Source organism: Poeciliopsis prolifica, unplaced genomic scaffold (assembly GCF_027474105.1).
Source record: "Poeciliopsis prolifica strain line A6 unplaced genomic scaffold, Auburn_PproV2 SCAFFOLD001, whole genome shotgun sequence".
NCBI lineage: Eukaryota > Metazoa > Chordata > Actinopteri > Cyprinodontiformes > Poeciliidae > Poeciliopsis > Poeciliopsis prolifica.
The window spans coordinates 19,154,576-19,226,664 of NW_026562376.1; the positions used below are offsets into that span (position 1 = coordinate 19,154,576).

General features: G+C 40.8%; 3 protein-coding genes and 1 long non-coding RNA gene across 6 annotated transcripts in view; 2 read left to right on the forward strand and 2 right to left on the reverse strand.

The window, feature by feature from the left end:
* Nucleotides 1-5,470: 5,470 nt before the first annotated feature.
* Nucleotides 5,471-54,937, reverse strand: tmem117 (transmembrane protein 117). Of its 2 annotated transcripts, none has more exons than XM_055034100.1 (8): nt 54,817-54,937; nt 52,147-52,457; nt 34,384-34,516; nt 20,441-20,540; nt 17,343-17,440; nt 15,428-15,587; nt 10,490-10,619; nt 5,471-9,006 (listed from the first exon to the last, which is right to left on the reverse strand). In XM_055034100.1, exons 2-8 carry the CDS (start codon nt 52,424-52,426, stop codon nt 8,345-8,347), a joined length of 1,563 nt encoding a protein of 520 aa, XP_054890075.1. In that variant the 5' UTR covers nt 52,427-52,457; nt 54,817-54,937; the 3' UTR covers nt 5,471-8,344. The 2 variants fall into 2 exon arrangements, with proteins under 2 accessions (XP_054890075.1, XP_054890084.1); XM_055034109.1 differs by lacking the exon at nt 54,817-54,937 and adding an exon at nt 52,784-53,013.
* On the forward strand, nt 46,969-48,152 carry LOC129362549 (uncharacterized). Its single transcript, XR_008606241.1, has 2 exons — nt 46,969-47,452; nt 47,826-48,152. It is a non-coding gene; the product is annotated as an uncharacterized LOC129362549 (long non-coding RNA).
* A 2,529-nt stretch (nt 54,938-57,466) lies between the features above and the next one.
* On the forward strand, nt 57,467-69,061 carry twf1a (twinfilin actin-binding protein 1a). Its single transcript, XM_055032793.1, has 9 exons — nt 57,467-57,574; nt 59,802-59,882; nt 60,029-60,207; nt 61,562-61,657; nt 61,745-61,849; nt 64,238-64,363; nt 66,523-66,673; nt 66,838-66,959; nt 67,826-69,061. The coding sequence occupies exons 1-9, from the start codon at nt 57,550-57,552 to the stop codon at nt 67,994-67,996; spliced, it is 1,056 nt and encodes a 351-aa protein (XP_054888768.1). The 5' UTR covers nt 57,467-57,549; the 3' UTR covers nt 67,997-69,061.
* irak4 (interleukin-1 receptor-associated kinase 4) overlaps nt 69,062-72,089 on the reverse strand; it is a 6,203-nt gene continuing 3,175 nt past the window's right edge. For both annotated transcript variants that reach the window (XM_055032779.1, XM_055032770.1), the window contains exons 8-11: nt 71,853-72,039; nt 70,571-70,633; nt 70,303-70,467; nt 69,062-69,605 (exon numbers count right to left, since the gene is read on the reverse strand). In XM_055032779.1, coding sequence (XP_054888754.1) covers nt 69,555-69,605; nt 70,303-70,467; nt 70,571-70,633; nt 71,853-72,039 — 466 coding nt within the window. In that variant the 3' untranslated portion in view covers nt 69,062-69,554. The remainder of the gene's footprint in view (nt 69,606-70,302; nt 70,468-70,570; nt 70,634-71,852; nt 72,040-72,089) is intronic.

Genomic DNA, 72,089 nt, shown 5'->3' on the forward strand with positions numbered 1-72,089 from the left:
ACGCAGGAGTAGCAGCATTTAAAGCCTCTCTGTCTAACTGAAGGGAACTATGCAGGCTGCGCTCACTTGTTAGAAAGCGGCGATAGCACTAAGACTTTACTGACAGCTTCATCCGGAAAAATATGCTTAGTCTAAAACAATGTATAAACGATGTAGATAAATTCATTCTCTAGTATTTACCAAAACCAAATAGCAAAAACCAATTGGCATTGTGTCACAGAATCATTTTATAATTATAATTTCTATCATTTCTCTTCTCCAAATTGGGTCAAAGTTTTCAACCTGATGTTTAATTAATAAAACTGCTCAACCTTCGTCCTAACATTGATATCTCAGCATTTGGGATGAGGAAATATGTTCGCAGCTTTTTCTGTGCAAATATTCTGTCTCTGACCTTCTGCAGCTGATTTTTAAGCACAGCCTCAAAGCTGCAAAATGCTTGAATCAAAAACTAGTTTTGGTTTGGTTGTCGAAGTTTGCAAAGATCTTTATTCACACACACGCCGACAATGAGTTCATCTCGGCATTGGCTTTTTATCCCTCAAATAAACTCATATTAAAGCCCATTTATATACCAACACACTCTCCTATCATGTGACTTTTTGTTTTTCTGATCCTGGCCTAAAAAGTGTTTATCTCAGTTATTCCGACTCTGAGCTCATCAGAGTTGGATCTTTGGACAGAGGACACAGGCAGTAGAGAGTGTGTCCACAGAGGCCGGCCTGCTTTGGTCCAGCAGCTTCTAGCTGCTGGTGGCAACAGGCCAGTGGGCACCTGAGTGCTGGTGGAGCAGAAGAGCAGACCGTTCGTCCAGCTGGCTCCTAAATGTCCAATTTTCCATGGCAGAGCACAATCGGCCCTCCACAACAGATGCAGGGGACCCAACCGGGAGTCCACTGCAGCGCCTGTCCTATATTCACATTTAATGACCATACATATAAATATGATTTTGGCTGGTGAGTCAAAATCATACTTGGTTTGCAAAAACTCACCACTTTGTCGAGGGTGGAAGTGTTATTTCTGCTGTCAAAACGAGAACTGCATCACGCAATTATTTCTTTAGTATTTGTCTGTTGCGTTTCATCGATGTTGAACGCTCCGAAAAGATTATCAGACGTTCAGAGATGAAAGCGTTTACCGTTTATAGGTGGAGACTGGATTTTGTTTCTCTTTTACAGGATATGGTTGACTGGCTGTACAGACAGGTTAGCCTGAAAATGGGAAAAACAGCAATTTTAGTTTTATGCAGAAGTGCAGTGGACAAGGTAGAAGGTAAATGAGATGTCTCACTACATTAGCGTAAAACAGAAATTGATTTTAAAAGACGTCATTCGTGATACTCCTTTTTTTTTTAAAATAATGTGCCTCTACTGCCTAAGCAAAGTATCCAAGTCTTAAAAGACAGCAATGAGTCCTTCTGGTCGCAATCTCCACAATAGCATCCGTCTAATTTCTCTTTAATGTAAACCACAAAAGCCCTGACTGTGCAGCATGCTGAACTGCTTTCATGACCAAGTTTAATTGAGCAAAATCAAAACTTTTTTTGAGGAAATTATCAGTAACATTTTCAAACCCCACCTGCAACAATTCGTCTCTCATGCCGATGTTCGCCCAACTTTGACCAAGCAGTGGTATAATTACAACAGTACGAACCACCACTGTATTGTTTTGTGGGGCTTTTCCTGTCAGTTGCAGAAGTTAAAATCTCTTTTTGGATCTAAACTTGGCAAAAAAAAAAAAAGTTGGGAAATTGGTCAGCTATTTCTTCCTGTTTATTTCTTCCAAAAATGATGTCATTTGTGTTTTGGTGAGCAGAGCTCAGTACGTGAGGTGCAGCCATCACAAACTCGCCAAATCATCTCTGGCAATATCAAAAAAACGTCTCCTTCTTTTGACTCCATTGGTGTTGATCAATGGATTTGATAGTTGAGGTTTTGAACACACATGTAAACCTGTTGGGTCAACTCCCATGCATCCAATGATTAATGGACCATTTCTCCTTGATTCATCTCCGATTTCATTGAACAAATGCCAGACTCTCTCGCTGTTTGTGGCGAACCTTTAGGGGTTTGTTTTCTCTTTTAGCAGTGAGCCGTTACATTAGGCAGCTCTACATTTAGTCTCACCGAGGAACAATTAGAGCGTAACCTGCTCCGCTTCTTTCACAGCGAAACATCCTGGCTGGGGGATTCGGTCCTCTGAGTGACTTTTTTTTTGGAAGATTTCTCCGAGCCACGCGTTCCTCTGTGAGGCATCAGACTCCTGCAGAAGGAACCGGTGATGAATTCAGTTTCCCCTGTGACCCTGCAGGGCCAGACAGACACCATCTCACGATGGCTGAAGGTGTGTGGGGCTGGAGGTCGGGTTTGAGGCGGGGGGCGGAGGGGACTGTCTGGCTGGGACTGACTGCACTGATAAATTTCACATCGTCTCTGAGAGTCACAGAGCTGTCAGTGCAGAGTGATGGGCCATGCCAGGACATGATGCACTGATCTAATTGGAGAAGAGCTCAGAGACAGCGGAGGAGATTCCAGCTGATCTGTAGCTCAGGAGCATTTCCTCCGGGGATTTTTCCTGGTTTATATATAACCGCAGGTGAAACAACAGCACAGTTTTCTTTTGTTAAGCCAAAGTCGGCTTCAGTCTTTCACCAGTGGAATCAACTGTGAATAAGGGTTAAAAAAAGCAATAGGATTAAAAAAAACAACTACTTTTAATCAGGCTTGATTTTTGGGATCTGATCTGAAATGCGGAAAAAATAATAATATTAACAATTTATGTTACCAACACAATTAGAACCGCATTCAGTGGACGGATGAGTCACGGCAAACATTTCTGAATCTCTAACTTCTGATGTGCTCTGAATTACTGCCTGGTCCGCCAAACATGGAGCTCAAAACAAAAAACAAACTTAAATCAATATCGTAAATTCTCAGGCATTTGGCTCACTCGGCGAAGGCCTCCCTCAAACAACTAATTCATCCTGGCAGCGAGATTTATTTTCCAAAGCAAACAAAGACCATCGGTAAGACCTCAGGTGTTGATACACCTGCCTGTTTTTTGTTGTTGTTGTTGTTTTTCCCCCTCAGGTTTTCTGGAAGCACCATCTGGCTGCGGATCTTATTGGAGATCGTTTAAAGTGAGGAGTGAGGCCCGTTGGAGTCGGTTGCGCAGCGACACTTCAGAGGAAACGCAGGCCGACGGCTGAAAGGAACGGAGCTCAAACCTGAAAGTTTGTGTTTGTAGATTAGTCTGCTTAAATGTGTACAACTTCGACTTGTGATTTGCCGACAAATAAAACCTCATTTATGCCAAGAGTAACGGCTATACTTTCACTTTAACGGAAGTTGGCACAGATGTTTTTATTTGAAATATTAAAAGTCTGTTCTTATTTTTGAGTCGGCTTGAATTGGTCTAAAATCATTGTGTCCTAACCTTTAGGAAAAATAATTTCTAGTATTACACTATTTACAATATCTACACCAAATGCATATAACCATTTTTGATCATATATGAACTTCTTATTCTTTTAATTTTGTAAATTCTTGAATTAATTTTAATAATTCTTGAATTCTGACATAATCAGTGTCAGCGTTTCTTTTGTTTCAACAACATAACGTCCCACGATTCTACGGTAATGTGTATTTCTGGACAAAAGTGTTGGGTTACTTGCCTTTCATCTTTCATGACATCCGATTTCAAGGTTTTATTTAAGGCGCTGACCCACACTTTACACCTCACACACACTCAACTTGGGAAGTGTGTGTAAAGTTTACGAGTGTGTTTATGCTCCAGGAGAGCATTTTGTGAGGTCAGACGCTGACGTTGGACCAAATGGCCTGCCTCTCAGTCCGCTCTAATTCACTCTAAAGGTGACCTATGGTGCTGATGTCAGGGGCCTCTGTGCAGACCAGTAAAGTTGCTCCGAACCGGGTCATCTCATTAATGCTCTTGTTTTTGTTCTGAGCAGAGTTGGAGCGGGCCTGGGCCAACTCCAAACCGCTATACACACAGTCGGAAACGCAACATTGTTCAAACAGTCTTTGTTAAGAGCCTCTTTCACCACCAGCAGAAAACCTCCCAAACGATTTCAAACAACATCGGCTTCTTGGCTGGAGATCTCCGTCACCAACCGACATACAAAATATATAACCAAACCTTACACTTTAAGAATGTTTTTTTTCCCCCTCACTTTTATTCACTACTCAATAATTGTTACTTTCGTTTAGCATAAATGCTGCCTCGTACCTTGTACCTTCTGATTTTAGGTGGAAAATGCCGTCGGGTGATTTGACGATGATTTTTATCAATTTGACTGATGTCCATGTCATAATGTAGTACCTGATCAATTTTATTTTCCCAACAATCACCTCACGCAGTAAGAAAACGAGCTGAGGTTTTATTAATCACAAACCCAGCAGGGTGATGGGTGAGTCCTTCTGTCTTTTTCCTGCTTGCCCATTTCATGCTTGCTGTGCTACCTTGACGAGTAATGTAGCTTGATAAATTTAATTGATAATGTTATTGGGGCCCCCACTTTCAAAAGCACTGGAGAAACAGGAATCATAAAGCAATGATAGAAATATGAAATTAAGGTGTTATTATGGGTCAAATGAACTAAGTTTGATATATTTTGACACTGCCTTGCTTTTCTATCAGCTTGATAAATTTGAGACGCATTATTTTGGTGTTGGTTCATTATGGATCTTTATCATGAATCTTGACCTACCACAGTGTAGATTATAAAACATAGCGTGGAGCCAAATTGGTACCAAATTTTAAATGTTAAATAACATTTAAATAAATAAATAGCCCAACCTGTCTATTGTAAGCAATATGAACTGATCCACAATATTGTAACTTTTTCTTTCTTTCTTTTTCTTTTAAACCTTCAGTCCATTAATTGGCTCTTGACTCCATATTCTTCTTCTCGTAGCGCCAGTTGGACGTTCCTCATCTTGACACCAGGAATCAGGAAGGCCTGCAGGGAATTCGGCTTCCAACGCTTCCGATCGAGTCGCTAACTCATTTGCACACAGAACATGCTCATAAACAAACCTCACCGGGGGGGGGGGGGTGAACAAAACACGCAACAGACTGAAATTGTTTCCCGCCGGCATAAATCAAACGGGCCTGGAGGAGGACTTGTTTTAATCTGAGGAGGATGTTGTGTATACAGGTTACATATTCGAGTGTCCTTGTAAAGAGATAGCGCCATAATTTCTGGTGTCGCCCACATTAATTGGGGCAGCAGCTGCAAGGAGCTTGACCTGCGCTGTTGCTTGGCAACTATTAGCCGAGCGTATAGAGAAAATGTAAACCAGAACGATTGTCTCCACCTTCTCCACCTTCTCCACCTCCTCCCCCCATGCACCCCCATGCACCCGCTCACTGGGAATTACTTAACAAGATTTGAAACCTTCCTGGAATCCCAAATGGGAGAAAAATGAAAAATAATAGTAATAATACGAACAGAAAACGGTTGATTTATTGGCAGCACAGGATTGGACAGATTTACAACACAGCAAAAGCAAGGAAAGGTCCAGTTATTGAAACAAAACACAAAGAAAGCAACAAATCAAGAACACCTGAAAAGTCCAGCAAAAAAAAAAAAAAAAAAACGGTTTCACCTTTTTTTAGTTAAATGCTACAATGTGATTTGTGGATTCTACTGTAAAAAATAATAATAATAAAATAAAAAGAATTACAGAATGAAGAGCTGCAAAGCAATTATGCTAAATAAAACGGACCTCTTCACAGAATGGCCTCCGTCAAAAACGGGCGTCCACAGACACGGCGCGCTCGATTAAACATCAACACAAAAAGGAACCTCAGATGTAATAAACTCCAGTATGGAGCGCCTCACCAGTATATACTGTCATAGTACTCCGTGTAATAACCTTTCAGTAGAAAAAAAACAACATCTTATTACAAACAGAAATGAAGCACGTTACACATCATCTAACTGGATGTACTAAATGAATACATTCAGTTAATGTAATACTTTTAAAACCACTTTTACCTAATAAAACTGAATAAAATCATTGGCTTTTTTTTTTATTATTATTTGGGTGTGTTTTGCAAAAACACAAATTTTTACTACTTTGTTTGTTTGCTTGATTAAACACATTTTGAGCAGAGCTTTAAGCCATTGTGTGTATTTGGCCTTTTCTTTCCAAGAGAATCAACTCCATCTCTGGCAGGGTTAAAACGCCGGATTATCTGGAATCTTTGGTCGCAAAGTACTTGTTGAAATGTTTTAGCACACATGCAAAAAATAAAATATATATTTATATATATATATATCTGTAACTCATTAATAATTTAATTCATATTTGCACTTTAAAGAAAAAAAATGATGTCTAAGGGCACACTTTTGGACCAACTCCCACAGATCTACATTACAAAGCAATAACGTAGGACATGAAAATTCAGAGAAAGAGGTCTTTACTGCAGCTACAGAATGAGTTCAGAGCAGCCGAATGATGTGCAAACTGAATAATATTCAAAAAATATATACCTGCAGAAACCCACTTCCAAAACCTTCAAAGATTATTTAGACATAAAGAAGCCCTGAGCTTTAAAGAAAGAAGAAGAAGAAAAAAAAAGAAAGAGAGATACCCCTCCGCTTCAATAGCATGTTTATGCCAAGGGCAAAACCAACCTCCCGACTCGGTTGATATTCAGAGAAAGGAGCGGGAGCCGCATTTGCAATCATCGAGTGGCTTGTTGCTTTGCTATTTCATCTCTGCTGATTGCATTTATTATCTTCGAGCCTAATATCGAGTGAGGGGATATGAAAAGGTCATCAACGTAGATTGATGCTGATAATCGCGCCATTTCGACAAGAGACATACGTTTGAAACGGATTAAAAGCAACATAAGAGAATAAATTAAAAACGGCACGAGCCGAGGACCAAAAGAGGTAACAATTGTTGGTTTGATATGAGGATATACAGCAGGGATCAGTCAGGCAGACCATAATTAGGACATCTTCCGTAGCAGTAGGCTGTTGGTATATAAACATATGAAATATCAAGGCACGATTGTAGCTGTAATACTGCTCCAACTCTGAATTGCAGAAGCAGAAACACTCCTCGGATATAGGCACCCATTAGTTTAACCGTGACTAAAGTAAATTATGAAAATCCAAGCCAGCACCGTGTCAATTAAAAGTTTGCCGTCTGTTTTAAAAAGATCTGCTTCACATTAGGCTAGTTGCATCAGAACCGGTGCCAATATGGAGGCTTTTTCAGAGGATATCTTAGAAAAAATATATCAAAACCACACAACCTGCTCTCTTAATGTCACTTACCCGAGCACATGTACTCTGTATACTGCTCAGCAGAAGCATCCTTTGACATATATATATATATTACATTTTTACACAAATTTGTATGTGTCTTAATTGGATTTTATATGAGGACGAAAACAAAGTAAAGTATAACTATTAAGGGAAAAACTTAAGATTTTTAAAATTTATTTTGCAATTTAAAATTTTTGCATTTATATTCTGCCCCTTTATTCTGATACCAATAACAATAATAAAAAAATCAGATAGAGTTTATTAATAAATAACTACCATCAGTAAAGTCACAATTATGCCACAAATTACCTACGGGTGTCCACCTGAACAGGAGAGAGGCGGCCAGGAGAGGTTCAAAGGTCAAGTGAAAGTGTTGATATGATGGCATTAGTTATGCACTATGGAGAGAGTTTATTTCACTGCTGAAATAAAGTAATGAGGAGTTTTGTTTACAGTAGGAGACAAAGCAAACGTGAAAGAAGAAGATATTCCGATCATTTAAGATTAAAACTGGATTTTTGGACCACGTACAAAATGCTACAAGTGGCAGCAAATAACAACCCAAACCATGCAGACTGGTCTGTCTGAATGGTTCGGATCAAAACATTTTCACGTGTCATAGCGACCTAGTCAAAGTCCAAGCTCAAATCCAATTGAGAATCAGGGGTAAGACGTGAAAGTTGATGTTCACAGACACTCTTTGTATTATCTGATTAAATGAAATATTGCCTCAGAGGGGCTAAATGCAAATGGAGGAAACAATTTCCAAATGATTATTTGAAAAAGATTCTTACTCCTCATCTTCACACTACGTTGTATTGGTCTGTCACATAAAACCCCAATGAAAGACACACGGCTTTGCTAATGTAATGTGTGTGTGTGTGTGTGTGTGTGTGTGTGTGTGTGTGTGTGTGTGTGCGTGCGTGCGTGGGGGTGTGGGTGTGTGTGTGTGAGACGTTTAGCGGGTAAGAAAACCTGTAACAATCTGAAGTCTGGGTAAATTCTTTCTGCTTTGCCGCAGTCAGAAAGTTGATGCGTTCACGGCGAGAGTCTGCGGACGTCAAACGACACAACGGGCTCGTCTTGCACCGCGTTGTCTATCACAATGCTCGGGTGCGTCTCCTGGGTGTCCATCGAGATGGTCGAGTTCGTAGAAGGCGTCGCTCCGAAGTGCGGCCCGTCCACCGCCAGGAGCATCGGCATTCCCGACCGCTTCAGGCTATCGCTCATGGTCAGGTGCGTGTCCTCCGGGGTCGCTCCCATCTCCTTGCTGTACTCTGAAGGCGATTTCCTCTTTATCCTCTCATACGCCTTGTCTTGGCTTTCGGTGAACGTCTCGCTGTCCTGAAAGCGTCCAAACAGCCAGACGAAGAAGCCGAAGAGGACAAACGCCGCCAGACTTGGGATGAAGGCCAGGCACTTGATGTCCAAACTGGCCCCGGTGTAACGGCTGTGGAGGAACATGTCCCGCTCCACGTACGTCTTGTTGGTGCTCGGGTTGATGTTGGTGGAGCGCCACTCATAGGTGAGCGTGCTGTGGTTGAAGTCTCTGAGCGTTTCTGGCTCTTCCACTGTGTAGATCTTTTCTCCTGGCCCAACATACTGACCGTACTCATAGGGCTTGTAGAAAATCTGGTTCTTCCACATGTTTAAGTCCAATATAAGCACTAGGAAGATGATACCATAGTTGAACCACTTGCCTTAGGAGAGAGAGAGAGGCACATGAATAAGGGTTAGGGTTAAGGTTTGGAAGGATTGGGGTTGTTGTCCAATAATAAATTAGAAAAGTAATTTTTCAGGGTGAATTTATCAAGATAAGTGTTAATAATTAGATCAATTTCAAAATGGGTTAATTTAATCAACAAATGTAATTAATTAGAGTCAAAAATGTACATAGGGATGAAAAACTAGGTTATCAATAAACCTGAGACTTATTGGTTCCCAAATTCTTCTCAATTCTTCTTCTTTGTTCTGCTTTGGTGAAACTGGGTTGGATTTGGGTGACACAACAGGAAAAGGACCCCAGAAAAGGTCAAAAGCAATTTTGGAATGAATAAACCAGCCTATCGTTAAGTTTCTGAATCGGCCTTGAGCTCAACACTATTGGAAGTAAGTATACTGACGTTGCTCTAAAGCCGGGTCTCTGGCAGGAAATCAATGAACCTTCCAAACTCTGCCAAGAACATTCAGCCAGGTCCCAGCCTGAGTTTATTTGAGCCCATATGCATAATTTTAACACCATCATCGAGTCCAGACGCTTGGATTTTCAGTAACTGAAGTTGGTCGTTGTATGGCGATACTCTCCCCAAAACAAATTCAAATCAAGCTCAAGCCAATGACGATCTCGTGTAAAACCTCTGACCTCTGCTGCCCGGGAATACGCCATCAGAGAGGCATACCTTCACCGTCACGCATCAGGACTCCCTCTCGCTTTGCATTCAGCTCATGCGCCGTGAAAGAGAAATCCATTTTCAGGTGCTACTTTACAAGATCGCTATATTACCACGAGACGGACATCTCCTCAGGATGACTGATAGCAGGCAAATGTCTCCCCAGGTATACATGACACCACGAGGAAGACGATGCCATCTTCCCCCCAAAAGATGTGATGCTAATAAGCTTTTAGTTAAACCAATCACGTCGTGGTGTAGCCACTTGCATCACGCTTAATGGCTACCCAATGCAACAGGGTTAACAACCTCTTGCAAAAATTACCGCCCGCTTTGAAAATGTAGCGATTAGCTCAGGAACATTTGCTTTTTTTCTTCTTTCTCGGCTCTCAGCTGAGAAAAATGGTGGGAGGTGAGAGCGCCGTTTTAGAGGGAAAGCCGTACTCGTTCGCAGAGTGCACTGGCGCACGTGAGGAATGATGAAAACAGAGCTGAAGCGTCTGTGGCACCTGCGTGACACATCAGCTACACATGCATTATGAATGGCTGCCATGGTTTTAACAAACGAACCCTTCCCGACGGGGAGGGGAACGGGGAAAACTGGAGCAAGACACGCCACGTTTTTACTCCCAGTTTGTTACGAGAAAATGAAAGGTGCTTCTTCCTCATCGACTGAAAATGACGTCTTCCAGTTTCCCTGTCGTGATTTTTGCCTGTTTGTAAGCTGCAGATCCTCCACGTAGAGCAATGACACGACCGTCTTCCTTTTAACAGCATCGCTGCCCGAATGTACCTGTGATGTGAATGTGGTACTCCTCCTTAAAGACCCGCTTGCAGACAGGAAGCTTGACCTTCACATGTGTTGTTGACATTCCAGGTAAATTCATATCCAGGTCACCCATGAAGTGAGGAAACTCCCAGTCCTGTCAAAAAAAACAAACAACAAACACACACACACACCCACACACACGCACACCCCCACCCACACACACACGCACACACACACACGCACACACAATCGCCCATCAATTCAGTTAACTTCAACCAGATGCGGCGGCTCGAGCAGAAAAGAAACAGAAACGCATTCAAATGACAACTTCAGCAGTGAAAAATGTCAACCGTGCATCATCCGTTATTGGATGGTGCACACTTCACTGAAAGTCTCTCATATTAGCTGATATTAAGTCTCGGTGGAGTCTCTTCACACGCCGACTGAGGGTCAAACAAGGTGTCGGCCGCCGCGGCGCAGAGATCGCACCGAGTGTTTACAGGCTGGTGGAGTGAACCGGCGCGCGCTGGGATTTCAACATGTCAAAATGCATCAACAGGCAGAACAAAGTGACATTTAGAAGCTGCCGATGCCCTGCGGTGTCACTAAGCTACTTCCCCCACCGCACCCCCACCCCTCACCCACAGCATGAAGCTGGAAACTACAAAAGAAGAGCTGCCACTGTTCATACCGACACGATTCACAAGTATGAGAAAGAAATCCCTCCCTGAATGTTTCAGATGGCGCAGCAGCCAGGAGTGGCTCAATGCGGCGGAGATAACTACTGCAAATGCCTCGGTTTGGAGTGGACACGCCGCACTAGGGCTGGACCACACGGCTGAACAACGTATCGTCATAAAAACGTTACATATCAGCCGATGTCAATGATTATTGGTTACGTTTTTGTTGTTTTAAATATCTGAAAACCTAATGACATGACCTTTTCTGTTTTATACACAGTTTTCATTCTACTACATTATGAGGCCCTGTATATACATACATACATACAGATATGTATGTATAAATTAATACTTAATCTCAATAAAACCATCTGCCACAAATAAGTTTGTGTCATTCTTACTTGTATGAGAAACAAAAAAATAAATAAATAAAAAAATTAAAAGTAAAAACAAGGCAAACAGAAATCGCCTTGATCTGAGAACTACATACTAGCTGGGTTATTAAAAACCATCTTCCTCCAACAAATGAAGTTTTACAAAAAATAAATAAAATGAATCTAACAGGGACATACCACCATGTCTGCCTCCTGTGCAAAAGTGCTTACACACCAAATACAAAGAAATCGAGGTTCAGCAGAGGAAACGGCTGGGGAAACACACAGAAACATACACAAACATTCAATTTTAAAAAAAGGTAAAACCCTGCCTGGAGCTAAATCCAGACAGGACATTAATTGGCCTGAGAACACCTCCATCCACTATTCTCATGGAGATGAGAGATGAGCTTTGGCGCCGCTTCGACGTATAGGTGGACAAAGCTCTGCGGACGGCCGCGGCAGATGAAATCCTATCAATGGGTACAACGATGGTGACGGCCGCTGGTGCTGGTGCTTACGGCCTCCCCCCAACCCTGTGATGGGGATGGCTGCTAGCTCACCTCGTAAATTACTGCAGTAAATGTACTTGTTGTACACTGTGCAGGAAATGAGAAGGGCTGGTTGTAAACGGATCGCTGCGAGTGGAAAGTGACGTACAGCCGAGGGCGGAGGACTAAAAACCTCTCTGTGAGGGTGTTACGGCTCGGGGCCTCATGGGCTGGGTTGCAGGTGTCTTATTGTCTGTCTTTGTGTTCCTTCCCTTTACAGGTGGTTTGTTCATTTGGAGCACAGAGCATTTAAACCTGGCCGTCTCCAACTTCTGGGTCGCCTTCTGCATCCCACTCAGCTGCTTGACGCTTGTGGTGTTTTTTTTGCTGGGCCTCAGCTCCCTTCCTTTCACACCATTGTTTGTTGTCTTTGTTTTTGGACGTCGACACTTCCAAAGGCACTCATACACCACTGATGCTGACATCCACAATCCATTGTTGTTTTTGTTAATAAATATTCCTTTTTATGCACTTTTACCACTGCATGATCTCCCGTTTTGTTATGACTTTGAGCCAGTCGTGACACAGGGGCATTGCGTGAACTGAGCTAGTTCATTGCATCTGCATAATCACATTGGTCAAATTAATGTGAAAAAAAAAAATCAAAGTGAGAAGTAATTAGCAGCCAGAGCAGACCTTTTTAATATAAATACATATATTTTTTCAATGAAAGCAGCCTGAAACTCACTTTTGGAGCTGTATTACAGATTCAAGGGAAATATACTGGTGACCTTGCGAGCTTTCTGTGGAGCGCTCCATTTGTAACGCTCAGACATGTTCTCCCAAGAAACTGCTTCCTTTTTTAATTAGCACAACAAACAGACCAGGGACATATACTTAAGTAGCAACAAATTTTAGTCAGGCAGCACCGTGTGTCTAATGAGTCCATAGCAAATCTCTTTGGATTTTCTGTTATGATTTATACACAGGAACACGTGAGGGTCATACAGTAACTTGTAAAACCATTCACACCTCTTGAACAGTTTTACATTTGGCGATGTTGGAACCACAAACTTTAATGTATTTTATTGGGATTCGATGTGGCAGACCAACACGAAGTGGCACTCAGCTATGAATCAGAAGGGAAATTAAAATTGTTTAAACATCTAAATAAAAAGTTACGTGCTGCTGATAATCACAGATCAAATCCAATGCAATAAATTGGCGACGAAAACGACCCAGTTCTGTCAGTTTTGTCCACTTGTGAACCGGAGTCCGCTTGTGTTTCGTATAACCTCATAACAGTCTAGATGCTATTAGAAAGCACAGCTGATTGTCCAGTAGACTTGGTTCGAATGGGGGCCAAAATTGCAACATTTGGTGGATTTTCAGATGGCGCGGTTTTCTTTCACACTGCACAGTGTCAAGCGAATCAAATCCTTTGAAAGGGGTAAAGTCCCTCTTTACTTCCTCGGTTGCTGTGAAGCTGCAACAAGAACCACTGAAGGAAATGACACGAAAGCCTCTGAAAGCGACACTGAGCTCAACTTCCTTCCTCACAAAATGCAAACAAAAACAGAGTAGTGTCAGATTTCAGCAGTTGTAGGATTTCTATTTTGTTTTTGACAAAACTCCACGAGCTATTTCTCTTGCTGGCACCAGACACGCACATTTTGTCTGTTTGCATTTACCCAGAATGCTAAGCGCAAGAGTCTGCCTCCTGCGTTGGAGAGGTCTCCAGTTCGCTTGGCTTTCACACTGCATTCGAACCGCACCAGAGTTCACTTCAACCAAACTGAGTCTTAGGTTTTCAGGCGGACAAGTGTTCACTCTTTCCCACTTTCTAGGCAGACAAACTATAATTTGATGATAGCGAACTAAAAAAAAAAAAAAAAAAAACCTGGTGTGAATCAGCTTCAGCCATTGATTAAGAAAGACATAAAAAAAAAAAACATTCTCATCAACAACAAAAAAAGAAAAAAATGTGTGGAAGATATTCATCCGTTCAGATTACGCCAAGATTTTGGTCCACATGCAGAAACGCTAAGTCAGCTGGAAGACATAACACTGCAGGTCACCCTGCACCTCTTAACAGCCAGTGCTGGGGAACAAACAAAGAGGGAGAATCTTGTTAAAACCAGAAACCTTCATGTTATAATGAAATATAAAAATACATTCCTCTAACAGATTGCAACTGCTTAAAGAGAATTAAAGGGACTTCCTCTGACTCTCCATCTTCTCACTCCATTTCTTCCAGAAGACACTCGTGAGGTGTTGCTGCTTTATTGCGATGACCTCTCTCATTTAAACAAGATCATTTTTTTTTTGTTTTATTGAGACATAAAGCTCAATGAAAGTCATAATGAGATTTTAAATTCACGCGTTATATGCCATTACACAAAGACACTTTCTAGTTTTAACAATATACCACACATGCATTTGTTTAGCTCTGGGAGTTAAAGGTTTAAACACTGGAAACACCTCTAAATACAAGGCAGGCAGAACTGCCATGGGATGGATTATACTTAAGGATATTCACGCCTTGCAATGGCCCAAACATAAACCCAATTGTGAATTGTGTGCAAGATGAAAAAAAAAAAGAAAAAAAGCTGTTCAGGTCCTCTTTCACTCTGAGTTTGAGCTGTAATCGCAAAGAGAAGTGGCGAAAAAAGTTTGGTCTCTTAAAGTTCAAAGCATTTTGAGACGAAACTCAAAGGGCTTGCAGCTTTCACTGCAAAGTATTGACCCTAAAAAGAAAGGAAGAGAGGGAAAGAGAGAAATATAGAAAAAGAGAGAAAAGACACTTTTCACTCTTTTTTTGCTGTGGTCTCTCACAGTCCAATAAAGACCCTGAAGTCAAACGTATTGAGGATGTAAAAATTGGAAGAAAAAAAATGCGATAAACTCGAAAAAGGTACAACTGCTTTTGCGAGGCACTGTGTGTGTTTGCCATGCTTCACTCGCGAGGTGTCTTCAGTACAAAAGCATTGGTGGCTTTTTCTGTAGAGGTTCAGTCAAACCACATTCATATTTATGAGATGGTGACATAAATGGAGAACACGGGAGAAAGTAATAAAACGGCACAAAAAAAACAAATAAATAAATCAAATTGTGACTCATGAGCATTTAGGAACAGAAACTACGCTCAGACGTGTTGGATCAGGTGTGGGGAAATCAGAATGGCAGGACTGAAAGGAGAGAAGGAGAGGAGAAAAAGAAAGATTTGTGACCATGCCAGCTGAGAGTGATCAAACACTTTCTCTTTTCCAGAGCTATGTGCCGCAGAGCTCCGTTGATGAATAGGGAAAAATGGGAACTGGCAAGACGGGTAGTGGACTGAGCCAAGAGACGTCCATGTCCCTCCCCCCTCCCCAACCCTCTCTTCCTTTTTTAATTGGCCACAAGGGAGCGTTTTACCTGCATAACAATGAGAAGGTCGAAGACCAAGATGAAGGAGGCCAGGAAGGCTCTGGAGACCTCGTCGCTGGGCAGGAAGCCGCGGTTGAGGTTGTCCCAGCTGATCCAGTCGGTGCTGATGACCAGGACCACCACCGAGGTCAAAGAGATGAGCACCGTCCTGCAGGGAAGTGAAGAAAAGTTAGCGTGAAGGGAGGGAAGGTTAAAATAAAAAAGGAGAAAAAAAAGTGTGGCAAAGAGAGACAGAAGGGAGAGATCTGTGAATGGAACAACGAAAGTCTCGGGGTGCATTCATACCAGCCTTGTTTCGTCTGCTTTAATTGGACTCTAGTTTGTTTTCCTGGAAAGCCTGTTTTCATTTGGAGAAGTGTCAATACGGGATGGAACTCTGCTGCAAGGCAAACTCTTGTCCACCTATAAGCCGAGACGTCGGCTGGAATAAAGTGAATTCTGCCGAGATCGCTCCAAAAGCAGGAAGTGGACTATAGCACAGGGCATTCTGGGTGAATACAACCAAAATGGTGCTGCAGTTCTTGCTGCAGCACCGTCACAGGTGAAAAGGGTGAACAGGTTTTTCAATCGGTTTGTTTCTTTGACGCAGTGCAGTGAGGAACCAAACCGCACCAGTTGAAAGCGTAGCAATTTTGGTCCCCAATCAAACCGAGCCCACTGGACCATCAGGTGTGAAAGCACCCTTAGAAGACGATGTGAATAAACAGAAAAGTCTGTATATGCCAAAATAATGTAAATCCGAACTCAACTGCTCACCAATTTCCATGCATTTACATGTTCAACACAAAACCGCTCGTAGCGATTGCTGTGTTTTCTTGCATAAGTCAGCTCCACATTCACCGTTTTGCTGGAAAACATCTTCATTCATGTGAAGAGAGACGCACTCTCCTTGGATTATTCTCCACTGGATATTTTCCCCTCAATGTCATCCGACCATTTTTGTGCTGCTGTGTGCATTTTCGCACCGCACGACGGCCGGTTGCCCTGCAGACACAGGCTGCCAGCTTGTATCCCATTTCAGCAGAGCGGGGGAGAAAAGTTTTAGGAGGGGGTTTTAATATTCCACAGCGGGATTCTTGCTCTCGGAGTGGCCAATCTTTTGGCAGCCGTCTGTCGGCCGGCCGCCGCAGTGTATCGACGAGACCCGTCCCGTAGAGCATTTATCAATCACATTTCAAGCTCTGATTCCCAAACGATGGCCTCGTCAAATCCAGCCATCGATTGTGACGGCGCGAGCCGGGGCCGCCCGTCAATAAAAACGAGGGAAGTCGCAGAAGAATTTGTCTGCTTGGATTTCAAATCGCGGGCGAGTCGATTTCAAGGGAAGGGAGGAAATATTGGCGATTGCGGCCAAACTCTCTTTGATAGGTCCGCATACGTGCCGCCGAGCGTTGCGTGTCCTTCAATCACTCCGTGACCCGCGAATGAACCGATGGCGAGCACGTTCAGATGTCATATCTGACTGACAGCGATCACGGCGAGTGAGTTAGCACCTCTGGGACTGTGCAGCCCGCGGTTGCATACTTATAAGCAGAAATCGGACCCACTAATCTATCCCATAATGGGCATATCAGACACGGTTTGCTGCATTTGTTTACAGTTTATTTCAGGGTCACAGCTTGTGGTAGGGCTAAGTAAAAGACAGGTTTGTGGCACACCCAGCAACCTTGCGCTGTCCATCGATTTTCACCCTGCTCCTCTAATTAAAGGTGCTGACACTGAATGAGGGCAGATTAACACGGATATTCTCTGCACGCAGCCCTGCGACAGGCTGCTGAGGCCATAAGACGTGCATGCATGCGCACACACATCTTTGTGAAGCATCACGCTCCATGCAAACACATTTGGTTTCACCGAGGATAAAGAAATGCATGCCATTGTCGAAAAAAAAAGAAAAACATACCAGAAGAGGACGATTCGATTGTTGCCACGTTTCCAGAACCTTCTTGCAGCTTTGCCCCAATCTGGGTAGTGTTGATCCTGAAGCATCATATCCGTCACCTGAAGTGAATGAACAAAAATTCAAAAAGGCAATGATAAGAAGGGTAATAAATCATTTAGCAACTTTGTAAGACATTTTTTTATAGACCAATATTATCCAGGCCTGCTTTTTCATTTTTAAAAACACAAATTACTATTCTATGAGGAACGATTTTAGCAATTCCTATCAGAGGATTAGACTGAAAATGGGCAAGCAACTGCAACCATTTAAAAAAAAAAATTGCCTGGAGCCACTGTTTGCTTTTGGATGATATACTTAACCGCACTAGTCAGTGAAAGGAGAGTGAAAGCAGGTCTTAAAATGTTTTTCTTAACCTCACCAGTTTCTTAACCTGACAGCACAAAGGCACAACAAACTCCATTTAACAAAGAAAGAAATGCACAAAGCAACAACAAAAAACAACAGCAAGTCACAACTCAACAAAATCTGCAGCAAATGTCAACACAAAACATCAGTTTAGCAAAAACAAAAGCTGCAACACAACTAAAAAATACACACAGCAACAACAAAAGTCACAACACAGCAACAAAAATAAAAATAAAAAATCAACAAAATCCACAAGAAAAGTCACAACAGCAAAAGCCATAAAGCAACATGAAAAGCCTCACCATAACAAAAAGCACAACGCAACAAAATTCACAAAAAGTCACAACACAAAAACAAAATTAATTTAACAACAGCGAAAGCTGCAACACAACAACAAAATGCACAAAGCAACAACAGAACACAAAAGTCACAGCAACAACAAAAGCCACAATGCAACATAACTAACAAAAGTCAACGCAACAGCAAAATCCACAAACAAGTCTCAACATAGCAAACGCTGTAACCCAACAAAAAACACAACATAGCAGCAAAAAGCTGCAATGTAACTACTTTTCATTCAACAACATGCAAGAATGAGCGTATTTTTCCACATTTGGAACTCCATACCTGGCAGGTGCACTTCGTGCTCCCGCTTTCACACTGTTTTGATGTATTAACATAACTTCCTATGTCCAGCCGCCTCTCGCCCTTTCACAGCTGGAGGTAGATCAGTCCCTCCCAACCCCAACAGGATAAGAATGGAACGTAACTTTCACTTCAGTGTGAATGTTGCTTTAGAAGAACTTCCCTTGTGGCTTCTGCTGTTTTGTTGTGGCTTTGCATTTGCATTTCTTTGACCCTTCTGGGACACCATATTTAACAGCATAAAAGGATTTACATTACAAACACCAACATCTATAAAAAAAACACCGTCGGTCCAGGTTTCAGGTCATGCAGCTCTATTGCATAGTGCTTCCCCCATGTTGTCTGTACATGAAATTACTTTGCCCAAACTAATTTCATTTTGGACCCTTAAAACTATGGCTTTTAAACGTTTTGCCAAAATTATGAAGTTTAAATCGTTCTTAAATAAATTAGCAAGAAACTTTTCATTGAGAAATTGCAAACTTTTGACTGCTTATCAATAAACTTAACAAAGAGAAGTACTTTTTTCAAAGTAAAAAAAATCTACTATGTCCTAATCCTTTAGGGTTGATTGTTTTCTATGTTCTGGTACTAAAAAAATATACTTTCAGTTATTTTTAAGATGGAAAAAAGGGGCTTAACTTGTTTATTGGTTGCTTTTTTTCCCCACTCTTTAGGACTAAAAGTCACAAATAACTTTGAACAATCTCCCAGTGACGGATATTGTTGACTGGACTTCCTCCATGAGCGGCAGCTGACGGCATCCGTTTATGGGCGGACGAACATCCTTTAAATCATAAGATATTTTTATTGGGTAGTGAGTTGTTTCAGGATGCTGTTAATGCACAAATCAACATTAGTCTTTCTGCAGAGCTGCAGCAGTCAAGGTCAATTCAATAAAGCGCCTGACAGCAGATTGTAAAGCTCGTGCTGGAGGAAAGTATTTCAAGCAGGGAAATGGGAGGTGATTTTTGCTCTCCTTTGACTCTAGCAGTGAGCGTACTCTGCTCTGTGGAGGAAACAAAGAGGTCTTGTTCAGAGTGCTTTATTGAGTTAATAATAACAATAAAAAAACAAACACTTGGTGAATAATTTCTGGCATCAGCACTTTTGTCGTCGCATAAAATTTCTGTGCATCCGTGAATCACCTTCCTCTTCCGCTTCGCCCTTGTTCCCCTTTCACCCGTTTCCTTCTTCCTACTCCAACACTTTCTCTCCCTCTAAAGTATGTACCTTGGAATACTAATGCGACGGGTGAGGGAGGTTGGCAGGTTTGTCTCGGCTGTGAGCCCCACTCCTCCCAGCAGAGGAGACCCGCTCCCGCTGGAGCTCCTCTCCTCTTTCATGTTGAATAATGAACAGAGGTGCGTTCCTCCTGCAATGTGCCCCGTCCCTCCATTGTTTTCCCTGACACCCCGTCCCCCCTCAGATCTTTTGAGATCCTCTGGGAGTCGCAGCCTGAACTAAATTACTGCTGAATGCTGTTCGGATGTAGCGGGCACATCCGACCGCGTTTCTGTTTATTGGCAGTAATCGAGGCGTTCCGAGCCCCGTCCGCCAAATCCGACCATTAACAAAAACATCTTAATACGATCTTGGATCTGTTACTATGAAGAGAACAGAACCTTTAGAAAGATGCTAAAAGATATATTTTTTGGGGGGTGGGGTGGTCATAAACTTAAAGGCCAAAGTTTGATTTACTAAAATTTGGGTTTGTGCTGTTGCTAACTGTAGTGAGCATCTTACCTGTGGCAGAAAATTTTTATCAAAGGAGGCTCAGAGAAAGTCTGATTCTGGGACTATTTTGTGTTTTAACTTATATTGGAAAGCAAAAGGCTCCATACCATAAAACTCAAATGACAAATACCAGTGAACAAGTTCATCTGGAGCCCTGGTAGAGCTGGTGAAAATGTTGATCAGGACAAAATAAGGTCACTCCGAATACAAAAAAACGTTCGGGTTATCCCCACTCACCAATTCAATGCTGTAAGTAACTGGAATGATTGTTTCACTTTTGAGCCCCGTAAACCTAATAGCTCCATTCTTACCATCCAGGCTGTAACAAAATCTCCCATCCACGTCCCCACTGCAGCAATCTTCATAAAGCTCTCATTCCTGATGCCCATATATTCTGTAACCATGTGAGGCCTGCGAGCACAAAAGAAGAAGAGACATAGACAGGACATAATGAACGCTGTGTATTTTTTTGGAGCGTAGAAGAAGAGAAGGAGATGAAGAAGAAGGTAAGAGCACTGTCGAGGAAAATGAGAACAAGAAAAATTGTTCTCTGCCTCTAAGTATTATGATGCCGGTCATGATGGTCAATCAATATAAACCTAATCCTGAAGAAAACAATGAGTGCTGGCTCTGCCTCGCACAAAGCCCCCAGGATTGTAAGCAATTTACCTCAATGCGGAGGAATCTATGCTATATTTCTGCTCTCGTTTGCTTCAGCAGCCTTTGGCAAACTATTCATTTGTTTTGCCGTATTTGTCTCATGTCTGGTTTATTTTAGATCAACGAAAAGTTAGCGTCCGCCGCCGCACGTGCAAACGAACCCGCAGTGGGACCCCGCGGCGCCATTAGAGAAAACAACCTCCCACGGCGTGGCGTCCGGTAGGGAAACGACACGCTTTCTACGGAGACCCAGCTACTCCTTCGGGTCTGTGCGGCGGGAGAAGATCAACCGCTTTTTGTTCAGTCTCGCAAACCCACCCACCCAACGCACACATCCCATCCCACGCTACATCACTCCATTTTCTCCAGGTAATAGCTCAGGAGGGAGGGAAAGTGGGTCAGTCGCCTTTTCTATATGGAACTTGCCAGGGAGAGAAGAAGAGGAGGGATGTGCGGAGGGGTTTGGGGGGGGGGCGACGAGCCCTGTTTGATCTTCTGGCAGCTAGTGTCTTAGAAGCTGAAGGAGAACAGGTGGGCGCCAGCCTAATAACCCCCCCCAACCCATCCTGCTACTCCCGCCGCCCCAGCAGGTCACACTCGTGAATATAATAGATGACGATGGATGGAAGCTCGGGCTGTGCTTTCAAGAGGTCATATTTGAAGTCAATGGTTCCATTCATCTTTGTTTTTCGGGGTCATTTTGTGGCCGCGAGCGAACACTGAAATGATTCCTCATTGCACTCAAAGCTTTGGGAAAATCTTGGCTACAATCAGAGCTTATTTCCAGAACTTTTGCTTCCACATGATTGTTCTTCCGCCCCCCATTTTATTCCTGGTTTGTTGTTTTCTTACTCAGCTGTCGGAACATAGTGGAGACTATATATATATTCACAGATGGAGCAGAATGAATTAAGTTGTAATTATTATTATTATTAATGTCAGTAGTGCATCATGCAAGTGGCACAGGCAGAATGGAGTTCTCACAAGGCAGCGCTGACGAACCTGTTGATGTTTGTCACATTATGACAAATGTATCGTGTTAATGTGATACACTGTTTGTTTGTTTTTTGGGGGGGGGATTTAATTTATTTCAAACAAATTTTCAAAAACAAGAAAACAAGCTATCTATCAGCAGAAGAGAGGTAGATGAAATTTAGCTGAGCAGCTCTGATCAAGCATGATGCTGTCACTTTCCACTAAACAAAGAGTTTTAAATGTAGGTCAAAAAGTTCAATGTTGGTCTCATGACTGAACTTTTTGAGGCTAATTAGCAAACTGCAAATGAGCCTCTAATGGTTTTCTTTGCTCCTCGTCTCTCATTCATGACCTGTGGAATTCAATGAAAGGCAAGGAGAAAAAAATAAAAACGAAATTTTAATTTTCTCTCAACAACAAATGTCACATGAAAGTAAAAAAAAAAATAATAATAATAATTGAAATTCAAGTTTTTTGTTTTCCTTCTCCTCATGGAACTTTTTTTTTCTGAAAGAGGAGTATTAAAAGATAGTGATGTGCGAAATTTAATCAGCCGACAGAGTGAAAAAGAAAAACAACTGCACATTACAAATGTTCATTCATACTAAGTATAGAAAGCAAACATTTACAAATCCGTTAGGGTTTTAATCAAGGCTCATGCATTTTCAAATTATGACACCACGTCATGATCTGAAATGTTTTGAGTATATAATCATCCAAAACTCAAAATATCTCTAAAGTTCACCTCAAAAAATGGGGGGGGGAAGAAATCTTCTCCTCCGAAAACATAAATCAGGTGTCATTTCCGCAGCATATGTCTAAGGGTATTTGACAGGATCTTATCGACCGAAATGTGCAGTCCTGCAGGTGACGCATAGCCTCGGTTAAGCCGGCAAATAAAACCGGCCTTGATTGGAATGGCGATTTATATCTGCATTAAGTCGGTTAGACACACAGTGGGTTGGCTCCGCTCCAGTTTCCAAGGAGATCCCGTTGGGAGTCATTTACCCGCAGCAAAATTCTAATCGATTCTTCTGAAAATGCTGTCTGGCACCACACGCAAGGGCCTCTAGATCTTAAAAAAATAAATAAATAAAAAGTACTGCTGCCCTTCTCGCATATTTAATTGACCAAATGTTACTCAACCAGTCAGACAGGGATTTTAATATCATTTGCCCCCACCCCCTCTGCTTTTCAGAGCACCTATGATGAGCTTGGGGGGTAAAGAGGGGGTGTGGGGGGAGGGCTCTTCGTACTGCATGATCAGAGGCGGAGCACTTCTGGGTTATTCATGCCGACTGAAAATTTAATGGCCTTTAGAGCTGGATGACCTAATGAGAGATTTCGGTGTCATGAAACATCAGTACAGTAGCACCATGAATAATCAGCTCTAAATGGTTCCCGTGGCCTGATCTCGGAGTCGTTTGCTATGCGAGGGCCGGCGCGGCCGACTCGGGCGGCTCTGACCCCTCGGAGGAATTTTATCAGGTCTCCCACACTTGTTCGGACATTATGTTCAAGGACGCTCGATGCCTTTGTGTCTCGTTCTGTTCTGTCATAAAAGTGAGGGCTGACACGATGCAAGAGGACACGGAGTTATGGAGTTTAGAAAGTGACCCCCGTCGGATTAGAACTCAAACGTTTTGGCTTTGTTAGAATATTTAAAAAAAAAAGATTTACTGCACTTTAGGTTAGCTTGGTTGGAAGCGACACGGCTTAAACTTCATCGCAGAAAGTTTTTAAAGATGTACTTCTGGATTTGCTTGGTTTTTATATATTCATAAAATATAAACATTTGAATACAATCTCAAAATATTTTGAGAAAGAATAATGGTCTTACCCCTTCCATGATTTTGTTTAATTAAATGAAATGTATTTCACATTACATTGTTAAAATCTGTAAGCTCCCTTTTTTCCCTCCTTTTGTTCAATTTTATCTACTCAATTTTGTTGAAGATAAAGGTTTTAAAATCCAATGCGAAGAGAGCTTTCAATGCTCTGAGTCATAAAATTGCCTTATTATATAAATATATATTTATAGATTTCTCCCCCCCACCGACTCTTTGGGCATATGTGGCATCCCAGCTTTTATAAACCTGCTTTTTCTGTCAGAGACTGGCAGTGATTTAGTGACTGTAGCGACTGACTGACCTCCTCTGCCCTGTAAAAAGCTGAACTCATTCAGAACATTAAATTGCGACCTTGGCTGGCTCCACATTGAAATGCATTGCCTGTCTCTTTCCTGTGCACTGTACAGTACCCAACACTGCAAGAATTTTACAACAGTGGTTACCAGGAAACATAAAGCCGCCACTAAAGACCTTTTTTAATATCGCTTTGCCATCTCTAAAGATGACTTAAAGGCCGATAGCTCCCTTTCCCACCCCAGAATCAGCCAAATAAGTTATTAGAACTACTGCTGATTAAGTACATCACTCCTAAATTTCTCCAGGCGGTTTTATATACAACATTATATCAAGACCTTCCTTTTCCACTGTCGTCGTGAGCTTAAAAGCCTCTATGCAGCATTCACGTCATTACATTTTCAGTGTTTTTGTGGTTTTTCCTTTGGATTGCTTTGTTGAAACCTCGGACACAATTTGGAGAAAGTTTACAGACATCAACAAAGTACACGAATTACATGCTTTGTGTGCGTTGGTGTTTGTTTAGGCAGAGCTCAAAAGGTATAACACAAAAATGAAATAAAATCTCTAAATGGAATCTGAAACTGAAGCGTCGTTCTCAGGTCACGAGTATCGATACCCTGGCGATCGAGATGCAGGATTATGGGGAGGTTGGCTGAAGTCAACCTCCCCATATATATAATATATATATAAATATATATATATATATATATGTATATATTTTAGTAAATATATATTAACTGATATATATGGTTCCATACTTTGGATATCAGCTCAAATGTTCACAATTGTGAATCCCTACATCAGACCAGGGAATTTCTATTTGTTGTTGTTTTTTTTTTTTTATCAAAATCTGTTGTCCAGCTCTAGCGAGCCGGTGTGAGCTGCAGCCTCAGCCCTAGCTGACCTCGGTATGGTCTTGTGGTGCTGTAGCAAATCTACTTCAAGGTTTGACACGTTGTGCACTCGGAGAAGGAGTCCTGCAGATTCCCAGGCTTTTTGTGTTGTGCTTTATTTTGAACCGCAGGTTGAAATCGGAATGAGGTGGAGAGGGAAAGGAAACGTTCCATGAACAAGCTGTTACATTTTCTTGCATAATATATATATAATGGTGTGAAAGGTATGGTTTGGGGGGGCATGCTGAAAGTATTTCTAAAATCCGCGGTGCAGCATACCTGTCTCGGTCCGAGTTGGACGGGTTCTGGGGCTTCGGTTTTTACACTTACCCCGAAGGTCACTCTGTGTTCTGGTGCAATGAGTTTTGTTCTCTAGGTTTCCAAAGTTTCTGTTAATTTATCTCTTAGTTATTCAGTGGGCGTCTTGCTTCTCGCCTTCGTACTGTAGCCCTTGTCAGAAAATGCATGTCCTCAGGTTCACTTGTTTTTCCACTTTCCCATTTCACCACCTGCTCCCCGTTTCCCAGCCAGTCCGCCAGCTTGCACTCAAAATCAATCCTATCCTTGGGTCTCATGGTTATTTCTCACATCCATTTGTTTGCCTGATTATATCGAACCTACCAGCATGTGCGCCTCATCAAAAGCAAGTCAGCTTTCTTATTATCTCCATTTACATGTGAAATGCATCGATTCCCAACGTCCAGAGTTTAGCTTAGATTTTTAGTTTTGGAATTGAGTTGATACCGGTTTACACAAATTATGATTTGAAAACTATAATAACCACAGTTCAAAGGTTCCACAAGTTATTGACCTTCGTGACGCAAGTGTTCAATATTTATTGATCCACAGAAAGTACAGCGTTGTCTTAAAAGGCTTTTTACACCTTTCGTGCTTTCTTTGAGTTCGTCTTTTAAGCACTTCACTGATATTGAAAGGCTACTTTTGAGTGTTCATGCTTGTTAGCACTTAGGTATTTACTGACTGGAGAAAAGATGGAATGCCTCAGAATGGCCAGTCAGGCTGAAAATTGGCCAAAGCTACTTTTCTCTGTACATCTCTGCTCCTACGTTGCTTTCTAGCTCCCAATGTTCTGGACCTTTGGTGCATTTTCAATTTTCTTGCTCTTGAAAAAGCAAGAAAGTGGCCTCTAATCTATCTGCCCGGCTGCAGGTTGCTTGTACAGATGCTCATATCTGTAGCAAAATCCCGCAGTGGCAATTAATTCTTGCTCCTTTAGCTATTAACATGACGTCACTTGTGCCGTGGACAAAAGCACGCAAAATCAGACACCACCAAAGGAGAAAAATGAAAACAACAAAAGGGGAAGATGGAGGCTGCTAGAGGATACTGACTTTATAAAGTTAGATTACAGAAAACAGGATGGTTTAAAAATCCAAGAAGAACAAGTAAAAAGACAAACAAAAAAAGCTGAATGAATGAGCCCCTTCCTGAAATTCTTTGTTCCTGTTTTTAACAGCACAGAAGAAACGATAATGAACTGAATGCCAACACTGACAGCTGAATCTCATCTGTATTAATGCTGCAATGGTATCTAAAAGCTGCTGCCAAACCTAGGATTTTGGTGACAGAACACTTTAAATACACTTTCAGGGTTTGTACCCTAAGCGGTTTTTGCTGTGGTAAGAAAAAAGGGTTCAGAGATACTAAGAACACTTTGTGCAGGTGTGTGATCATTTCTTGTGACGTTAGCAGGTGCGTAGTCAGATGAGGAGAAACCGTAACACGCGCTACAGGGAAGAGAAACCAACGTAATCGCTGCTATGTACCCACAGGTGAAGAGTTGAGATTATCATGATTTTGTTGTAAGTTACACACTTACGTAACCCTAAATCAGCTACATAAGTCATATCTATACATAGAAAATCTGCAGAGTATCTGTGTTTTTCCAGATTTATGTTCTAAAGTTTGTATGGCTGCACTAATAACTATATCAGGCGTGAATACATAGAGCAAGAAAAGTCCATTCAGCTGGCCAAATACAAATATCGCCACCTTAAACATTTTAACGTACCTAATATTGCTCTCCTTTGTTGTTGTAATATTCTTTGCAATATTGTTGTGATGGCAATTCCAATTCAGCACTGCCTATTGTCCAGCTCTGTTATTCACTCAAATCTATAATTTTTCTGATGTGATGCTGTGAGTTTCAGAAATACTGTAGCAACTTTTGTTCTTAGCCTTCACAAAGAAAGTATCCCTGCTAAGGCAACCTTAAGAACCACGGCCTGCCTTACAAAATCCCTTCAAACATTCATTCTGAAACGTTATTTGAAATGTCAGTTCTGCAAATGAATAGTATTTCCCCAGTTCTTTTCAGACTTTCCAGGCTTTTGTTACAACAACCAAGCTTAGATTTTTCTCCAGTGGTAATAAAACCAGCGATCCTGTTGTTGGAGTGACTGCTTCATCTCCTGAAATATAATTTCCTCTGAAAAATAAAATAAAATCTTAAAGGAGGGTTTGCAAGCAATACATCTTGCACAGGAACTTTTGTGAACAAAAACATATATTTCTCACAAAAAATGCCAGACACAGAAACTCTTGGAGGAACTCTCGAAAATCAGTTGTGCACCAATGAATCGGTTGGCCGAAAAATCAGCAACATCGGAAATATCTGCCTTAGCAAAGCTACTGTCCACTTTTGATCTGCCAAGAAGTGAGAAGTAGCTGATTTGGGGTTAACTGTTAGCAGCAGTTAACCCACTGTTGAATCTGTATCGGTCAAAATCTTAATCAGCAGGTCAGGCTTTATAAAAATCTGTGATGAGACAGAAAACTGCAATCAGTAAAATTGTTATTTAACCAGCATGCATCAAAACTGGTCTGCTGGTCACTTTATTTTTAATAGGAGAAAAAAATATAGATTGTTGTTTATATTAAGGCGATCGCATCATTGGAAAAAAATTCAAAACAACTCTTCCTGCAAGTTTTGCTCTAATATCACTACATACAACTGCAGGGTATGGGAATTTGATGTACTTGATCTGCATATGGATAGATGCATCCCATCCATCTGGCACGGCTCTGCTCAGGCTTGACTGGCAGAGTCCCAATAAATATCTCTGTTGCCAGGTAGTCCAGTAGTCCAGCATGGTCAGCAGCTGTATGCATACGGGCAGCACAGGGCTTTTTGAAGTGTCAAGAACCAAGACCGGCTGGTGATCTGAGCATATATTACTTCCAAAAGATGCCAGAGGCTGATTGGCTGGTCACATAAACAGATAGAAGAACATTTGTAATATTCTCTAACATATAAAACCATTGTTCATAAAGGTATTCTCGGCACCATTTGTCGCATGGTTTAAAGGCGCAGTATTATAGATTTTCTAGGCACATTGTGCCATTTCATAGCACTATCAAGTAAGGATGTTACCTTCAGTTATTATGAAAGTGCTGTGCCTATCAAATATGATTTAAAAGAAATTTGGTTTTGCAATTTAATGCCTTGAAATTGTGATTATGTGTCTTTAAAACCTTGCTCTTTCTGAAACTCCGCCTTCAAGAAGTCATCAGAACAGCGCTCCTCTATCAGCCCTTTAACTTTTTTTTTTTTTTTTTAAACTAGCATGTAGCTCACGAGGTCTTTGCTAATTGCTGCTGGCTAGTCTGAAGGAGCAGAGTGGGGGAGTCATGGGAGAGGGCTGCTCTGTGAGGAGTTTAAGCAATTTCTCAAACATGCACAAAAGAATCAAAGCAACACTGCAGCTATAATTTTGATGAGGTAAAGCTCGAAACGTCAATTTTGGGCTTGCCCCTTTAAAATACATGAATTTCAAAAACATGAATGTAACACTAGTATTTCTTTCCTCTGCTGCCAAGGTTCTACAGTTAATTGCATAAAGGCAACTTTCTTTTATAAATCAGATATGCTATATTCACTGATGTCGATCATTTCTATCACAGGACAAACCAAGAGAAAAGCCCGTAACTCTGTAGCTCATATTTCACTCAAGTCTCTTCCAGTGAAGAGCAAATGGCTTCTTTAAGTGGAAGACTTTCAACTAATCCCTCATCAAACGCAGAGGCCACAGTAATGAGTCATTTTCCCACACCAAACGTAACGTGGATGTGTAGGAGTGTGGAAAAAAAAAAAAAAAAAACCAGCAGGACGTGAGTGTAGAGAAAACACGTGGGCGCGAGCTAAACATGTACTGTGGGTTTGCAACCTGCAATCAATTTTCATATCGCTACGTGACGGAAATCAAGAAAAACTCAACTGAGGGGCGCAACTCGTGATTTATTTTTATTGTCGCGCTATGATCGTCTGTTTATTTTTTTTAATTAATCGAGCGCCCCGCAAAAGGTCAGGGCAGACCATCAATATCGAAGCCCGTGCGAACGATTGCAAAGCGAGTGAGTGGGGGCATTTGTAGTGCCGATGATTTATATTTAACACGGACAAGACGCAGAGCACGAGAGCGGCTTTTAGAACTGGAGAAAACGGGTTTTATCCTGGGTGAAGATGTGGACGTGGCAGAGGACTGAAACTCGCAACCATCAGTCCAGCAGCAGCATCCTAGACAGCGATTTATTTTTAAAAAAGAATTTAAAAAAAGAAGAAATAGAACAAGCCAGCCAGCTCTTTGTTGTGATTGTGGCTCTGTAGGCCCTTGAGGTTGTTGCATGAACACAAACATTAAAAAACATACATTCACCTACAGAATAAATGTTTCTTTTTTTTTAGAACATATGGTGAAACTAACACTAAATAATAAAATAAAAAAAATAAAAACATACAAAGCCATCGTGGACTTTCAAGTGGTTTAGCAATTTGTGTAAAAGTACACGAAAACGGATCCAAGCAAAGATTCTAACCAATATGACAGCTTGTTTACGAGAAGATAGAAACAGCACAGCAAAAATAACGCAAATCCGCCACGTTTCTAAGCTAACAGCGTGTTATTTCATTTCACACAAACACACAAAAAAAATAAAAATAAAGGGCAGCTCACAGGAATCACTGCTTGAAGCACGTCCCTTGTGTAGGGAGCAGTGCAACAGGAGGCATGTGAATACCGCAACATGCTATTTATTTAGCCCTTTGTCCACGGCATTAGCCCAGCTTAGCGCCAGACAAGCAAACAGACAGACGAGGAGGGACTGGCACACATGCAGCACAAAGGATCATCCAAACAAAGACAAATACACTTATACAGTGGGGTCTAATCCCGCTCAGGCGAGCACTGCAGTCAAAATGCCACATCCAACATTCTCTGCTCCTCATTAAACGCTTCCACTCTCTGCGGCTCACGATCCATCGTTCAGCTTACAGCTCTTCCCTCCCATGCCGACAGATCTGCATTGTGGCAATTAATCGCACGAATAAGAATCAAACAGCTTTAAGTATAGTTTGGGATGTTTGAAGAGAGGGTCTGCTGAAAAGTTATAACCACTAAACAGAAGCCTTATTCCTTATATGAGACTTTTACATACAATTTCAGTTCTGTTTGTCGTTTCTTTAAATGGAGTTCATGATTGGTGAATTATTTATTGGGATTCCTAGTTTGTTCCAAGATATTGAGGATATCTTGTCCTGTTCCTGATCACCGAGTGTCAGGTTCTGTTTTGTCACATGAGCTGGATGCATACTTTCAACCTACAACAGAGTCATCTCTTGTTCATAACATTTAAACAGAACATCACTTGAATCGCCCTCCTCCCAAGTCTTCATTCGATCCACTCAAACTTCCCAACTCCCCTCTCTCCCTTTACGTTCACACACTTTACGTCCTCTTTTCCTCCAAATTAGCCTTGATTAATGTATGCGCCACACACAGGGCCATCTTAATTAAATAACACCACCTAATTAGGGGCTGATTTTGGCTGGCAATGGTGCCGTAAGGCAGCGGAATGGGATCAAGTGGTGTGACGGAACATTCATGAAGCCCCGTCGAACTCCCTGGGCGGTCACACTCCTGCGGTTTCACACAAACAGCAGCCTACTAATCTGACAGTTGCATTAAAATGCAAATAGTCCAGATGTGAGGATTTGGTAACAAGTGCGGATTACAGTTCCCAGGCCGTCACTGAGATCGGACGTCTTTTCCACTCCCACAATCCGCTATTGCATAAGCCAAGGAACAGGTACTTGGTGTTGACCTAGAAGTGGCTGTGCAAATATTGGCCCTACGTGTGTATAATTACACAAGCTGAAAATCTCTTTGTGCTGAGTGATAACAGCCCCTGATGAATCCTTTTTACATCGCTAAGCAGGAATAAATACTTGTCATCCAAAAAGATACACAATCTCTTATCGGTGATTGTTTGCTGCCCCGGTGCCGTCATGGTTTATCGTCTTTTCTTTGTGCATGTATCTCTGGGTTTAATTAAATCAAGCTCAAGTCCAAATGAAAGGTCAGAGAAAATGAAAGCATATTAATGAGTGCAGGGTGGCCGCTGGGTAGGCAGCATCAAGCCTGGGAGACAGAGGGGTTACAGACACAAACCCAATCCATCCTACTCCATCTTGCCACCTACACATAAACATAATCCTGCAACTTGAAGAAAGTGCAAAACAGGAACAGTATGTGTGTGTTGAGGAGAATGTGTGTGTAGCCACCGGGACATCATCCCTCTTGCAGTGTGGCATCACAGATTGATGTCAGAACTTGAAACTCACGTCAAAATACCAACCATTGGTGGCTAAAATAAATAAATACTCCACAATAGATAGATCAATGAGCCCAAGCAGCACTAATTCCCATAGAGGCACTGCTGCAACAACAAAGGGATATTATACTTTTTCTTTTGGCTGTGACAAAAACTACAATGGTTTCGCCTTGGGGTGCGGCAGAAGCCGGCTGGACAAGAGAGGAGAGGGATGCAAATAGGGTTTGGACACAGATCAAAAGACTTAAGTTTCACCGCATCATCAGAGCTGGAGCCCTTGCTCCCCACCCCTCCTTCCCTTCCTCCATCACCTTTTAGCTCACTCTGCTGCATTAATGCTGCTGCAGCTTAGAGCCAGTTTTTTCCACAGGCAGTGTCCTGGCAGAGGGTGGATGCTGCTCTTACGTGTCAGTCCTGAACAGAGATGTGAGCGCTAATGGCTTTTGGCAGGGTCCGAGTCCTCGACGGACAATCTGCTGGAGCGGAGCGAGGACGAGCGGAGAGGGGAAAGAGGGGAACAGGAGGTGGAGGGAGGTGTGGGTGAGAGCACATTGCAGAGACGAGCCTGCTGCTCTCGATGGTAGCGGGTCCTCTTGCTTTACAACAGCGCCATCTGTCTTTGCAAAGAGAGCTACACGGGTGCTGCTGCTCTTGGTGCCTTGTCACTTTACGTTCAATAGTTGGTTCTTGCTATGAGTTGCCATCTGTGACAGAAAATGCAATTGGATCATGCAAAACATGCATGACATAATATTATAAATTAGATTGTTTGCCTTTGAAAGTGTTCAAGAACAGTACCATGCAGAAGTATTCACATCTTGCCACATTACAATCACAAGCCTGAATATTTTATTGCCATTTTATGTGGCACAAGAATCATAAAATAAAAGATAAAAGACCAAGGAACATGTGAGACAAATAGAGGATAAAGTGGTGAAGTTTGAAGGAGTGTTAGGTTGGTAAATGGCAAATGGCCTGTACTTGTATACCGCTTTATCAACTCTAAGGCGCTTTCCACTACATAGTCATTCACCAATTCACGCACACACTCATACGCTACAGATGAATATCCCAGGTTTTGACCAAATCACAGAGTGGCTTTAAATCCATAGACCAAAAGCCTGGACATGTTGAGCATTCAAAAGGAGCAACCAGAACAAATGTGTGTTCCCATTGCTACTGGACTTTTACCAAACAAAAGGCAATATTGTACACCTCTCCATCCTTATTTTCATTTTATGAAGAAAGAAGTTGTGTGCAGTGTCTTCAGAGTTTTCCATGTTGTTTCCGTCAGTGGTTCGTGGCACAGCGCCACCACAGGAAAAGGGGGGAAATGCGTTGCTTAAAGGGTTTGGTTAATGAAGCGTGAAAGGGAACGGCATCAGCTGAAAATGTAACAAATGTTGCAACTTTGGTACCCAACCAGACAGACTCTACTGGACTATCAGGTGTTAAAACACCCTTAGTATCAAGGTGATAAAGCACACAGGTGTGTTAAAGTATCCCAGTTAAAGGCCAGACTTAGTTCTATTGAGAAACTATGGCAAGAGTTGCAAACCGATGTTCAGTGACCCTCTCAATTTTAATGTGCCTGAGCAATTTGACAAAGAACGATGGGGAGAAATGTGAGCCTCTAAGACTTGCAGCTGTAATTGCAGAGGCAGGTGGTTCTGCACAGTAACTGGCTCACATTTTCTGCAATTGCCCAGCAAGATATGTTGAGCTTTGCATTTTTATAGCAACACATTTCAAACTTTGAAAAGGTTCAGGAGCTATGAGTATTTCTGCAAGACACTGGTAACCACCATGTTTAACGGTTTTCTGGGTGTCACTGAATGAAACCCTCTTAAGAAATTCACCATCAGTCTAAAAGTGGGTCTGTTTCTATATATATATATTTTTTTTTTCATTTTCCTTGACATTTCACGGCTGAAATAGGAGTCCGTATCGAGATAAAAAGGAATCCTCTTTGTGACAGAAGCACTAAGTGCAACTGCAAATGTAACTTTTCCCTGAGCGAGCAGCATCCATCTTCCCAGCGGACCTGCCCCCCTCGCTTCCCTTTTTCCTGGCCAACTAGAGAGAAAGAATGAGATGGATGCCGGTGTCACTGAGCTGGCCAGAGTGACAGATGGCCTGATTATACAAACTCATACCTCTGGTCATAGAAAAACTATATATATATATATATATATATATATATATATATATATATATATATATATATATATATATATATATATATATATATATATATATATTCATCTGTCTGTACCTTATGAATAGCTGAGGCTTCTTGTTAGTATGGGGAAAGAAATAATAATAATAAAAAAAGAGGTACGGATAGATCCCGTTACAATCCTGGCCTCTGCTGTTTTTTGACAGCTTGTACCTGGAGAGACACCTGCCACAATGTTTGGACCTGGGCTTTTTATGCAACCCAAAGGAGCGAGGCAGTAAATCATCTCGCTTTGACCTTCAGTCTGACTGGCTGACTTCAAGGGCATGTTTTCTTCCCTTTGGATGGACACGTTGCAAATGCATAAACGGATTCCTGTCATGAGCCTGATGTGCGGGTGTCAGGCTTCGCTGTGCACATGGCAGTTTCCCAGCAGGTAAAAATCTGGGCCAGCAGGCAACAATTTTTTATTTCATTTTATTTTTTTTAATTTTGAGACAAAGAGGTTTCAAAACAATTAAGCATGTTCATTTGAAGGTGTTTTTTTTTTTCAGGATTAAGCAGCCCAGTTTGTCAGATTCCCGCGAGTGATTTAAAGTCCGGGCTGATTAGTGAGACCAATATTGAGTCTCTATTCAGGCGAGACGTTAAAAATCAATCAAACAACCTGAACGGAAGCATACTTATCGTCCTAACAAATGAGGGCATGGGTGAGGGGTGTTGGGGGAATGGGGCAAACAAAGAAAGAAAAACGAGATTAAAGGTCTTACTCCATGCTTCCAGCCATCAGCAGGAAGAGGTTGTAGATGTGTGAGAAGATGAAGAGGAAGAGGATGGTGCTGAAGAACATGGTCATCCAGGAGCCATGATCCTCACGGAACATTTTCAGGCGCAGGTATCGACCTAAAGGGAAGCACGACAAGGACAAGGACGCTGCTGTCAGTGGCAGGTTCAAAGAGCGTGTCAACACGCGACAACGGAGGTCAAGGCAAATGAATTAGTGGCGGAAATCAATGATGTCCCTTTCGATTGGGTGATGGAATTTAGATTAGGAACCTTTTTATATGTGGTGGTGATGTGAAAATGCTCAAAAAGATGCCTCCTCAGGATAATTTTAGTAATTCTTTGTACAGATGGGTTAATGTGTTGGTAGTTTGTGATTTAAGACATTATTTCAGATTCATGGCATTTTTCCCAGAGTTCTGCCCTTGAATTTAAATTGTGGGGAAATATCTTTCTGGCAGAGCATGAGCAATTCAGATCTGCAGCCTTCTGCTGTGAATATATAATCAAACGAGCAGAGCTCAACATGACAACTGGGTTTGTGGTACCGCTGTTCGCTAGTTGCTGCGATCTCACCCTTGTGACAAACAGAAAAGAAGCGATGTCTTTAAATCAAGGTCTCACAGTTTTGTTCTCCTCAAAATGGAAAGCATAAATCAGTCAAAGATCTGGTAAATGGCAAATGTGGTGCAATTAGACGTGCATAATGTAATCGCACAACAGCTGTCGTGTCCTTGATCCGCCACCCACACCGCTCACATCACGCAGGCAGACTGGTAGACTGCCTGCGTGTCTACGTTTACCAACGACACCAGTCGGACCTGGGTCAAAATGCTTAGAAAAACAATAAATGAGAAACGACAGAAGTTGAAGGACACGAAACTCAAAGGGGACTTTTCTTTTTTCGTCGCAATTCAAAACATTTGCAATAGGACCAGCAGAGTCACTTCAAAAGCTCAAAGCTTACGTGTCTTAAATAATGGAAAGAAATGTTTTGCCAAGATTTCATCAGATGCACCAACTGCAGCTTTGACATATTAAAAAGGTCAAAAGACTTCAAAATTTATTTCCTAAGTTTTCAAGTCATAACTGCTTTTTAAATCATCCTTTCACTCCATGATTCACATCTTCTTCATGCCACCTAATCAACTGAAAGGAGATAAGCAAATAATCAGAAACCTGTAACCATAAATTGCAAGCAGTAATACTTAAGATTAAAAAAATGTTCTACTTCATACTAAGGACCTAAGCCCTTGGCTGTTGAGAAGCAATTGCTTGCTGGAGGTGTGGACTCTGTTGAAGTTCTGAACTTTACGTAATTGCTAACATTTGAATGTGACACGTGTAATGCGCCAGTTCGACACTATGAAGCTTACCAGAAACTCCACAGTTTCTGGTAAAGGGTAGGATTAGGGTTAGCTTGGTGTCTGTGTGGGATGATAAACAACCATCCCACACAGCAAGGAGAGAAGTGGCAAGCTGAAGCAGATAGGTGTTAATGTTAAGTCAATATTTGTACTCATAGCTAGCACGGCCTTCATGGTTTCGTTCCCGTCCTCCACTGTCATTGCTAAAACTACACGGGGGAGTAATATTCTAAAACAGTGCAGAAAGTCTTTCCAATCGTTTCCAAAATCTCCTGTTCACCGACTGACCCGGTTGAAATTCTAATGGAGGAATCGACCTTATTGCGAGAAAACCCACACTGAGCTATGAAGGGAGATGAGAACTGAATGAAATTGTGTAAGACGGTAATGGCCAGGCTGGGATTTTAGTCAAACAGATGCAAAAGCTCTTGGACTAGGACCTAGCCATCCTTACGACAATCGAGAAAAAGGATGAATTGTAACGTGGGCTGGTCATCTGTCTATGGTATACCCTGAAATTCAACCAGTGACCACATGCATCAGCAGACAGACAAGTCGGTTCAGACAACGGATGGATGAATGAATAGATTTTGAGATTATTTTTTTTCTGAAATCCTGCAATGCTAACTGCAGGAATCTATGCCAATAAGATTGTTCTCCAGTTGACCTCTTCAACAAGAGGATCAATCAGCCAAGTCATACCTGGCTGCCAGGGGTTTTGTGGGGAAAAAAATACTTACGTTAGGGTAAACATAAGTAAAAAAAAATAAACAAAACAAAACAAAACAAAATAAAAATAACATTGCTAGTAGGGAAGCAGCTAGCCTTCCCGGAAGACTCTTACAGCTGTTTGAACTAAAAAATGACTTTAGTACTCAAATTTAAACATAACCCATTAAACAAATTGCACACTATCATGGATGGATGGTCTTTTCCTCAGTTGCTTTCGAAACAATAAAGCGGGTTGATTTTAGTTAGACTCTCTGATGGGGGGAAAGAAAAGCAAAGAACAATTGAGCTTCAAACTTCAAAGCGTTTGACAAGCACTTTCGAAAGCTCCGCTTTCATGCAGGGGGCCCTGGTGTTAATTAAAAAACCCTCTATGAGCTAGCTGGGCTATAGTACACGATTCTATTTCTGCCGCTTATTAGCGTATTGCTCACACAGAAACACTGCGCGCCGCATCTCTGCCAGCTGTGATCCGGTGCCAGGAGCGTCCATTTTCCCAGGAAGAACCCTTTGTTTTTCTCTCCTCCAGCTCAGTCAGCATCCCTTTCAGTGAAGAGCTCCTCGGAGGAGCAATGGGGCTCGTGTGTGTGTTTGAGCGCGCAAACACCTCAGCGCGCCAGAGACAGCAATAGCAGAATGCTCCATTTATTTTCCCATTACAGCCTGGCTGCTTTCCTCTCCAATAGTTTTACATGCTGTTAAGCCTCCACTGGCTCAATGTTAATTGTTTATGTCCCCCTCCTCCTTCGTGCAGGTACCTCAGAACAAGGAAATGTCTGTTGAGGTGAAATGCTCTAGTAATTAAGAGCACTTTGGACAATTGTCCTGACATCAAAATTGAAAGTTGCGAGTGTTTAGCAAACAACTAAAACTGTAATATTTACTTGAACAGCAATATTTAATTTGAGGATCTCGAGGGTCAGAAATCAAAGAGGCTGAGTATGAAGCCATGCGTATGTCTTGCTCTGTGATTCTCCAGGACTCATCACAGTTGCATAATTGAGTTGACTTGCATGGGTGAACTTAATTGCCTCCACAGCCAATGAGCCATGGTTTAGATGTTAGTGCACACACAATGTGTATCGGCAAATCTGACTTTTAAAGCAGCTACATTCCACAATCGACCTGGCCCACACACACACACACACACCCACACACACACACACAATCTGTAAACAGAGGTGATTCAAGACCACTCAGCCAAAGCTTGGTTTGAGTCACTGTGCCTCCCTACAGTAAGGCACCCTGATAAGGAATGATTCATGAGTTCAGTCTCACCGCAAAGCTCAGCCCAGATGGGGACAACAGCAGTCACAAGACAAATGGAGTGGACACTGACCCAAACACAGCCAGGACACAAAAGGGAAAGGAGACACTTTTTACCCAATTACTGTCACACAATGCAAACTAACAATAAGTAGCTTGTCATTTATTTGCAAAAACAGGGTTTTAGAAATGACTTTCCAGTCTGTCTGAAACGATGCCACCCTTAAGTGGTTGCTGAAATCAGAGATGCAGCCGTGTCTCCCTCTACTGGTGATACTTGGACAGCACAGACATCGATTCAGACGCCTCGTCAAAAGGCACACACTGAGAATAACGGTGACAGACTTTGATTTTAAATTGGGGAAAAAAGAAAAACAGTAGCCAGCTAGAGGTAAAACTAATCATTTCTCTTTCCCTGACTTTTGATAATAATTAGGTTTTAATAACAAATATTAGGAAATCCTGAATGTTTCTACCCCACCCTTGCATGTACCTTGCTTGAATCATACGGGAAACGTCAACACAGTCATACGTAATTGTGAAGTAGAAGTGAAATGAAACATTGTGTTAGATTTATTTACAGTTAGGTTGTGAATGCAAATCCATTTTATTTATGAAGAACATTTGAAAAACAATTTGTTTTACCAGCGTGTCGCACGACACTGAAAGCAGAACGAAACTGAGCCATAAAAAAAAAAACATTTTAAAAATGAAAAACAGTGAAAGCAGAACGAAACCAAAGACTGAAATGACTAAAACAAAACCCAAAATGACATCAAAACGGTGAAACATAAGCTGAAGCATGTCAGAGGTGTAACGGGGAGCAAAACCCTTCACACATTAAAAGCCGAGAGACGGATTTTAAAAGCAACTTTTTGGCAAACAGAGGCAACTAATGAACAGACAGAACAGGTGACGTGTGTTCATGTTTGGGTGTGCTGGTTAATTGACGGGCAGAAGCATTCTGAATGAGCAGAAAGAGTGGCCAGATTGATAGCAGAAAGTGAATAAGAATAATTTAGTCGAGCGTGGATCTCATGTTTTGACAGGACAGGCAACCTGATGTAACTGAGAGAAACTTTTCAGCTAAACGCTGCAGACTTGTTTATTGAACTTGAGATCCATTCTTCAGACACACGGTCTGAAGAATGAAAAAGTTGTGTAATTCTTGATGCAATTACACAACTCTTCTGCGGTACGCCGCTATCAGCTTTGCATATTTAGAGAGTGACAAATATTGTTCAAGTATAATAAGAGTGGATGGAGAGCACTGTGGAATGATAAACTATTCCACTGTATCTTTAGCTTTTGTAAAGCCAAAGATTTGGCTTTCAGCAGCTTTCAGCAGACCTCTGCTCCAGCCTTCTAACATGATTGGCATGTAGTAAGTAAGTAAATCTTATTCATATAGCTCCGTTCTCAGACAGCAGTCACAAAGTGCTTCACAGTGAAAATAATAAAAACTGTAAAAGCAATAAAGACACTAAAATAATTAGCCTCATGCATCTTCCCATCAACTCTGACAAGATTTCCCGTTCAAGAAACGCAACAGTTTTTACCACAGCAACAGTAAAAATGGCTGAATATAAAACACTGGTTATACTTTTCAGATTTCAATTTAGAAAAACCTTTGAAAATCATAATTTTCCTTCCACTTTACAGCGCAGCCCTTCTTTTTGTTGGTGTGTCACATACAATACCAAGAAGACACTAACATTTGTTGTAAGGGTGTAATGTGACAAAATGTAACACAAGTGTAAGGCTCACAATCTGGTTAACAAAGTACACCGGCACACATGAACAAGCAACTATTTAAGTTTGTCTAACCGGTGGGACGGATTAATCCTCTGTTTACTTTTTTGGACCCACTCAGGGAGACACACATACACACACGCACACACACACACACACACACACACACACACACACACACACACACACACACACACACACACACACACACACACACACACACACGACAGTCCCTGAGGTCTAGCTTTACACTGTACAGTTCCAGATTAATGTGAAGCACACAGTCGGTAAAGAAGGACTGGAGGCAGTCTGAGATGTGATCACAGTCTGCGATCATCATGACGGAGCTTCTCAGCTGCAACACGTCTGAAAAAGGTCGGTTCACTTCAGTTCGTACTTCACTCCATCAGATACCTGGTTTTGGTACATCTTTAATGAACTGTATTGCAGCCTGCCACCGTATGAAAGCAGTGTTTAGACAGGGATGTGTGTTCGCTGCCAAAGCCCGTTTCAAGAGCACGCAAGGAGTGCTATCGCTAATTAAGTGAAAACAGCAGCTGACATAGATCGGAAAGGCAGCCCCTCAAGTTTCAGAGATGCCTGGGGGGGCAGGGCAATCGCTTCCTGGACTCGCCGCTGACGCTCAGAGGCTATGAAACACAGCTTCTGTACATACGAGGCATCCTAAGAGAGAGAGAGGGTGCACCATTTCACAAAACGTACATGAGAGTTAATAAAACGGACTGAAGCGGTGCTCATCTCGGAGCAGATAATATCACATCATAAAATAAACAAGATTAATTACTGGATAGAAGCTTTGTGCAGTGAACATTGAGGTTTATTGCTCAGGCAATTAATATATTTTTCAGCACATTCTTCTGCTTGATGTCTGCCCATCTGATGTAGGCCATCAGTGGTGAACAGTTTGATGCTCCAATTAATCTGCTGCTTAATGAAGGGGATGATGCGTTACGTTCTGTCATAGCACACGATGACTCAGTTCTGTTGGATTTTCTGAAATGGAACATTTTACCTGACAGATGGAAAGTAAAATGAATCATCCCCGCAGGATTCGTTGAGCGAACTCCTTAAATCATGTGTGAGTTAAGGCTATGAATGACATTTTCAAGGTGTGACCTCGAATAAAAACATCACATTCTTACAGCAGCACAGAAGACAGTGTGTTAAGGTAAGCAGCAACTGTTCATACAGCTGCTGAAATACACTGCAACATACTGATAATTAGTTATGCTACTTCTATTCATGACACTTCTGTTTAATCATCTGTGTTTTGACACAACGGATATCTAAAATGTACTATTGAAATAGTTTATTTTGGAAGGTACTGCATTACTCTTAACTCCATACAGGCATGCAGGGAGAACGTCTGTCGTTTTGCTGATACTCTGGTCAAACTAGAACCATAGTTATGATTGGACTATAACCAGAATGTTATGATTTACGCCGGATTGTCCGTCAATTGTTCCCATACTTACTGCAGTGCTAAAATTACATTTAACAATACGGAAGAAGACTTCAGAAGCACATTTTCAATGCAGCTTTTTTATTGAAACAGCATGATTTAAATCTTTATTAACCAACTCTTAGTGCATTAACCAAGCAAATACCATCTGTATGCTTTCCTGATTGGAGAATAATATTTAGGTGTGGCTGCATGTGACACACTGTAGGTGCAGAATGTGTCAAATTCTACAAAGACAAGCGCCGCTTGGGCAACACAGTTAACAATAAACAACCAGTGTCTCCAGAAAGATGGCAGTTGGGGGTTAGCGGCGAGAAAACATTTTTTTCTATATAATACCATATGCAACTCCTGCACCTGCTGATTGTAGTACCTGCTGGTGTTTGCACATAAATACGTATTTAGATTTCAAAGAAATGACAACTGAGATCAGACACAAAAGGAGAGCAAAATGCTTAGTCTTGCAGTCGTTAATGGGTGTTATGTGCCAGCCTATCTACCATCTGCTTCGTGCAAGAGTCACTGAAACATACGGAAGGTTGTATATGCAAAACATGTGTAAAGAAAAGTAGCTACAGTGCTATCCTCAGTGTTATCTCTGTTGCATAAATTACTAAACTAGTAACACTGATTTCACTTCTTTCAGTTGAAATTCTTCAGATCCTGAATCAATCTACAGAAATCTGCTGGCATTTTAAGAATGACCGGTGGTACCGATACACCCTGTTGGTGCTGTGTACCTTTACCCTTCCTGTGGGGATGCTGGGAAACGTAGTGGTGCTGCTCAGCTGCACCTGCTTAGGAAAAAACCTTAAACCCAGCCAGGTTTTCCTGTTGAACCTGGCTTTATGTGACTCAGCCTGGCTTCTCACTCTGTCTTTGACGGTTTACTTCAGATTCCAAATCTCAAACCTTGACAGTTTGCAGATTTTCTGCAAAATCAAAAGGCTCTCCTTCGACGTGAACGTCTATGGCAGCATCGTCTTCATCTGTCTGATCAGTTTTGACCGCTATGTAGGGACGGTCCATCCCATCAGCTCTGTTCGCTGGTGGAATGTGGGTAAAGCCAAGATCTGCTCGGCGTTGACATGGTTCGGACTTCTTCTGGGCATCGTTCCAGACTTATTTGTAACTATTTGTGAAAACTCCAACATGTGTACGAGTCACGTCCACAATTGTTTCCCTCCATTCAAAATATTCCCCATTATCAGAACGACACTGTGCTTTCTGCTCCCCTTCAGTGCCATGCTAGCTTTTTCCATAATGACCCTTTGTGTTTTGAGGCGCCGTTCAAGAGAAAGAAGGAACAAGGAACTCCAACAAGCGAGCAGGAAGCCGCTGCAACTCATCGCCGCAGCTATCTTCGTCTCTGCAGCCTCTTTTGTGCCTTATCACTTCATGGCCGTCGCTCTGACTTTTATGCCGGCTCGTAGCTTGGTGAAACTGCCCGACTCCACTTGCCTCTGTGCAGCTTTTGAGCTCTGTGAAGCTCTCTGTAGTTTCAGCAGCTGTCTGGACCCTGTGCTGTATATCCTGGCCAGTGAGCAGTTCAAGAAAAAGACACAAATCTTCAAAAGAGAGCAATACAGGAGGCTGTGCTGTAAGGAGAGTCGGAGAGTTGGGGTTATTGACGGATGAGTATTAAATGTTTAGCTTTTCAGGATATTGTCCTTTGAGGCAAGTTGTACAATTGCTCCATTATGTGAAGTAATAACTGCACAAACACAGTTATGTGAAGAACTATTTGCCCCTTTCTTGCTTTTTTTGTCTCAAGTAAAGCTTTACGATTATAAAAAGAAAGTTCTTGTCAAGCAAATTGGATAAAAGAACAGCTTTCAAATGATTTCATATGCACCCCTTTCCAAATCAAAATATGTGAAAGACCTTGTTAAATTGTGAATTAACTGTCATCGCTTGATTCCTGCCAGACTTATAACAATAATATATATTTTTTAACATTGGTTTTTCATCTTTTCAGTTGATGCTGTTCAAATACACACTGTGCTTTATTATGTTTTACAACAATATCCTTTACCTTTCAGCTTTGTTAATGGGAAGCCGATTGGTGGTCAGACATCAGACAACACAAAAACAAATAAATGTTGAGTTATTAGGCTGCTGCACTGCTGTATGGGAGTAAACACTGCATCAGCTTTAACTTTTCAAGAATCCTGAATATTGAGTAAATCTCAACAAGGGATGCAAACAAAGCCACTCGCCCCGTTTAGCAGTTGTCGTTAATATATGGGCCATCTTCTTAGGCTGCAGAGTCTGCTGTACCCTCTCTTGATTTAAAAAACAACAAAATAACAACTCTGCCTCCTTTGTATCCCCAAGGAGGGTTGGGTCCTTCTCGTGCTTCGTTTCTGTCTTTAACTTGGTATGAAAACAACATCCCTATTCATCATGGCACACATTTACATCACCACAGGGCAGGGTGGGGCGCAAGGGCTGCTAGCAGACAAGACTGATCTCCCCGGAGCTTTACTCCTCTGTTACTAAGTACCTAGATAATAAATCAAAGGTGGAAAGATGACAACGCAGCTCCCTCCACAGGGAGACTGCTGCTGAGCAAAGATAGGAAGAGGGGCTGCTGGGCCATCGAGTCTGTTCCATTAAGAGGTCTGCTGAACTGTTTCATTTCACTTAAGTGTTGACTCCAGGCCAAAAACAGAGACAGATTCTGGTAAAAATATCATTTTTGTTTTGGCTGCTGTCCACTTTTGCTAGTCTAGCAATCTGTGTGGTTTGTTAGTGACATCGTTGCTATGGAAGCCCAAAAGCCACAGCTAAGTACATAAACAAATAAATAAATGCTGCTTAATAATTCATACTATAAAACTAATATAATTAATTTGTAATTACTTAGTTTTATAATATATATATATATATATATAAAACAATACACACAATCATTTTAATGTTACTTCTATAGCGATTTACCAGGTCAAAAGACTTGGAGAGACGGACAGGGAGAGGGTCTGAATCACAATCCACTGATTGCTTCAACCTCTGTTGCCACCAAAGAACCACTTCAGGGTCCTAGGGCAGCTCAGCTCGCCTCCAGATCGGAACCTGGTGGAAAATCTTTTAAAAGGGAACTGAAATTGAAACGCAACACAGAAACATGTGTATGGATGATGCGCAAACCTGCTCAACAACTACAGGAGACATCTGGCCTCTGGGATTATAAACACAAATTTCTGTAACAAATATTAAGTTGTATTTTTCTATCGTATCAAAAATGTATCGCATACAATAAAATTAACATTGACTGTTAAAAAAATATATATATACAGTGGAATTTTTTTTTCTAGGATACCATCTCACATTCATCCTACAACAAAAATCACAGACCTGTCCATTCTTTGCTAGCGGGGAAACGTAAAAAAAAAAATGCTCAGTGCATCAAACACTTATTTTCCCTGCTGTGTACAGGGACAGAAAATTAGAAGGTGTCTACAAACAAATTCTCCACACAGCCACCCCAGCAAATCCACATATTTTGGCACACAGTGCTACACATAGATAGGCTTTCACAGCCATTGCTTCCTACATAATACCATATGACAGAATCCAGATGGCTTCCTGTAGGCTACAATCATCAAGACCCCACAGAGGGAAGCAAGAGGAGCAACAGCAGGGTCAGCATACTCCAGCACAGAAAACACACACACACACACACCCACACACACACACAGAGCACCGCAGAACATCCATTTGTTATAGCAGACCTGACCAAACGAAGCAGGCAACTTTGACCTTTTCTTGTGCTGCACACAGTATGAAATGACTCAGAGAGGAGACAGAGCAGACAGATTGAACGCAAGACTCAGTGAAAGCGAGAATTTAATAGATTTAGAAAAATATGTGACATGACTTCAAAATTATCATTCACTTTACCTTGCAGAATCCCCAAAGCCTTGGGGAGGCATTAGAGAATACATTATGCTAACGTTTGGAGACGAGGCAGCATGAGAATCTGTAATGAGAAGCGCTTTCATTTTTCACATTAAGAGGACGAGATAATCATTTACTGCAAAGCCATACGTATAACGCAAAACTCTCATGATGAGGTGGTGCAGCTTGCAAAAAAAATAAATAAAAAAAATAAAAAATATACATATATATTTTTAGATGTATATAAATCTCTTCTGGAGCCAAAAGAGATTTCTGACATTTAGAGTATCTGCTATCTCAACATCTCATTCCCGTCAAAAAAAATTATTTTGCTAGATTTCACCAGATAAAATCACCTCCTATCTTGTGGGGTCAAGTTATAGGCTCCTTGAGAAGTACAGAGATGTCATGGGTTGTTAACATAAATAACATATTATTAGTTTCTCAATGTTTTCTTCTAACAAGATACCTTTGCAATTGGCTATAGCTAATAGTTTCCTTCCTTATTTTTGGAAGATTGCAAACGTCCAGTATAGAGTATGTCTTTACTATATACTGGTAACAGGAAATTGTTTATATTTTTATCTACTAGTTCTTGTGTGTAAAATCTCGACAACCTACTTTCACCACTCAATAAAAGCTTGATCTGAAAACATTGCAAACCACTGCAAAGACACAAACGGCACGAATAAAAAGCTTCTCACGAAACCGGCGAGTATTAAACCTCAAGACAAATGTGTTGTGACGGCCATACTTCCGCATTTTTTATTTATTTTTTTAAACCAGAAGTAGTCGGCTAGCGGCCACTCAATAAAGATCACAAATTGCCTTGAGTGGCTGCACGGAAGAGGTCGTCCCTTGAATCTCAAATGTCCTTTCTTTAAATCACAGAATCTGTCACAAGTTATTCATCATCAACAGTTCATTAGATTTTTCTCCATGAGACACAGCGGTAAAACAATATGCTGAGCGTCTGCCTGCTCTATGGCTTAAAACAACACAGGACTACTCAATCTGGACATGTTGGAGAAGGAACCTTTATCATTTCTGGCTAAATACTGTATTTCCCAGACAAGTATAACTCATCATCTGTTTTTTTTTGGAGGTTGCAAACGAATGGTTTCACCATTCCAAAACAATGTTCACTGATGAAGACATATTCAATAAATTGGGATATTGAATATGAGGCTTGCTTGTCTAATTAAATGTAGCTAAGCACCTTTTAGAGAAACACGTAAACCAAAAGTTATTACAATGACAAGAGATTTCTGACATTTAGAAATCTCTTGTTAATAATTAGCGGAGTGATGCTATCACATCTAATAATAGTGCATCAACTGCATGGTGGTGGCACCATCATTCTGAGGGTATGCTTCACTACGGGATGGGAGAAAGATGCAAGACTACCTCCAAGTGATTAAATGTTCCCTCAGATTAGCTGCTGGATATGTGAAATTTTGATCAAATTGAGTGCGGAGAACAACTCGCCAGCATACACATCAAAATTGGTTTTACTGATCACCTCAATCCTACTGAAAATTTGCAGAATGTCCCTGAAAGTTTGGATAGTAACAAGCATGATTTACATGAGAGGGGTCAATTTACAAGAGAGGGGTCAAATATTCATCCAGAATCATGTCAGAATCTTGCTCCAATGTTTCTGGTTTCTCTGCAAACTGCAAAAGGACAACACCTTGTCTTTAGAATGCTAGATTCTGGATTAAATATAATTTAATCTGGATTAAATATAATTGTTGTAGATGTTGTGTGTTGCTTCATCATTCCACTTTGGAGAAAGGATGGTTCAAGTGCAAAGAGATGATGAAGCTGTGGTGCAGGAGGTGTTGTCTTAGCCTGAGGGTACGGTGGCCCTGAGGTGCAAAACACTACAACATTAACAAAAACACAACAACATTAACAAAAACACAACAACATTAACAAAAACACAACAACATTAACGAAAACACAACAACATTAACAAAAACACAACAACATTAACAAAAACACAACAACATTAACGGAAACACAACAACATTAACAAAAACACAACAACATTAACAAAAACACAACAACATTAACAAAAACACAACAACATTAACAAAAACACAACAACATTAACGGAAACACAACAACATTAACAAAAACACAACAACATTAACGAAAACACAACAACATTAACAAAAACACAACAACATTAACGAAAACACAACAACATTAACGAAAACACAACAACATTAACGAAAACACAACAACATTAACAAAAACACAACAACATTAACGAAAGCACTACAACATTAAGGAAAACACAACGGAAGAGGTAGGTCCCAGTGGGAGACCTAAGAAGTCGCTGATTGGACGACAGGTCGTTTTACTTTTGAACCGGAAGTTATGCTGGAGTGCTTCGTTTGATTGAAAACCTAAGGAAGCGGGAATACAGTCACTTCGCCATGTATTGCCCGAACTGTGGAAAGGAGGTGGTTGAGCCGTCACCAAATTTTTGCAGTAATTGTGGCAAGAGGCTTCAAGAAACTTGTATGGAGGATACTCCACAATGTTCAAGTAAGTTAAAAAGTATAAAGGAAGATTCATATTTCTTATGGATGTAGTAACTTGCTAACGCTAGTGGTCTCCAGACCGTGTCCACTGTCATCTAGTTGTTCATTATAAATGCAATTAAAAGTACACAAAGTCGCTATAATACAGCAGAATTGTATTAGCTATATATCGTAAGGTACGTTACAGCCTTAGGCACTACTTTTTTAGGATAATTGGTGTCGTTCTGGTTCTGCTGCACTGCGATCAGGCTAGCCGCCTTTTTGGAAGCGAACTCGCACTTAATTTATACTTGTGGCAGCTTTACTTCAGTTCGTAATACATATCGTCTGTTTGCATGAATGTGATGTGCGACATTTTTTCTTTGCTTTACTTCTAGCACAACAGACTGTCCCATCCTGCCGTACACCAGCCCTCAGCACCTTCCTTGAATAGAAAAATGAGGAGCGACCAAAGTATTCTCTTGGGAGAAAGGGGTTAAAACAAAAGGTAGAAATGAAAGTTCGGGTAGGTGCTAAATTGGGTTCCCCTGTGTCGGGAGCGATCATTACAGCCAGAGAGACGAATGAGGCGGATCTGACCATTTTCACGTCGCTTCTGATCGATTTCTCGGTAAAACAACTCATATAATCATGTGAAGGTTGTAACATTGAGTTTAATTGGCAGCTGTTGTTTAAAAAATTGTATAATAAATAAATAAACAAGATCTTCTGATGCTGTTTTTTGTTATTTTATACGCCAAGAGAATCGCTCTTTTTCCAACGTTTCTCACGTAAGCCTGGCAGAAATAAGTCAGGCACCAAACACAGTTTTCCCAACACGTAGTGTGTATGTAAAGATTTTTGAGAATTTGGAAACAGTTGTTCTTTATTCCCCAAGGTTCGGTAAGGGTAGGAAAGAATGGAGGAAATTATAATCTGGTCCCCCTCCATAATATGGGAACAACTTAATTTACCAGCAAGATTTTTTTCTCTGTTTATTCCTCTCATCATCAACAATAAATCCTGTGATTTTGGTAGAATTTGCTCCTTGTTTGCCAGAGTTATGAGGGGAAAGCCATATATTTTAGGTGACTAAAATAATCTGTTCCCCCTTCAAAACATGGGGACTATTTACCAACAAGTCTTCAACTGTGCTTATTCATCTCTTCGTCAACAACAAATTATTTGAAAACATTTCCTCTTTATTTGCCAGAGATATGAGGGGGAACCATATATTTTAGCCACCTGAAATAATGTGTCCCTTCCAAAACATGGGAACCAATTAATTTACCAGGAAAATGTTCTCTTCATTTCTCAAAGGTAAGTGGCCTTGGGATTTAAACTATCTTTCCACAGCTGTCTTATATCACATTATCCTTCTCGAAAAACCATCAATGCACCCTGAGATGGCCAAGCCGAATGGCTTCAGTTTTGTCGTAACCATCTACATGCTATATGTAATTGGGCCCCGTGGAGGGATACGTGCGTCTTGTAAACCTGCGAGTTCTCAGAGCGATGCCTTGAGGATTCAGCTGCCTCAGCAGTCTCATTACAACATCACGTTTGACACGCAGGTTGTGTTTTAGTTTGAGAACTTGCCACATGGTCCGATAGCCAAATAATTGCCCTGGTCCTCTAAGCTCGGACATAATGACACGTCTCACTTCAGGAAGTGGAGAGTAGTTGCCTCTTCAATGCAGCCCTGCTACTTTCAAATGAGTCTTTACTGAACGCATGCTAACCGACACTTCGTGGTTGGTCTGGAGCATGTCCAGTATCACCTCGTAAGTATGTCCTGACTCAAAATATTTACGAATAACAGTACTAAGGTTTGGATCACTGAGAACATTCTTGTTTTCAGCAATCAAGTTAAAGCCAGAAGAACTTCCGGTTCAAAAGTAAAACGACCTGTCGTCCAATCAGCGACTTCTTAGGTCTCCCACTGGGACCTACCTCTTCCGTTGTGTTTTCCTTAATGTTGTAGTGTTTTCGTTAATGTTGTTGTGTTTTTGTTAATGTTGTTGTGTTTTCCTTAATGTTGTAGTGCTTTCGTTAATGTTGTTGTGTTTTTGTTAATGTTGTTGTGTTTTTGTTAATGTTGTTGTGTTTCCGTTAATGTTGTTGTGTTTCCGTTAATGTTGTTGTGTTTTTGTTAATGTTGTCGTGTTTTTCTTAATGTTGTTGTGTTTTCGTTAATGTTGTCGTGTTTTTTTAATGTTGTTGTGTTTTTGTTAATGTTGTAGTGCTTTCCTTAATGTTGTAGTGTTTTGCACCTCAGGGCCACCGTATGAGGGAGAAGTGTTTGGTAACGAGGTCAAAGACGACCCATGAGAGCAATCTGAGTTTACACAGCAGTCACTCAAATGCAAACTCTTGGATTTACTATCTTTAGCAATTTGGTAACTGCCTACACTATATTAAAAACAATATTTGTATCTTGTCACCTCAACAGCACAGCTAATTTTCACTTTTAAACGGGGTGTAAACCACAACAGGCTGTTGAAAGCCAAGATGACTAATGGTAAGTCGCCACAGTTGCAGACAAGAGGCAGTCTTCGGTCAAAAAAATACACAGCATGAAAAAGATTTTGAAAAAGGTTGCACTGAAATCTTTTTTTTTCTTTTTCTTTTTTTTTTTTTATAGATAATTTTAAGTCTTTCAAAACATGTTAACAGAGGAGTGGTCAGAGCCTGCAGTAAATACAGTGGAACAGATTTGGCTGAAGCACTGACTGTGTAGAGTGCAGCATTCCCAGCTCACCTGGGTTGGCGATTACATAACTGATGCACTGAAACGTTGCGCAGGACGTCTCTTGTCTCTCCGACTCGCCGCATCTGCCTCGCTGTCTAAATCTCACTTCACCCATCCTCTCCAAATCCTCACAGGGTGAACACATTCACACATGGCACTAAAAAAATACCTCAGCTCCAATTAATTTTACAAAAGACACCCACACGTGAAAGCACAAGTTGTCTGACACAAAAAAATCAAACAGGAACAGCAGCTACCTACACAACAAGGCTTTGTGCAGGTAACGAAATGTTCTTAAAAGTAGCATTTTTCTTCTTGCTGTGGGTTTTAATATCGCTTTAGCCATCATGTCATTATGCATTGTTACCTCTCTACTGCGGTCAGAAAAGATTGAAATCCATCGCACAATTACTGCTCCCCATCCTCCAATTATTGTCATTAGTAGTTCATCCAAAGCACCCATTGTGCTCAATAATATTACTAGCGCGATGCGAGAGTGAACCATGTGAAAGAGTTCAATGAGAGGTACAAAAAAAAGAAAAAAAAAGTGCTGTTCAGTTTGAATGAGTGAAGCGCTGCAGAGATTGGAGCCACAGCCTATTTGAGAGGAGACAAGAGATTCATACTGGAAACACAAACTCGTCAGAACTGAAAGTGGGGATGAGAGAAGTGGTAAGTGGCCAACAACAGAGGAAATCTGTTATGGAGGTGTGAAAGGTGAAGGGAGGGAGCTGGAGAAAAACATCTGGCACATGAAGGCAACAGAGTGGGAGCTACAATGACAAAATCTTCAGGTTTCATTTAAAAGAATAGTGAATAAGAAAGATAGACAGACTAATCATTTGTTACGCTTGGGCCAGTTTTAGTCAACTTTGATTTAATAACTATAATTTAACTATTTTAAAACAGTTATTTGTTTCTGACATTTTAAACTGTCTCCAGCATCTTTTATTAGCAGTTAGATCAATTAGCATGTTTAGCATTAGCAACTGTATAACGTAACTTTTTGTGTGCATTCACCAGTATGTCTGCTTCTTAATACATCTTTGTCGTAAGAAAACATTCATCATAAATGTAAATTTGCACATTGTATTTAGTTCAAAGACATGGTTTAGTGGAAAAAATGTTATGCTTCAAAATAATATTTCAGACCACTTTTTAGCTTTTCAAGCACAGCAAATTTGGACTTCAGTCTAAGTTTAAAGCATCTGACTTTAAAGATGAAATTAAAAGATTTGACTCAATGGTCCAATCATCAGTGATTGGACCATGTGTAATTTGATTCTAAGTACTGATAGGCAGTTACCATCTGCTGATGATATGAGTCTTTTGTTCCAAGTCTGCTTCAGATCAAGTAAAGACAACACTGACCTCAAATGCTAAACATGAGGCTTCAAAATGGTGACTGAAGAATAAACAATGGCTGAAATAACTCTTTTGTACTTCCTGGACAGAAAAAACTGCTGGTTTATCAAAGCAAGCATTGTCTAAGAGACAATACTGATTCATTGGTGTCAATGCACTGACTCAAGCCACATTTCTGGCATAGAACAAAGTAGGTTCAAATTTTTTCTTAAAAGGCTATTCTGAATGCAAAGGTCGAATGAAAACTCACATTTCTGCATTACGAGTGTCTCATAATGTTAATCCAATTCTCAATTTGTTTTTATAAAATAATTTATGCTCAGATAAGGTATCAGAAAAGCTTGCTAAAGGCAAAGGTTTTTGTGAGGCAAATTACATCAGCTACAGGACAAGATGGGCAGCAATCAATCTTAGCAGACGAGTACAAACACTGATAGGTGTGAGAAAAAAAACTTTACCTGAGACCAGAATACAACTTAAAAACAAATGAAAGAACAAGTTGTTTTTTTATACCGATCAATAATCACAACAAGAGTAGCCCAGGAAGGATTGTAAAGCCATTACTCTGCACATTCCTGTGCATTAGCGAGCGCATGACTTACCAAAGAGCTGGCGGTGGAATATAAACTTCCCGGCTAACAGACCAGTGATAATGGCCAGGATCCAGCACATTACTTTCAGGATGTTCCACCCGAGGCCCGGGTACTTGTTGAACAGGAAGGAGAAGCAGTTGCCCACCACAATCATGTGAGCTTGCGTCTGGCTGTGGGAGATGGGGTCCTCGGCGAAGATGAGGAAGTTGAAGAAGGTGACGAGGTAGGCCACGATGAGACGCGACCACGGGTGCTGGAAGTAGTAGCGAAAACAGGAATCTATTTCCATCCTGCTGAAGCCCCCTCAGCCGCACAAACACCTGGAGGAACAACGGGGGGGGGGGTGAGAAGCGTCCCTTTCAGTCGGATTCAATTACAATCACATCAGCGAGAACAGATTAAGGAGAAAACACCCCCCAGGTTTTAGTTTAGAGAGCTGAATATCACTGATGGTATATGTGGATTGGGTTAGCTCTCAGTTCAGATAAATCAGTTTAGCACCACCACAAATAGTACAGCATCCATGAAAAAAAAACAAAAAAAAAACTGCAGTACTCTCCTTATATTAATACAGAAATGTCACAAAGAGATTGGGATCAGACACTTAAGTGACACCATTGACAAACAGTTCAAAGGAGGACTGTACCTTTCTTGGATAAGATGGAATCTGCAGAGCCTTACAAGCTCTCCAAGCTATCAGTCGCAGGCTTTTAAAGGCTTATCCTTTGAGCCTGTCAGATCTGTGCATCGCCGAAAAAACTGTAGCAGCTTTATGCAGAGGCTTTGGAGGGAACACCTGCCAAACACACTCCGAGCGGCCGGGCCCGCCTGCCCCTCTTCCGATTCCAGCTCTTCTCCACTGCCGGAGACCCGCTCCGAACCGCTTCTCTCTGCAGCCGCCTTACTGACCTGGATGTTCCACAGCGAGTTCCCTGCTTTTGACATCTTTTCCTAAAATACCCCTCGAAGCGGAAATTTGGGATGATATCATGGCTCCGGAAATAGAGCTGCCACGGTTTGAACACCCATGTGGATATTGAATTTCACCGGCACCAAAGTTTGACTCGTCACGAAATGCCAACTGAGTGATACTAAGCGGCTGCCTCCCACACAGCAGTCACTTGTTCAAGACAACATGCACTGTTGTTGTTTTTTTGTTCAATAACAAAAGCACACCCGAGTAATAATGTAGGATTTTACTAAATAATTTTCTTTAAAAACTGAATTATGTTCTGCTTTGCATGCATGACATCATAATGACATCTCCAGCTCCAGGATGGATCTAATCAGTTAGCAAACATAATAGCTCGCAAGGGGGTTTCTTCAGAAGCTTGCAAGATTCAGGAACAGACTAAGACTGAAGACCTCCATACCATGATGCATATGACTGACCAACCTCAAATGATCATTGTGTTCATCTTCAGCACTTTAACTTGTACAAATCTTAATATTTTCTTGTTTGAACATATCATACAGGTTATATAGTTTTTTGCAGGGGGTGTTTTTTTTTTATAAAAGCTTGGGTGGAAATACCAAGATCATGTTGAGTTAGAGTATATCTCTAAAGGCAGAATTCTGGCATCATTTATGTCCCTAAATTAACTTCAATGCCTGTAGAAAGTTGTGAAATAAAATGCTCGACTTCAACAATATTGGCATGGAAGGTGAAGCAATCTGTCATAGTCCTTTCAATCAGTCAAAAGATTATGCTTGTCATTGTCAAATATGAATGCTTCACAGTGTATGAGCTGTGAATATCAGGCCTTAAAACAAAGAGGTTTCAAAAACAAAAACAATCAAAACCAAATGTAGCCAACACAGTAAACTCTTGATATTAAGTCAAAACTATTTCCAATTACTGTTGGACACCAAGCCATGCACTAGTGGAGGTGGGGTTAGGGGTTAATGACGCAGTTGGAGACGTCATCACCAAAACAACAACTTCAGCAAAAAAAAAAAAGGTCAGCCACAAATTCACCAATAACAAAATACAAAGAGTTGTATTGTTACAGATCACAGAATAACAGGAATAAATAGAAAGGAAAAAAAATACACAATATCAAATTCGTTGGCCTGTGTGATGTCATCGGGGGCATGTGCAGGTTTAAAAGTGTGTTTGGGTGGCAGATTTGTATTTCGACTACATTATAATTTACAGCAAAACGAGGAGGAAAAACTGACCATCGCTTGTTTGATAAGTGATGGTCAGTAGAGCTATCATTTCAAGTTATAGTCCCGATCTGAAGCAGTAAGTGAAAAAAAGATATGACATGACAACATTGGAGAATTTGTTAAAAAAATAAAAATAAATAATAATAATAGATAAAGAAAATGAGCATGTCTTTACATAAGTGAGGTTTTCATACAGTAAACTGACTGTAAATGTGGCAGCAGTCATTTATCATTTCCCATATTCATGATCACTGAATATGATCATATTAGTTCATTTTTCTCGTGACAGGTGCTGCAGGAAACAGACACTAAATGAGCCATCTTTATTTCGGCTACCTCTGGTAAATTCTGACTATCTCACATCAGCCGCAATCCCCGTTGGAAACACGCCATCTCCATCCAAAATCTATCTGATCCCACGACCTAAACGAGCCTGTCTTGACAAAGACGTGGAATGAGCGAAATCCGGCCAGTCTGAGCGAGACATCATCTGTTCCCTGAACGCACCTGCACCTCCACGCCGTTCTCCTCTCAGTCGACAGCCAGGACGAGCCGCCCGCCTCCCGCTCGGCTCGGCTGCCACATCAAGCCGACAGCGGCGCTCTAATCACCCCAAAACACGGGATGACACGGTGGGTTTGCTTTGGAGAGGGATTATCCATGTGACCTGTTGTCAGCAGCGCACGGTGGAGTCCCCCACCCCTCCCAGCCAGTCCCAAATCCTCAAGCCATGGTGCCCCCCGGCCCGTGAATGCGCCGGGCGGAGATTCCGCAGCTCGTCCCCCGCCCGACGGAGCTTCTTCAGCGGGCACTCGGTGGGAAGCCGCCGGAGCGTGGATGGAGGAGGTCGGCTCCATGCAGCGGACTTAACATCATTTTCCACGCAATGTTATCCACCAGAGTCGAGCTGGAGCCGATACAAGCGCATCACATCCGTTTACCTCTTTCAAAATAAACGAAAACCTGCTTTGTTTGTTTTGGGTTTTTTTTTCCCCTCTCTAAACACTTTTGATAAAGCTTTATTTAGACATTTGAGCATGTCTTTAGAGGGCAGTACACGAAATCACTGCTTTACAAACGTATACTACGTAACCTATTAAACATATTATCTGTTAAAGTTTCATATTTAAATGTGAGAAAGTTAAGATTTCTTCCGTTTTTGTGCCACTCAGTGCATCCCTAAGATCCAGGCCCTGGTTCTGAGGAGATTTGTCTGTTTTTAAAAAAAAAAAAATAATAATAATTTAATGTTTTAGACATACGTGGGCTAGAAATCAATCTAAAATATGTGGCATTGGCGAGATACTGCATTATGAATAAATAAATTAAAACGTGGACACGAAGTTGAACAGATAGGAGGCCAAAACTGACCTTTGTAACTGTTGTTGCTTTTGTCCCTGCTTGCCTTTATTTGTTTTGTTGTTGTTTTGCTTTGTGTTTTCGCATTGTGTGTATTATTTTCTCTGAAAGACAGGTTTCTTTGTAAAGTCTAAACTAAGCAATATGTTTAAAACAATTTGGTTCATGCGTTATTGACACGTGGAAAGCACTTGTGCCATTGACTTTTCTTCTCTAAAAATATAACTTTGCTCCAGCAAAGATGCCACTACAATAGCCATCCTTCAATGAACTATCTATGTAGGCATGTCTTTGGTGTATGCATCAATTTAATGCCACATTCACTAAAGATATGGGACCCCACTGAGGGTCGCGGATGCATAATTCTTCAGATCTTCTTTAAAAATTAAGCAAACAAAAAATATCACGACAAAGCATTTTTAGGCTGTAAATCTCAAAAAATACAAATAAAGATAATATTGGCCCTCACCAACATATATGTTTTGGATTTATAATATGCCTGTGGTAGGTGTGACAAATCCACTCTGATACACCAGTTGGTTCCCTGGCATGTCAGTTTGTAGTTCAAGGTTCTCTGTTTCTCTCTGAGGGAATCTTTTCATCTGTCTGTATTTTCTTTTTACCTTCAGTGCACATTTGTTCTTTTGTAGCATCTTGAATGAATTATCTTCATGCCATCTGTCTCTCATCAGTTTTTTCATCAACACTTTGTGTCAGATCCTGAATTCTTTGTTTTTTGCATAAATCTCAGCGATGTAAGATCTCTGTCTCTGTCTAAATGCCAGATCTCGCCTGTATTAATGTCTGATATAGTCTTTTTTGTCTTTGTTTAAATCTTTCATTGTCCCTGTTTAAAGTCCTGATCCGTGATCTCTATTTCTCTCTATAGTCAGAATTCTGTCTATACAATTTTTTTTAAGTACAGTTTTTCTTTCTGCTTTCTATCAAGGTTGTTTTGAAAATACTTGCAAGATACAGTAGGCCTAAATATGTTTCACTAAGTACTTAACAAACAAATGGCTTCCACCAAGATAATTATGTAAAATATGGTGATTTATTGTCTAATAAACATATATACATATATGCTTTGAGCTCAAAGTCTGAGAGGCTTTTTCTCTATCAAATATACTACTTATTTTGGTCTCTTTTTTAATGGAAATATTGATGTTGATGAGGCTTTCTCCAAAATGATAAACTTCTTCGACCTAAAAAGCTTCACTGTTGAAAATGAGCAGCTGACATTCACAGATTAAATTGAAATAAATTCCAGTCCAACTTTGGGAAAAAAAATCCTAACTTCGGAAGATGTGCTTTCAACTGAACAGAGCTCTTTGGTTCCTCTTGTGTCAGGACGTGGAAGTGGAAGCTGCAGGATCTTCAGAACAAACAGGTCATGATGCCAGGCCCACTGATTATCCCTCTGTCTGGACACAGGATCAATCTGATCAGTTTAAAAGCAAAAATTAATAGCTGTATGCCAGACATGGAAAACCGGGATGCACGACTCCATGCCATGATGTCCAGAAGTCAGGTTTTATGGTGTCTGCTGGTGTCAACAATGCCAGCCAGTAATGTAAGCTGAGCGAAATACAGCTTTATTTTGTAGCAATTCAAGTACTACCCAGCTTTTGTTGCTTTAATAGAACACTTTTTATTTATTTATTGTTTTTTCTCTGATGTCACCAGACGGGCTCCGTAAATACCTCATTTTTTCCCCCGTTTCCCGTAAATAAGTAAGTGAGTAAATCTCCTTAAACAGGCGGTAGGTCACGTGACTCCCGCAGACTCGGGGCGGGTCTCTCCGTTATAATTCACTTCCTGCTTCTTCTCTTCGCTCTCGCCTGGTCAGCTGCTTCACTCCTCTGTCCGACGACAGGCACAATGTCACATCAAACGGGCATTCAAGGTAGGGGTTATTTCTCATTTCGGTGGCTCGCCTTTTGTCCGCTCCGCCGTGTGAATGTGAAGCCGAGCTTTGAGCGCCCGGCGCTGGTTCGTTGCCATGAGAAGCTAGCGTCAAGTTAGCTGGTCTGTCCCGGCTAGTTAGCCTAGCTAGCTCCAGTGATTTGAGCGACCAGCTGTGCCGCTCTGGATTTTAGGAGGTCTTATTTCCGAGCGTTTTGCCTCTCTGTAGCCGAGCCACAGCATTTTTCCTCTCAAAGTATTTCCCGACGCCGCTTCGAGGTAATTTTATATGCATTTTTCATCATCAAACTGAAACCCTGTGAGGTTAGTTTGGGCTCTGAATCAATGGACGACGCCTTCATCTAAAGTCACTGCCGGTCTGCAACCTGTCAAGGCTCCAGTCATTATCTGAATTGCACGGACATTATGCAGTGTTGATGGAAACCTTTCGGGTTGGGCGTGACCTCCTGCTGCACAAGATGCCTACGCAGGTACTTTGTTTAGTCTGCATTCAGAAATGTATCTGCAAGACAGATACATCGTGTTATAGACGAGTGTTTTTGTGATCTGCAGCTGGCTAATAGAAATGCTCTGATTTACCACAAAGTGAAGCTTATTCCCATCCCAACTATGCTCTGTTAGGAGAAACCTATTATATAACCCCTATAGCACATAAATATCTGACTCATTCAATAAAGGCATTGATAAAGTACCTGTTGGTAACAGGAAACGGATGTTACACACATTTGTCTGCCACACAAACTTGTATCAATAAGAGTTGGTGAACCTCTCGGTGAACCTGTGTTTCTGCATTAGTTATGCTGTTCGAATAACATTTAAACAAATCACCTGGATTTGCACTTGAAAGTCGTTGAGAAGCTGGTTTTTAAAGTAACCTGTTGACCTCTGTGCTTGGAAATAGGTCAAAGGTGTTAGGCTGACAGTAGGCATGAACGTCTCGCACAGTACGACTACTACGTTGCGTGAAATATAACACAATTTCAAGGAATTGGCACAAAATTTAAACCGCGTACAACATGATCTACTTACTTAAACAGAAAAGTCATAATTAAAACTAGTACGTCTAAGGTTCGTTATGTTATTAGTTACAACATGTCTGATAGTCATTATTTTAATACAGAGGACTTTAGTAAAACTCTAGGATCGCCTGCTAATCCTTGTATTTTTCAAGCAAATCTGCTTATTGTGTAAAATAAGGCTGCTCTAAGGGCAACGGAAGCGTAACAAACTGATATAAGCAGGAAATATCTCCTTCAGTGAAATTGACCTTCCTTATAAGTGAAGGTGTAGCAGCTCCCCAGCACTTGAATTACTCAGTCAGTCTCGACGGGTGAATTTAGCGTTTTATTCTCTTTGACGAAGATCAACCATGATCGTCGCAGTCACCACAATTACCCCTGTCACAGTGAAAACCAAAACATACACAAATATTACAATACATAACATAAACTAATAATCCAAACAACAAAACAAAACGTGCCTCGCTGCTTTCACTCGGGAACACTAAGTGTTGATTTCTTTGTGCCAAACACATCTTGGCAGTTCAAGTCATTCATTGGCACAATGATTCTACCAGCTTTTATAGGACTTACTCTCATTAGCTATGGCAGCCTGTGAGGTACATACAAAACATTACAAAGTGCAAATACCATAAAACAAAACAATGCTAATCAAAACTAACATCTATAAACAATCTCCAACATTCTTAATTTAGAAAATTCACTTTGAATAATATACTTTAGTATACAAATTTAAATAATTTGCTATTTATTTTAAATAGCTCACTGTCCATTACACAAGGCACAACTGAACACAAGAAATTTGTGGCATTTGTTTAATCGAAGTTAAAGTCAGTAAAAAGAGTACCGGTATTATAGAAAGTTTTTTTTGTGTATTTTAAAACAATGGTGTGCGTTGATACTGAACGATGCCTGGTTTTCATTTATTGAGCTTCAACATAGATTTGTGTATGAGCGGTCATTCATGGTGGCAAACTGTTGACTGCTTTAGTCTGTGTATTGTGCTCAATACACAGACTAAAATGAACCATTTGGTCTCAGACTTTAATGCACTTTAATTGGACTAATCAGTCTTTTGTTTATCTGATGGCTTGAATCAGACTTTGAAAACCAATAACCAGACTAGACTGTCCCTTTCAGCACAGTTTAGCTTTTTTCTAAACAATGTCTTTTCCATCTTTTTCCAAGCGGGGAACGACGTGAAGGAAATCTTTGCCAATGCCAGGAGCGGAGACCAGTATCGAGTCCTGAAGATCATCATCGAGGATGGTAAGCAGAGAACCTTGCATTTGTTTACAACCTTTTGTGCCAATAAAAGCCTGAACTCACCCCTCTGCCCAAAGGTTGTGTGTCTGTGTGAGAGAAAGAAATCTGTGCAGTGCTTACATTTCAGCCTGCACACATCTGTCTTCCAGAGCAGCTGACACTGGGCGGCACCAGGAAAGCATCCAAGAAGTGGGATCAGGAATACGATTCCTTAGTGCTGCCACTTCTGGAGGATGCCGTGCCATGCTATATTTTGTACCGTCTGGACTCCACTAACAACCAAGGCTACGAATGGATCCTCCTCTCCTGGTCACCAGACCACTCTACTGTAAGACAGCCGCGCCTGCTGCCTTTAATGACTAGCTTTCCATTCTTTGCAGCATTTGTTGTGCTCTGGTTTGGGTATAAGATGGGTGGAGTTGACCGCATTAAAGCAGCCAGCCTGCGCGTGATTTCATACCTTCTTAGTCTTAAAAGCTAAATATGGCTTGATCATGGTATTTTTCTAAATAACAGGCTACTTTGCCTTTTTTTTTTTTTAAGTGATTCTTTCAGTTTGTAGGGTGATATATTTGGTCCGGTGAGTTTTTGGCTACTGACTCAAGCATAATAAACTTGTCCCGATTTTGTTTCATTTAGACATCACAGGGGAACATTATGTTTCCATAGCGGTGGAAAGGAACGTTATGCAGTTTGAAGATGCAAGGTGCAAATGTAACTGTAGCTCTTTGAGTGCAAAGTGAAACTGTTTTGAAACTCCCATCTGGAGTCACAAAGTTGAGCTTAACATTCTTGTCCCTGAGCATAAAGTGTCAGGTTGAGGCTTGCCTACAAGTTGCTTAATCTTTTCTCAACCTGCATGTGCATGAATGCTGCAGATTTTACTGACCTGGAATCGTCTGTTTTCACTTTGGGTATATCCATCAGGTCAACCACATGCATAGAGCTTAAACTCATTATTTTGATGACAGAGAAATTTGCCTGAGTAGTTCAAAACTCTTGGCCATTGTTTTCAGCGGTGTCTTCATGAGGGCTTGCCTTTTTTGTTTTTCCACTACAGAAACTGAAGTAGTAAACTATTTTATAAAGCTGCAACCAGGGTAGCAATCTTGATTAATAAAACTATGCATGAATGACTTTACTGTCACAAAACAAAAGTGGTAGTTTTAGTAATTAGTGCAGTGCCTTTTTGATTTTTTTTTTAAGGGCGTGTCCAGAACCTAAACTGGATGTTTGGAGTAAATTGCACTGAATAAATCACTGAGTTAGTCAGTGTTTACATTTAAGAATCTTAATTTTAAGAGGTCTTGCTACATCTTCCATGGGTCTTCAGTTAAATTTAGTTCTGTTTTATTTTTTGTTATGTTTTATTGTAAATATTTGCTGAATTTGTTTTAGTTTTTTTGTAAAATGTGTCATTTTATGTTTGACCAAAACAATGATGGGAGTGGAACTCACAAATGCTGATAAATTTGTGGATTCCCTCCCATCATTGTTTAGATTGTGTTACATTTAGCTTTTATCAGTCATTATTCTTTTTCTTTGCTGTTTAATAGCCCTAAGAAAAAATAGAAATTGATCAGATTAAAAGAACAAATTAAAATTAGTTTTGGATAGAGAAATCCTGATCTCAACCAAACTTTTCATAATAATAAAAACATTTAATGCTTTTATTTTTCCAGGTGCGACACAAAATGTTATATGCTGCTACCAGGGCGACACTGAAGAAAGAGTTTGGAGGAGGGCACATTAAGGACGACCTTTTTGGTACCACAAAGGTTTGTCCTTGAACCACACATGAAGTTGTTTATTATTTTCTTCTTTTTTTTTTTTTTATAAATTTGTAAATGTGGTTTTGTTTGCAGGAGGATTTGAACTTCAGTGGTTACAAGAAATATCTGACCTCACAGGCGGCTCCTTTGCCCCTCACTGCTGCAGAAGAGGAACTGAGACAGATCAAACTAAATGAGGTAAACACCAGAGAGACCGATTCACACTGCGAACACACAAAATCTTGCCAGGTATTTTTCTTAATCCTAATGCATGTATCTTAGTACACTTGAAATGAGACAAAACAAATTTTTCAGCAGGGTATAGGAGCTTGTTTTAAGTCAATTATTCCTTTCTGGGTCAGTATTGTGTGTTTTGCTGGCATAAAGTTCCATTTTATATCACAATTAACTATGTAAACTTTAATTGTTATAAAAATCATAAATATATGAAAAATTACTTCAAAGAAACTTTACTTTTTAATTTAACTCTTTAAAATTGGGCCTCTGTATCTTTAAAAACTCCTTTTTCCAAAATCTTGCATGCAGGCACATGGCTTCTCTTATTAACCTTTTAGCAATGTTTTTATGAATGTTGTACAAAGAAGTAGCTCATATGAGCTCAGCTGATGTGCAGCTCCAGCAGGTGTTTGCTAATTTCTGCTGGCTAGTCTGAAGGAGCTGAGTGGAGAAGACTCGGGGAGGGGTGGTCTGTGAGGTGGAAGCTCGGGAATTTAGAAACGCAGCTCCAAGGAGCTGCATTTTAAAGGCAGAGCTCGGTCCTCCCAGTGTTTTGCACAGCTGAATGGTTACCATGGGGGATTAAAATATTTCTCAAACATGCATGAAAGAATCAGAGCAACACTCCAGGTATGTTCTTAATGAGGAAATAACATAATTACATCATGTAAAGCTAATAAAAGTTGATCTTTGCATAATACTGCCCCATTTAGTATTGATGAAAATGTACTAGTTTTACTGGCAGATTCTTTCACTCATGTCCTCCAATGGGAAGTAGAACCTTCAAATCAATATGAACAAATTACTGACTTTGAAACAAGCTCTTATATGTAGCTGAAAGGCACTTATTTCCAGTCTTCTAAGATGTTTGCACTAGAAACGACACCAAAAATACTTTGTAAGATTTTGTAACTTTTTTTTTTTTGTAACAAAGCATCTGCTGGACAGCACTTATATACAAGGACATAATGCAGTGCTCTTGTCCAGACTAGCAGGTGCGGTTTAATCTGTTTTTTTTTTCAAGTCTAAAAGGAAACGCCACTCACTGTATCATCTTCACATTCTAGGCTTCAGTGGTTGAAAATAACTGCTTAGCTCAGCCTGCAGCAGCACTCCTCCTCCTAATCGCATCTCCTGTGTGATGTGAAACCCTGTCCACCCCCCACAACCAGAATCTAGCTGGGTGAAAGTATCAATGAAGGCCAGCGATGCAGGCCTTTCGAGCACACAAGGTCAGCTGCATTGCAAGTGTGCAGATGCTGGCCTGGCAGTATCAAACGTGCTGATGGGCTAGAACAGCAGGATGTTGGCAGAGATCACTCTCATTAAGGCTTTTACAGCTCACACCCTTGTCTCTATTGAAAAACAAAAAGTGCAGATACCCAGTAATAGGGCTTGTTTAGCCGAATCAAAAAAGAAAAAGGGGCTGAAGAAGATGCCGTTGAGAGTCCAAAACTAAATCTGACCTCAAGTATGCAAATGTTGAAGCTCTGCAGTGGAGAGTGGTTTCATTCTAGGGAACAAGTGAGCTCTGTCGTCGTGCTTTGCCTTTTGTTGTGATAAGAAAGATGAATGCAGTAATGTGATACTGCTGACGTACTTGTGTCTACTTACCTCGCAGACTTAAACCTTCACTGCCTCTACAGTGGGAAGTTTAGATCAAGGTTTAGACTTTTGAGTCGTCTTCACTGAATTAACAGCATTTTCTAATTGCTGCTTTCCCAGCCTGCTGCATAAAAAACAGCTCTCTTCCTTGCCATATATGGAACTGTTTGTAGTGGCAAAGCCTCTCTTCAGAGGACTGTCAATTAAAAACTGCAACACAAATGGGAAGTGAGGTTTTTCTGCTGGTCCCGTTCAACCAGCTGTTGAAGGAAAATGAGAAGTCGTTAGTCTGTGCTATCCAGATGCAAAAGCTTTAAAAAGTATTTATCGTTTGCCTTGACTTTTTACCAGGCAGATGGGTAAAGGAACGCGCAGTCCTGACTGGAATGTGAAGTAGCTGCATTTGTGCTCAGTCATGTCTGCGAGGCTTTCCAATTTATAGGACCAGACCTCTAAAAATAGATGCAATCCATCAGTGTAATCCTTTCTGCATTTTCAAGTTCTCCATTTGATTTGCTAAAGGCGCCTTGTCGCTTCCAATACAGACTCCTCATCTGTTATCAGAGTGCGTCAGCTTTTAGACCGGATGGTTCACCAGTTTACTGTGTTTTTTAAACTTGAACACATAATAACCCATCTAATGAAATTTGTTCAGTTTTAAAGTGTTTGTTGTACAATCATTTAGAAATTGAGGTCGAAGCCAAATTATCGGCAGCTCTTCCCATTTGTTCGCGTTGTGTTCAGGTCCAGACGGACATCAGTGTGGACACCAAGCAGCAGACTCTGCAGGGAGTTGCCTTCCCCATTCACAAAGATGCTGTTGACGCTCTGGCACATTTTAAGGAAAAGAAAATCAACTATGTGCAACTGGTGAGTTCCTAACAGAAAACAATGTCCAGCTAAAGTGGTCATGCCTCTCTTTCACATTTTTGTGATGCGATTGTTATTACTGTCCGTTCTGCTTTTGCAAAACAGTTTAAGCTCAGTCGGCTCAGACGGTTAGCATCTGTTAACAGGGCTCTTTGAGGTTGCTAAATTAGGGCTGTCACGATTATTAATACTGCAGGACAATAAATTATCCCAGTAATTATTGCGATAAATGACAATGTTTTGAGGCCATTTTCAAGTATTGATAGCGGTATGATATTGCAAGTTTTTTTTTTTTTTGTCTCACACAAACTAATTTTGCAAACAACAGTCATCACTGGAACTGGAAAATATTTTAAATATAGAAAAAAAAGAACTGGAACCGTAAATAAAATGGATGGTGAGATCTGTGTGAATAAAGTTACCCTTCAAAAAAATATGAATCATAAGAATTAAAATTCTCCTCCGAATTTTGATTTATCATGTGATTAACTGATTAATCGCATATTGCTACATGCTTAGCCACAGACTCTCCAAACTTTGACTAGGCCACTTCAGATCACGACTATCCTTAAATCTGAGTCATTTATTATATTATTTAATTCCACAATAGCTTATTGTTTTATTTTTTCCCTCATCCTGCTTTGAACTACTCAGCAACTTTATCCCTGACTTATCTGTTCCTGGAGCTCTGTGAAGCAGTTTCTTTGTTTTTCTCCACTCATATTATCTTACAAACCTCAGAGGCTCTCTTAGAACGGTTGTATTATCATGTTCCTTTCACTTCACAAATATTGCTTTTTTTTGGTTCTGGTCTATCAGGAAAAACCCTCAAAAATACTGAGATAAGAAGATAAGAGTTCAATGGTGAAGAACATTTCTGCAAGAAACATTAAGTGTATTCCAACAGTGAACTTGCTTCTTAAATACCTCTCACTTTTGTTACCTTATAAACAGAAAGAAGCATTGCTGGTCAGAAGCTGTTTTTGCTCTTTTTTTACAAACACAATGAGTCAGTCTGTTTTTCTTCTTTTTTGTTGTTGTTAAAAAAGCCTTTGTTTCATTGCTCATTAAAATTCAGTGTACCCATGGCTCTGATTAGATCAGTCCAAAGTACAAAGGAATAATTGAAGCCTGTTATTCTGTGATCTTCAGAGGCAAACAGTTAGGTCTTAGATTTGTTGTTGTTGTTATTATTCTATTAAAACAATTCTCCTGACCATAACTTAGTTAAGCATTTCACTCCAAAGAAAAGGTTTCATAAGTGGTGTTTAATTGACATTTCTTGGGTTTTAAAATTCAGTTTAATTGGTTCGCTCTGTAGGGAAAATAAACATAAAGCTACGTGAGCAAGCTGTGAGAACTTTCCACCTTCAGTCTGTTTAAAAGTTTTCTTTCATTTTTGACCCACCACAGTTTGTGTGTGAGCCTAGCCGAAGGCAAGCTCCTTTTTGTACTCAAACATGTAACCAAACACAAACACGCACGCACACTCTGCACCCTGGATGCTCCTGCAAAAACATTTAATATAATTTACCATTCAGGAATAAACTGACTGGCATGTAAATAAGCAGTAGAAAACCAGTTTGAATGCAAATAACATCTGATCGTGTTGTGTGTGTTCGTGTTCTGCCGTCCTGGATGGGCCACCCAGAACAGAAAGCAGGCTACAGATGTTAATTCTCTCAATATTGAAGTTTGCGATGAAAAGAGGAAGAGGACGATGAGGAAATGGACTGTAGACACACAGCAGTCTGAAGACACCTATTTTTGTTTTTTTTCTAGTAACCTTGTCAACAGAGCTCCAGTTTAGGAAATTGTGTTTGCTCATACTTTTTGCAAAAAATCTTTTACCCTTTGAAAAACGATTTCCCCTTAACAAGTTGCACATTTGGAAGGAAAATCCACTTAGCAGTTCTGTTCATTAAAAACACTTTTTGGTGGAAGCTGTATGATCACCCGGGATGGATTCTCCCTCACCGGAAACACGAGACAGAGAGATGTCAAAATGAGATTCTTTCGCCAACACCACCAAACTGGTCAACATCCGCTTCAGCCAGCTTCACCTCAGTCCTGCTTTTTTTTGGTTACCGTCACCTTTTTTTTTTTTTTTTTTTTTTTTTACATCAAGTATAACCCCTTTTACCTTCCTCTGTCAACAGAAAATAGATGCTGAAAAGGAAATGATTCGCTTGTGCAGCACTGAGCCAACCGAGTTGAAAGACCTGCCAAAGAGAGTCCCCAAAGATTCTCCACGTTACCACTTCTTCCTGTACAAACATTCCCATGAAGGCGACTACTTGGAGTCTACAGGTACACTGTTCTTTACACGTTGCCGTTGTATTTAGGGCAACACTTTCTTTGACGGGTTGTGAATAATGCACCATCATAAACTTGACATAACACCTGTCAAATAAAATGTTACCGTATTTAGTTTAGTATCTTTTTGGCCCTAATGTCCTTTTTCTCTTTTGCAGTCTTCATTTATTCTATGCCAGGGTACAAGTGTAGCATCCGAGAGAGGATGCTGTATTCCAGCTGCAAAAATAACCTGATTGACATGGTGGAAACCAAACTGCAGATTGAGATCGAGAAAAAGGTGAGAGATGAAGATATCATAATAAACACTTGAGCTAATCTGTGTTTGATTCATAGGTCCTATACATTATTAGAGTTAAGCTTCCACACTTTGCTATAAATTCAAATTTCCAGTTGTCTCTTTTCTTTTAGCTTAATTTATAAAGTGCAAAAGTATAAATTTATGGCAGATAGTGCTACAGTCGATAAGCTTTAAATATGGCTAAACTAGACAAGATGCCAGATGAATAATAGATGGGATGGAAGAACATGCTGAAAGATTTTATTTATTTAGGCAGTAGAACAGAGAAATGGAAATAAAACTATTTTTCTATACTCTATTTTTGCCCAAACGAAAAGGTCAAGAATAGAGTAAGAGACGAAGTCTGTCTCAATAATGTATACATAAATACTATGTAAATAAATGATTGTTTTCCATTTTAAAAAATTGACCCTTCATTAGTGAAATAAATATGAAAACTACATTGATATAATTTTATATAACTGCATTGATTAAAGCAGTTACGGGTGAAGTTGGATATTTTTAAATTAACCAATAGCTGATTAAATCATAATTGAAATGTAAATTTACTTTTAATAATTCAGTTCAACATGTAAAACGCCATATAGATTGATCAGAAGGATCTGACTATTTCAAGCATTCATATTAATAATTATGACTTCCAGCTAAAAGAAAATCTAAATTTACTGCCTCTGAAAATGAGCCATTACCATGAAAATTAGTTGAAATGAAAACTTGAAACAAATCAGCAGGAGAGCTGAATTACTCCTTTGTTGGATTCTGAACAGCTTGAAATGGCAACTCCACCTATTTATAGACTGATACTGGCTTGCCAGGTATTATTATTTTTTTTTTTCCTCTCACAGTTGGAAATTGAAGATGGGGCTGAACTAACAAGCGAGTTCCTGTACGCCGAGGTGCATCCCAAGCAGCACGCCTATAAAGAGCGTTTTGCCAAGCCCAAAGGCCCAGCCGGTAAGAGGGGAGGTCGCCGAATCACCCGGCCACCCGGCGAGGGAGAGGAGGAGGAGGATTAAAACACACCTCAGTATCACCTCCACCCCACACACCCCCACCCCATACGTGTTCCACAGTGGAACATCCCTGTGATGGGTGACGAAAAAATTGTATTTGACGTTTGTTTTGTTAATGTGTTTGTTTTTTCTTTTCCCAACAACCTCAATTTTTTCTCACCACGTTACCCAACTATGCACGCCAAGGAGAACTGAGCAAATGACACCTTTCAGACGTTCCATTTGTAGCTCGCCAAATGGAAATGCGCATCTTAACACACTCACAAGCAGCTTAACTATAATTCACGGAGGCCCAAATAAAAGTTGAGGTATTCTCTTCATGGTCAGCTCTGACACTTAATGAAAACAAAAAACTTCCAAGCACGACTAGTGTGAACTCGCGCCAATATAGAAACAATGCTTTTTTTTGAGTTCATATTCTAATTCCTAAATATCATTCCTTAAGTCTGTGTCAATAATTGTTTTTTTTTTTGTGTGTGTTTGTCTCCTACTGTTTGCACAACGAGGTGCTCCAAAGCTGAAAAAGACCCGAATTATTCCCACGTTGTCGACTCCATTTGTTTTAACAGTGCATTTTTATAAAGACGAAATTCCTTCTTTTTGATATAACTGTGGTTTACATGGGGGAAAAAAAATCATCTGCTGAGAAACTTATTTTTCTATGCAAGTGCTGTAAATGTACATATTGTAGCTGTGATGCTCTATGATTAAGAAGCGGTCTGTTTTTGGTGATTGTCGGTGTGGATTTCAGTGGAAAGACCGGGCTTCCAGAAATATTCCATCTATCTTGTACATCTCGCATTTCACCGAGAGGAAGCAAATAAAAACCTGGTTCCCACAGAGGAAGGAATGCCAAACTCTTATCGGATAGAAAAGGGAATACTACCTTGACGGAAACATTGCCTCATCCACTGGTCTGCTGATTAATATTCGTTCACCACATGTGAAGGGGAAAAAAAATCCCTTTATATTCATTGTCATTAGAGAAAATGAATAATGTTTGTTCTTCTTTGTTTTCTTACAAATCTTTCTTTTAAAGATGAAAAATAAAATATTTAAATCAGACAATTTTGGTCCATTTTTTTATTTCTTCAAAAATAAAACTTCTTTTTACAGCACATAAAAATTTAGCCTGTAAATTAAAAAAAAAATAAAACATTTAAGTATGTCCTCACACTTTTCTTCAAACTCATATCCTCCAAATAACTTTAAAAAGTCATTGATGTGATTCTGTGGATGGGAAGGATCTCCAGTAGCAGTCAGTCTTGCAACGAATCTGGCGATGCCTCTTACTGGAGCTGTTGCTATAAGATGAACTTATGACATGCTAATGGATAAATATCTGTAGCAGAGCTGATATGTCCTGTTGGTAGTCCTCTTCAAATTTTTATGAATATAAATACAGAAAGGAAAGATGCTTAAATGCTGAATCTCTTTCTTTCAGTCAAAGAGACTGAGGTTTTTATTTTAGAAACAAGGAACTTTCTAAAGTCAAAAAGCTGAAAACTTGTCATTCTTTACTTTGGAACAGAGGCAGTGTGAGCCTCTTGTTTCCCTCTGCCTACGATTCCAACAAGATGCTTTTGATGACACTGTGAATCTCTGAAACAACCTGCAGATAAAAAAAACAAACAGAATTTTACTTTAAAAAGCTGCAACAGCTAAAGCAGCAGAAGTGTTTTGTGTTTTATATTCAAAGCATATTCATATTCAAAGCCTTACAAAATAATTCAAACCTCTCACTTTGCATTTTGTCACATTGTAGTCATAACCTTTACTGAAGTTTGATATTGTATGCAGATGGTAACACATAAGAATGAAATGATAAGTTTTCAAAATTCAAATCAAAAATCTGAAAACTGAAATGAATTTGTAGTGATCCCCATTCACTCTGATATTCCCAAAGAAAATCCAGAGGAACCAAATGCCTACCAAATTAGTAAACCAAGTCCCACTGCTTAATTTATTCTCTGCCTCTCTTTGAAGGAGATGTAGAGATTCATTGCTCTTCATCTCGTGTAAAGACTCGCCGTTGGGGTTCCTGAAGAATGACAACCCTAAATGTACAGCGAGAGCGACACCGGAATGGTTTCAGGTCAAAAACAACATGACCACAGGGGAATACGGAGTTGGGAGCATCATGCTTCAGGGAAGTGCTTTGCGCAAGGTAGAAACTGAAGAAACTTTTAGATTTTTGCTGAGGCAAATGAGATCAGTGCATAACATCGGCTTCACGTGTAAGTATCGGCCGATCTCCCAAAAATAAGGAAACTGGCGCCCATAAATCAGCGCAACCCTACTGAAGGTACCTGTTTGATGAACGGCCGCCTGTTTTTTCTGTCGTCCAAGCAGTTGGATGCCAAGCAGTAGATGCTCTCCACCTGGCTCAGCTCCCAGTCTGTCATCTTCCTGTCCAAAAACTGCTCCAGGGTCAGATCTTCGTCGTCATCATCGATGTCGTCCCTGATATCCATCTACGATGGGGCAGAAGGGAAAGACGGACTGAGGTTTTTATTTTAGAAACAAACTGAGAGCAGCTTGTTTCCCGCTAAAGTAAAAGCCTTGTGCACAGCTTACCAGGAACTGGGGCTCCTTGTTTTCATCAGCTGGCGGACGTCCAGACAATATTTCTAACAGCACCTGTAGACACCAGAGCCTTGAGGTTAATTACACGGCTCTGGGCAACAGGCAACCTCTATTTCCTTTCCATGCGCTCCACATCTCCAACCAGAACAGCCCTACTCCCACAGCTGTTCAGATTGAAAAAAAAAAAAAAGATAGTGAACAATACAGCCACTGGCATCCCTCAGAATGAAAAAGGAGGAACTTCCCCAGCAGGAAACTCCATTTTACTCATGCTGTACATCCACTTTTAAATGAAATTACGTTCACTAACCTGGGAAAGCTGCTTATGTATGTATGTACACGGCCTGCCTGGTACGCACTTTTTTACATGACAAACAGAAAGAGCCCTGAGGTACCAGTTTCTACAGGATTCACAGTCTGTAAATCCTAAGAGAATCTGTACAATAAGAAAGGGGGGGGGGAATGTAATTTCAGATAGATGCAAGGAAAAACACAATGAGACCACCAGCACAGCACCACCATGAACTGAAATAAGAGTGAGCCACAACTTTTTTGGACTATGAAAGTGTACACTTTCAGTTCTTTGCTTTCGGGACATGAAAAAAATGACCTAATCTTTACCAGGCTTCAAAATGACTCAGATCTAAGAAGAATCTCTGGACGCACAACAAGAGGGTCCACTTTCTTGTGGACGACTTGTTATTAATTAAACAAACAAAAAAAAAAAAAAAACACAAATGTAATTAATAGTCAATAGTAATCTGTAGGTTTGTAGATTATTTGTTCCACATTCTATTTGGGCTGAGCTTCAGACTCTGATTGGGAAACTGTAACACCATGATAGTTTTTGCCTTTTCAGTAACTCTGTTATGGATTTGCTGCTGTGTCTGGGTTCGTTGTCTTGCCGCTGTTGGACTGATGGCCTCATGTTTGACTCAACTCTGTGCCAGACAGAGGAGTTCATGAAACTCTGACTCAACTGCGTCACCTGACGTATAAATCTCACAGATGTCTTGCATGCCTTTTTAATGCACGCCATTAATGTGACTGCACATCACCACTAAATACTGAGTATGTAGTCGGTGAAAAGAATCTGGACTTGATTATTCAAGTTAAACTACAGATCTTTGAAGTTTCCCAAAAAATAAAACAAAATAAAATATTGCTTAGTTTGCCCTCTAAACCAGCCTGTAGTTTGCCAATTCAACAACCTTCGGTCAAGAGGTAAAACGAAGTTGTATTCCCTTTGTGCATGTGTGTGTCCAAAGCGTACCACTCCGAAGCTGAACACGTCAGATTTTGGGGTGATCTGTCCCCTCAGGGCCTCAGGAGCCATGTACGCACGGGTCCCCACGACCCTCTCCGTCATCATCGTCGTAGACGTGTGCTTGGCCGACGCTCTCGTCAGCCCAAAGTCAGAGATTTTCGCCACAAAGTTCTCATCCAGCAGGATGTTTGCACTAAGAGGATTAAACAAATAGGAGTCACAATGAGCAAAGAAAAAAAAACA

Coding starts and splice junctions, on each gene's coding strand:
- tmem117 (XM_055034100.1), bottom strand. CDS start 52,426: ATGGAAATAGATTCCTGTTTTCGCTACTACTTCCAGCACCCGTGGTCG. Junction 34,517..52,146: donor ATTCCACCGCCAGCTCTTTG/GTAAGTCATGCG, acceptor GCTTCCCTTTAG/GTCGATACCTGCGCCTGAAA. Junction 17,441..20,440: donor ATTTTGTTACAGCCTGGATG/GTAAGAATGGAG, acceptor CATTCACTTCAG/GTGACGGATATGATGCTTCA.
- twf1a (XM_055032793.1), top strand. CDS start 57,550: ATGTCACATCAAACGGGCATTCAAG. Junction 60,208..61,561: donor GGTCACCAGACCACTCTACT/GTAAGACAGCCG, acceptor TTATTTTTCCAG/GTGCGACACAAAATGTTATA. Junction 61,850..64,237: donor GACAGATCAAACTAAATGAG/GTAAACACCAGA, acceptor CGTTGTGTTCAG/GTCCAGACGGACATCAGTGT.